Consider the following 72,089-nt stretch of genomic DNA (forward strand, 5'->3'; position numbering starts at 1 on the left):
CTCCTATTTGAATGGGAAAGATTATATGTTACAAATGTAAGAATAACTAGAATATTAAAAAAAAAACAAATATAAGGGAATTTGGGGAAGGAGGGCTCAGTAAGTTGCACTTTGTGGAGGAGTTGGCACTTGAGCTGAACCCTGAGGGTTTCTAAAGGTGAGGAAGGAGAACATTTCAGGCATTAGAGGACAGCTAAAGGAAAGAATACATAGAAGAAAGATGGAGGATTTTATGTGTGACCTAGTGATTTGGCCAGCATGAAAGAGGAGGCTAGCTGAGGAAGAGAAGAATGGAAAAGTGGAAGGAACAGGAAAGAATGGAAGGGACCAAATGGTGGAGAGATTTAAATGTAAAATGAGGTAGCAGCTAGGTGGAATAGGTGATAGAATGCCAGAACTGGAGACAAGAGGACCTAGATTCAAATCTGGCCTCAAACATTATCTAGCTGTGTGACCCTGGACAAGTCACTTAACCTTTACTGCCAAGCCCTTACTGCTTTTCTCTCACAGAACTAATACTATCAATTCTAAGAGAAAATAAGAATTATTATTTTTAAAAAATGTTAAATGGCAGTTTATATTTGATCTAAATGATCAATGTTAGGGAGTTCTATGAGTTTATTGATACTAAAGGTGATCTGATCAGATTTCACTTGACCCCAGTTTCACATCTCTAAAAGGAGGGAGCTGAGATAGAGGATTTCCTAGGTCCCTTCTACCTCTAAATCTAAGAAGATAGATAATTTTAAGGTGCCTTTAAGTTCTAAAATCCTACAATTTTCTGCAGAGATAATAATCGATAATTTGAATTTATGACTTAATTTTACTTCATGCCGTCTATGAGATGTTTTACTATGATTCTATTTCCTTTTAGCAAGTAAGATAAATGCTAGGTAATGTCCTGCTGAAACTCCTTAAAAAATCTTGTAGCTAAGTCCATTATGATAGTGACATCATGACAGTGTGAAATCTACAGAGGAAAATAAATACCATCTTTGCTACAGGAAAGGAGAAAAACAGTTTGGCAAATGATAATTGACCTTTTGCATATGCTCAATATTTAAATTTTTCAGGCACTTGTAGTTTTGCCAGTGTCTATATTTCTTCATAAGCATTCTTAGAAAACCCTCTTTAATTTAATAAATCATGTTTTAGTGTTACTATGGCCAAATAAACCTCACATTAGTCCAACCTGATGAGTATTCTTGCTGAGTTTAGTTGTGCTAACCTCTGGCTATCCCTCATTCTGGGAAATCTCTCCTTTAACTCATCTTCACAGATTGATTTCCCTGGCTTCCTTAAAGTCTCAACTTAAATTTTAACTTCTACAGAAAGCTCTTTTTAAACCCTCTTAATTCTAGTGCCTTCCCTCTGCTATTCCTATTTATTTTGCATATGGCATGTTTGGACAAATTTGCTCAAATTCTGTCTTCCTCATTTGATTTTGAGCTCCCTTACAGTTCTTTTTGTATTCCCAGCCCATAGATAATAGCTGCTTATTAAATTTTTATTAACTATTGGCTGACTCTTCAGAAAATGTACATACAGTTCATCTCCAGGCTCCTAACTGAATGTTTTTCACCTTAGGTGAATTGACCAGGATTTTCATTCTGCTCACATAGTTTTAGGATTCAGGATCATCACCACACCAAGCTAAAGCACCAAAGTAGGACTCTCCTAGAGATTTGTAGAGATGATTCATACCTAAAAGAAGTGTTAACTGGGGGATCTACAGTTAATAACTAAACAAGCAGAAAAAGGTGGCCTTCTCTCTTCTGGAACCAATGTTGAACGCTACTTTTTCCCAAAATTATTTAGTGTTTCAGCTGTTGCACTTGTAGGAAGTGAATTGAGAGAGTGTCTCCTAGCTCATGAATATGGGAGAAGAATTTTGCATGACCTCTGCCCTCAAATAATATCTTTGTATGTTTCATATTTTCATTTTCCCTCACCTAAGCAAAACACTGCAACACTGTCTGATATGAAATTCAAATTAATCAAACACTGCATTTTGAATTAGATGTTTTACCTCTAAAGGAGCTGCACAAATTTATTTGTGACCTCATTTGAAGAAAGGGACAAACCATGACACTAGATTTCAACTATGTGCCACTCAGCAAGCACTTCTTAACTACCTACTATGTGTGACACAATGTGTTTTGTGTCCTGGGTACAAGGATAAATGTGACACAGACTCTGTCCTCAAGGAAGATGTGTGTGATAAAAGGAAAAGTAAGAGAAGTGTAAAGGAGAGAGCCAGAGCCAGACAGAGAGGCAGAGATAAAAACAGCGATAAAAATGGAGACACAAATTGAGACTGAGATAGATAAAGAGAAGGGCACAGAGAGATTCAGAGACAAAGAGACATATTATAAAGAAAGTAAAATCTGAGTTGGTATTTGAAGGAGGAAAACAATGTTAATGAGGAATAAAGAGAAGTTCATTTGGTCTGAAATTTATTTGTAGAGGAAAATAACAGAAAATACCTGGGCAGTTATGTTAGAGGTAGATTATAGAAGTTTGGGGGTCACAAATCAACCCATCAAGTCACTCAACAAATATTTATTAAACACTTATATATGCCAGAAACTTTGCTAAAGAATGGGAGAATAAATAAAAGCAAAAATGAAGGCAGTCCCTGCTCTCAAAGAGATTACATTCTTGTGCAGGAAGACAATAGCTAAAAGGAAGCTAAAAAGTAAGGTGGGACAAAGAGAAAGAAAGGAGAAAAATTGTCCAGAATCAAGTGGAATCTAGAAAGAAATGTAAGAGTGAATAGGACTGTACTTTCCTTAATATTGAGGTTCTAGGTAGAACAAAGGAAGAAATGACAGGCACAGAGAAAGAAAGAGATGGCTCATTGACTGGAGTGATCTTCCAAGTTAAGAAGGCTGCTGGGACATGGAAGAGAGAGAAATACAAATATCAGGAGCAGAGCCCAAAGAAAAATGAAATGGACTATATTTTAGTGGAAACATTAAGTATACATTATTCTTCCTATAGTTTAGCAATGGTGAGAAGAGAGAAAGGAAAATAGATTGAAAGGGTGACATTGTTAATGTTAATTATCTACTTTGTCTCACCTTTTAATTTTTTACCCAATCCTTATCTTTTGTCTCAGTATCAATTCTAAGACAGAAGAGAGGCAAAGACTAGGAAATGGGAATTAAGTGACTTGTCCAAAGTCACACAGCTAGGCAGGACCTCCTAGCTCCAGGACTAGTGCTCTATGCACTGTGCTATCTAGCTGCCCTGTCTCATCTTTTTCAATCAGGTTCAAATAGAAATTGTCCTGGGATGATTCACAATCCTACTCCTGTAAGAAAAAATAACTGTTATTTTATAGTTAAAATGTGTGAACTTAACATAAATTTGTACCCCTCTTTCCTTTTAGAATGGAGAAATTTGAAAATCCATTTCAGTCTCAGCCCTACCCTTTGAGGTCACACATGCATATGATGAAAGTATGCCCCTTGGAAGATCCATGCCTCTTGTCCCACATGACTCCTGGTATCAAGAAGATGGGCCTCTGACCCAGACTGAGGTCAAGTCTGTCCAACCAGGGATTCACAGAAAAAGTGCCATCACTGGTCTTATGAGTTACGGATCAAGGAAGTTTGTGGTCTCCCGGCTAAAAAGCAGTTGTATGAATAGAGATGGGGGGTGAGAGGCAAACTCAGATTAGCTAGGAGAAGTTACAAAATGTTGGCTCTGATGCAAATGTACACAGTTGATGTGAAATTAAAAATGGTTAATTAAGAAGTCAAATTGTCAAAGGAACAGTTTGGAAACATCCCAACAAAGTCTCTTAACTGATTGTGGTCATTGTATGATTCATTGCTTCTTAGTATCATTCCTTTTTTCTACATGGAAATAAAACTACCTGTTCTATACCTGATTAAAATTTATAATCCTTTCATCTTTTTTTACTTCCTTCCCCTTGCTGGGGATGACCCTTCAGACTACAACCAAAACTAAAATTGTTCTTCAGAAATCTTAGATGCCAGTAGACCAGAAGCACTGAGGTGTCTAATTTCTCTATTAAGAAGTCAGGTAATCCCAGAGATAGTAACTCAAAACACTCCACTAGGGGCAGGAAAAGAGAGAACTGGAAAAGATCACTAGCCTCTGTGTCAGTTGCTGAAGAATCTTGTAAGATATTGGCTTACAGGATTTTTGTGTACAGATTGAGTATGCTTTATGTCAATTATATAAACATACAACTGCAGCTATTTGGAGGTTTTTGCTAGTGTTATCATTCCCTTGGTTATCATGTTAAAAAAAGATGAGGTCAGTCTAATATAGGAGATGAAACCACACCAATTCTAGTATTCCTACTTCCACACCCTTCCACACCCAGAACCACCATACTTTCCTCTCCCTACACCAGTGATACACCTTTCAGAGATAAAGTGCCATGCCCTACCCCCACCATATACCCCAGACCCAGTGTAGTGCCTGTCTTCCCAGAGACCAAGCACTGTGTCCCATCCCTTGCCCCCCACCTGGCCACCTGCCCTCTCTTACTCCAGACAGAGAAGGGAGGAAGTGCTCCCATTGGGCTGCTATGGAGAGGGGCAGATAGACTGAGGAATGTCCTCAGGCACATGGAAAAGGGGAGGGGAACAGCTCTGCCCTAAGTCCCTCAGGAATTTTAGTGACAAACTCTGGTGGGCAACTGTAGGTATGCCCACAGAGAGGGCTCTCCATGCCCTTTTTGGCACATGTGCCACAGGCTCACCATCAGTGCCCTATACCAACACACAATCCAGAACTAGTTAGTAGACAGAGCTAGGATTTGAATCCATGTTATCTGATTATGAGTCTTGCATTTTTTCTATTACATTACATTGTCTCTTCTAGTTCAATTTGAGGATAGCTGAACTCCTACCATTTTTATAGACATTAAAAATATAAATGTGACTATAGAGTAATGAATTTATTAAAAGTCACTATATCAACAATTATACTTGTTTCATGCATTTCATATTTTGTTACCATATAATAATTGTAGGAGAACATACATAAATTCATATATATATATATATTTATATGATATTTCATTTTGGAGTAATGCAAGAGCTGATGGGGTTTCACCTATATGTACAATCTGAAAAATAAGAGGACTTCTCCAGAGGGAGCAAATTGAGAGTTTATCTGTTTCCATACATTTCTTCTTCCTGAGAAACTATGACATAAAAAGAGCCTAAATGAAATTTATGTTTAAGGTCAAAGGAGGATATCATGTTTGATGGTAAAATTTCAAGTTATCACAATTTTTGAACCTAGCAAAGTGAGAGGTACATAATAAAAGAATGAATGCATCAATGCAAATTTCCAATACAGTGAAAACTTTAGCATGGTTGTTGGCTTAATATGAAAGTGAAAATCTAATGGGCATTCCTAAAACAGGTATTTACAAATCATAGAATAAAAATACTGCCAGACTTTAGAGCTTCATCTCTTTCTGTAGAATTCCAATTGGTTTGTAACTCAGCAATTTATGATGTCACATAATTCTAGTTATCAATGTTCCTTTTCCTCATTGTTGAAGTGCTTTGATAGTTTGAACAGAAAACAGAAACCTCTAGAATATATATAAAACATTCTGTTGAATTAAAACAAATGAAGCAACTTGACAAGGTCTGCTAAAGAAGGTAAGGTTTTGTACAAGCACTTTTTTAGTCTATGAGCATGTTATAATCAGGCTTACTGATTTAAAATGAGAACTTAGTTGTATTATTTTTAAACTGATGATAGTGGCAGTTTTTAAAGTCTACAACTTCAACTTAGTTCTTTCATTTACTAAAATTGTGGATACAATCCCAAATCACAATAGAAAACATTTACATGTATGTTCTACAATTAAAAAAATGAGACCAGATCTTCAATTTTAACCAGGCTGTTAGTGCAGTGGTTACTCCTGGACCTTTTCCCTCTTCTGATTGGCATGAAAGTCTTAACCTGCTCTCTTTCTGATCCAGGATAGTTCATCCCTTCCTTGGTATCCAATGGTCCCTTATCTCTTTGGGCTGCCATATTGATCCAGGACTTAGGGATAATACCCTCATAATCTTAGCCCAAAGGCTAAGTTCAGAGTCAAGATATCTATCTTTCTCAAGTCTTGTTTATAGCAGGAATTATAGATGTATGTTGATGTATCTAGCATATGTCTTACACTTTTTAATAATGAGGGTCTAGGTTCCCAATTTCTGGTGCTAGGTCATTGCTGGGATTGTGAAATTTGAGGATGGTTAGTGAGAGAAATACAATATTTGTCAGATATTCATATTTAAAGGACTACTTTTCATTTTGAACTTCCTGACTACTTGACTGTCATTACTTCTTGTTGCAAGCAATTCCCTCACGATGGACCAAGAAGCAAGGATGCTGAAATAGATTCCTTAGCTTTCAGCTGTGGAAGAGGGTAGAGTTTCACCACCTTGCTTACTTCTCCATCCCACCTTGACAGGGATAGGGCCACTGTGATAGTTCTACTTTATTCAGGCCCTAGTCTGAATGCATCATGGCTCAGGGAGATATTGTCTGATGCTGGGAGCTATGTCAGCTTCATAATAGCCACATACCTCCAGGTCTCCACAACAGCTGCAGGCAATTAGAGGCAGCTTTAACGTAGCCAATATACGAAGCTCAGGAAAGATCACCAGCCTTGCTGGTTATGGTTTGTGTTGGTACTGCGGATATAGCTTCTGGATTAATTTGCTCAGTGCTTTATTTTAAAAGCTGAAGTAGCCGATTAATTTTATCTGGGTTTTTCTGTATAAATTTGAGAAAACCAAGAAGAAATTTTGGATCAAATCTGTTTACTACCACATTGGCTTTACAGTGCTTACTGGTCATATTCTATCTCACCTTTGGGCTCATGCATGAAATTTCCACTTCCTGAGGCCCTGTACACATATGCGATTAAAGAGAGCATTTCAGCGAAGCACCCTAGTCTATCACATTTTGAAAGCCAGGCCTCACTGCTGCTAAAAATCCCGAGAGACATATTTCTTCCTGATCATAATAGGGATGTGTGCATCTGACCACAAGGAATAAAATTAGCTGGAAAATACAAGCCTGTAGTTCAAAGTGCATTTAAGTTCTTATTTTTCAGATAGGTCCAGCTTGAAGGAATATATATTTTAAAATAGTTTAAAATTTTAAATTTAAAATAAATATATTTAAATGTTAAATTTAAATATTTTAGATATAAATTTAAAAAATATATATTTTAAAGTTAAAAATTTAAAAAAATTGGTTTAAATGTAGAAACATTTTAAAATTCAGAATTTGATACAACTGGAAATTGTCATTGTGTTTCTGTTTTTGTTTTTGCTTTCTTTTGGTCCAGACCTACGATTCCATTGGAATAGAAATCTTCTAGTTATGAAATTCCTCTCACTTAATGTGGAAATTCAGATTTCCTGCAATTTATATCGTTGGCTTGTTGCCTATAGCATTGAGAGATAAGGACACCTGCCATGGTGCACAGATCCACTATTAGGTAGGACTCCTTTGGAAGTAAGTCTATCTGACTGATCATTGCTCCAAATTGCTTCTGGACATTGGCCATCCAGTTAAGGACAGGGCTCAGAAGAGTTTTCCTCCTCATTTAATAGCAATTACACCAGTTTTGGACTTCTCTGGAACTTTCTGACATGGCCCAGCACCTGCTTTGTCTCCCTCTTTTTCTTTTGTAAGCTCCTTGAAAACTGAAATTGTTTCCATTTTTATTTGGATTTGTATTCTTAGCACTTAGCACAGTAGCAGGCACAAAGTAGGTGCTCAATAAATGTTTATTGATTGAAAAAAAGGTGTTAGCTTTTTTTTAACCCTTATCTCCTGCCTTAGAATAAATACTGTGTATTGGTGCCAAGGCAAAAGAGTGGGGAGGGCTATGCAATGTGGGGTTAAGTGAGTTGTTCAGGGTCACACAGCTAGGAGGTATCTGAAGCCAGATTTTGAACCCAGGACCTTGCATCTTTAGGCATGGCTTGAAATCTACAGAGCCACATAACTGTCCCTCTAGGTTAGCTTTTTGTAGAGTGCCAGACTTGTAGTCAGGGACACTTGGGTTCAAATCCCACCTCTGACACTTACAAATAATAGGATGACAGGCAAGTCACTTAACTTTTTTGAACCTTAGACAATTCTCTAGGACTTGTCTTTTTAGTATTGACTCAGAATGCTCACAAAGATGAAATCATGGATCTTTTGCTTAAATTTATACTAGTGTACTAGTATAATGGTGGTGGGCATAGAGTAAGACCCACATATTGAAGGACATCAGTGCTCTCAAGTAAATTACAGTCTACTAAGGGGAATGTGATAAAACAATAAAAAGTGACACAACTATAAATGAATTAATATAATAATAAAATAAGTTTATGGATCTCAAAGGTCTTGGTAAAAATGACTAATAAAGTAAATCTGTTGGAGGCAGATGGGGAAAATAAATGTCTGTTAACTTGTAGAACACTTAGAGGCAAGAAGAAGGACCATATTTGAGGAGTCATAAAGATGAAATCTTCTCTGTAGTGAACAGGTGGTGAGGGCAGATATATAGTAGTAGTCTCGGTAGCTGAGGATGACGATTGTCTTTGTGCGTTTGCATCTATGATAGATGAGTGTGCACAAAGACACTTGTGTGTGAAGGAGATTTAAGTGGAAAAGTCGATGCACAGAGATAGTCCCACTCTCTTGGCGTTGGAAGCCTGGGTCCAGTGGCACGAAAAATCATTACACCTGGAGACATCCTCAGCTGCATTGGATGGCTGTGTTGTCCTTTGTGCTCCAACACGCCCTAAGCACTCCACAGTGCTTTGCTGCGTCGCCATCTCAGCCGTTGAACCTTCTTATTGGTTTCTTCCGTCTGTTCGGCCGAAGCAGTCTTCACATGCTGGGTGAGCAAAGCCCTGGTCCACCAGGGGTCGACGACCGGATGGCTACCCTCACAAGGTTTAGCCAGCCTGTCGAAGCCGTTGCCCGGGGTGTGGCCGCTGCCACATGCTAGCAGCTACTGGGAGCCACAAGTGAGAGCTGGATGTCAGGTGGGGGTCAGAGGCTGGAGAGCTGCCCTAGGAGGGCACGACAAGCCCTCCATACCAGAGATACTACCCCTCCCTGAACACCCTATCCACCCCAGGCAGATATATATAATGGAGTTAACTCACTGGGCATTTTAGCAGCAATCACAAAATATATACATTTACTTATAGCATGAAAGGGAATCTTTGGGAGATTCTTGGTAATGATTATACTAAGTAGCATGATAAGAAAAAGATTTTGACTAATGGATTAACATTTATGTACTTTGGGGCTTGATTCTAACTAGAAAAAAAAACTCTTGTTATGGGAAGAAGAGAATACCTTTTTATATCGCACCTGTTATTTACTAAGAGCTGTGCTAAGAACTTTATGAATCTTTTCTTATTCCCATTTTAAAGTTGAGAAAACTGAGGCAAACAGAGGTTAAGTGATATGTCCATCATCACACAGCTAGTTAAGTGTTTGAGACCATATTTGAACTCAAGTCTTCTTGACTCCAGATCTGGTCCTCTATTCACTGAATTGCCAAAATTAGAGCTCCACGAGTGAAGAGAGGAAGACATACATGCAAGATGTGGTGAAGATACAGACAAGATCTGAGAACTGGATCTGTTTGGAGTGAATGAAAATGAAGAGCTGAGGGTGACAATGGAAATAGATATATAAGAAATTTAAGAGGTCATTTAGTCCAGCCTTTTCTTTTTAAAGATTAGAAGAGTAAAACTTGGGAGACATTATGACTTTTTCCAAAGTTACAAAAAGTACCCAGTAGAGCAGGACTCCTCATCCAAATCCTTTGACTCCAGGTTTTTACACTGCACCACATAGAGTTTCAAAGTCTTATGGTTTTCAACCTATTAAATAACAGAGAACTTAATATTTCACTAAGTGGAATTCTGTGAAGCAGTCTCTTTTCCATTGGTGGTGAGGTTAATGGAGATGATATTAAATTCTGAGGAAAATATACCTTTATTTTAAAATTGAAACAATCTAAAAGGTTATTGCACCACCTATGAACATGAAGATGAAAATAAGTTCAGTATTGATAAGAGTCTTCCCAGTGCTTTAACCTAATCAAATCCATTTTGGTGATTGGAGGAAAATTGAGAAGACTGTCCCTTGTCCCTATATATAGGTTTATGTGAACATTGAGATTGAGGAGTAATATGTAAAAAAAAAAACCCAAACAAACAACTCTATTGCCCCCATAGCTAAGACAAGCAATAGAACTGGCAGAAACTAAGCTGAAGTATGGCACAACAACTTAGTTGTGGAGATGCCACATGTTATAAATGGAATATGTAAAAAGGAAAGAGAATGACTATATAATTAAGTTAGCTGTAACTGGTGCACTTTAGCTGATTTCATTGTTGAGTGACATTCCTATCTACGTCAACTTCTGAGGCTTAGGACTGACATGCCTTCATTCTTTGAATATCCCCAGGAAACTCTATTGACTTGAGCATGTTTTTCTCTTGCTTCACAGATCCAAAGGAAGCTGTTAGAATACCATGTTGTATTGGGATTTTGCCTTTTCTTTATGCATCTTCAAGAGATCCTTCTCCTTCTTTTCTTCTTCCTCTTCCCTAGCATTTATATAGTGCCTAGTAGGTGCTGACCATTGTGTTAAAGGTTTCACTGATATTATCTCATTTGACCTAACAATAACATGGGAAGTAGGTGCTATTATTTCCCAAATTTTAAAGATGAGGAAACTGAGGCAAACAGTGGGTAAGTGACTTGCCTTTTCTCTAGGGCCAGATGTGTACTCATGTCTTTCTGATTTCAGATCTAGCACTTTATGCATGGCACCATCAAGCTACTTCTTCATACTTCACTGTTTCTAGTATTTCTTACATATAAATGCCATTAATTCTGCTGTTTCTATTTTCTAAATACATTCTAGATTGTTACCTTTTTTCTTATTATGTGACAAAATGTTCACGTTTACTGTGTTTTTTTAAATTCATTAATGAAAATATAAAAGAAAATGAGTTACATGTGATAAAATTAGTTTTGGAACTTTTCACATGGTTTCAGTTGGTGATATATGTATAGATAATTTCTTTCTTTCTTTCTTTCTTTCTTTCTTTCTTTCTTTCTTTCTTTCTTTCTTTCTTTCTTTCTTTCTTTCTTTCTTTCTTTCTTTCTTTCTTTCTTTCTTTCTTTCTTTCTTTCTTTCTTTCTTTCTTTCTTGCTAGAGAAGGACCTCTATGTGTATTGAATTTCTGAATAGTTGAACAGGACAATTTAACTAATGCCTAAAATGAACAGGAAATTCAATCATGGATAAAGAATTTAGGTGCAAAACAAACAAGAGGTATATGGTTTTCACAAGTAGGCAAGCCCATCCTAGCCTAGAACATTATTTTATCATGTGTGCAGTGCAATACATGCACAAAGACACTATGGAACCCAAGCCAGGATTGATTCAGTGAGACGATTTTGGACTGCACCAGGAATATCCTCATGTGCCATAAGAGTTTGTCAAAAATGTAAAATTTGTATGCAGTTCAATCAGGGAGTTTATAAGACCAAAGGATTAGGAGGTCATCCCTTAGCATATACTCCATTTGAATGAATACAGATAGATTTTATCAATATGCCAAAAGGCAAAAGGTTTAAGTATTGCCTTGTCATCATAGATAGACTTACTAGATGGCCAGAAGTTTTTCCTGACAGAAAAGAACAACGCAGAATTTGTGGTCAAAATCCTATTAAAAGAAATTATACCTAGATTTGGGATTCCCACAAAATAGGACGCAGACTGTGGAAGTCACTTTACTCCATCAATATTAAATGATATTTATAAAAATCTAGGAATACAAACAACATACCACACACCATATCATCCCCAAAGTTCAGGGCAAGTGGAGAGATTAAATAAAGACATCAAAACATTGATGGGAAAATTTTGTGCAGAAACATACCAAAAATGGACATACATTCTGCCATTAGTTCTGTTCCATCTTAGAACACGACCCAGTGGAGATTTGCACATTTGAGATGCTATATGTCCACACAATTTGGCAAGAAAGGACTTGTAAACCAGCTTACATTGCAATAATAGGTGGAGACTATCAATTAATAAAATATATACAAACTTTACAGACAAGAATAGCAGAGTTGCATGAAATGGGCTTGATAAAACAAACAGTACCCCTGGATTACAATTTGCACAACATCAATCCAGGAGACATAGTATACTTAAAAAATTTTCAATCGAAAATTGGCTACAGACATAAAATGGATTGGACCACGTGAAGTATTGCTTACTACTCCAACAGCTATAAAAATTGCAGGGAAAGACGCATGGTTCCACTGTTCCCATGTAAAACCAGAAGAACTCAACACACTGTAACAGACACAGAAGATAATCAGACAAAAGAGAAATGAAAACAAAAACTGATTAACATCAAAGAGTACACCACAACTTCTGGGTAAATATGGCTGCAATCTAGACGCCACACGGTTCCTCTCTCCACACCAAACGAAATAGACTACATCAAAGGAGCATAAAAATCACCTTTGGAGGAACAGAAGGACTCCCCAGTACTCCCCAGTACCCCACAGAGGCGAAGGTATGTGGGGTTTGAACATTTCCACACTATAATAAGAAGGAGGAAAGCTTGCACAGAAACATGAACTGAGCCACCCTCCCCCCCCCAACTCCCCCACCAAACCAGAGTGAGCTACTGGAGAATTCACTGGGACAGCGAGTGAGTGGGGAATGTCTCTGTCTTGGGGGGGAACTCCAGGGTCCTTGGGATCTGGGGACTGCCAGGGAAAAACGTCTCAGGGCGGTTTCATGGGAGAATCCTGCTCTGAGCACAGGGGGCCCAGGGAGCCATACTCGGGGGGGGGGGGGGTTGCGCAGAGCATCTGGGCAGAGCTAAACACCAGGGGCTCACCATGTGCTGATTATCTGAGCAGAGCTGATCACCTGGGTGGTTGCGCTGAGAACAGAGGGGCCTGCCCTCTAAGAAACCTCAGAGGCAGGGAAGAACTAGTCTGAGGCAACCTAAATTCACAGAAAACCCGCCCATATTACCCAGACCCCAGACCAAAAAGGAAAGGGGAATAAAACCACCAAAGGGATGACTCACATGGACCAAAATCAAGCCTCCAGGAAGAAAGGGAACAAGGTGACTATTGAAAACTTTTATGGTGGGAGTACCCAAGGAAAAGAAGAGAATGAAGATGAAATCCAAAAAAAAATCAAAACATGCCTCCCAAAATGGAAACTATCAAAAAGCTCTGGAAGATCTCAAACTGGAGCTTATCCAAAAGATGGAAACCTGGAAAGAAAAATGGGAGAAAGAGATCAGCAGTCTGACAGATAAGACTGCTCAATTGGAAAAAGAGCTGGAAGCATCCAATAGAAGGGCAGACAAAGCTGAAAAGCAAAACCAGTCCCTAAGACCAGAATTAAGCACCTCGAAGAAATTGAGATCATAAAACAGCAAGAATCAATAAAAAAAAGTCAAAAAATTAATGAATTAGAAGAAAACATAAAATATCTCACTGAAAAGGTTACAGACTTGGAAAACAGAGGAAGAAGAGACAACCTCCGAATTATTGGTCTCCCAGAAAAACCAGAGATAAACAATAAACTCGATATTATTCTACAAAAGATTATTTAAGAAAATTGCCCACACATTCTGGAGCAAGAAGGCAAAATAGAAATAGAAAGGGTTCATAGAACACCCTCTATACTAAATCCCCAAAAGACAACCCCCAGGAATGTAATTGCCAAATTCAAGAGCTTCCAAGAAAATGAGAAAATCCTACAAGAAGCCAAGAAGAGGAGCTTCAGATATAGGGGAGCTCACATAAGGATCACACATGACTTAGCAGCTAACACACTAAGAGACCGCAAAGCATGGAACACGTTATTTAGAAAGGCAAGAGAGCTGGGTCTCCAACCAAGAATCAACTACCCAACAAAACTGACTATATACTTGCAGGGGAAAGTATGGGCATTCAACAAAATAGAAGATTTCCAAGCATTTGCTAAGAAAAGACCAGAACTTAGTTGAAAATTTGATATCCAAGCACAGAAAGCAAGAGAAACATGAAAAGGTAAATATGAAAGAAAGGGAAAAGGAGAAATATCTTATCTTTTTCTTTAAGTCAAACTCTCTTCTATAAGGACTACATTTACATCAAATTATATATATTAATATGTGGGGAAAATATTTCGTGTAACTTTCAAAAATTGTATGCATCATAAGAGTAGTTAGAAGAAACATGCATAGGGAAAGATTGGGGCATTAAGAAGATTTGGGGAAAGTGGGGGCAAAGAAAGGAAAAGGGAGGGGGGAACCATTGATAACACTAAGATTTACTTCAAGAAATAGGGGGGGACTTAATAGAATAATCTTTCCCATATAAAGATACACATGGGAAGGGGAGGGAAAGAACTCTCATATGAGAAGGAGAGGAAGAGAGCGTGAAGTGGAATTACTTAAACCTTACTCTCAGTGAAATCAATTCTGAGAGGGAAGAACATCTAGATCCAGTGGGATCCTGAATTCTATCTTATCCAACAGGGCAAGAAAGAAAGGAAAATTAAGGAGGGGGAGGGGGCAGGGAGTATAAAAAGGGAGGGAAGGAGAGGGGGGAGGGGAAGGGAGCATAAAAAGGGAAGGGCTAGAAAGGGAAGCATATCAGGGGAGGAGACTAGAGGGACTGACCTTAAGTAAATCACTGGTCCAAAAGGAGAAAGCTAAAGAAGAAAGATCAGAACTAGGGGAAGATATCAAAATGCCAGCGAATCCACAAATGACAATCATAACTTTGAATGTGAATGGGATGAACTCACCCATAAAACGTAGACAAATAGCAGATTGGATTAGAACCCAAAACCCTACCATTTGTTGTCTTCAAGAAACACATATGAGGCGGGTTGACACTCAGAAGGTTAGAATTAAAGGTTGGAGTAAGACCTTCTGGCCCTCAACTGACAGAAAGAAGGCAGGAGTTGCAATCATGATATCTGACAAAGCCAAAGCAAAGATAGACCTGATCAAAAGGGAGAGGGAAAGTAAATATATTCTGTTAAAAGGGAGTATAGACATTGAGGAAATATCACTAATCCACATGTCTGCACCAAATGGTATAGCACCCAAATTTCTAATGGAGAAAACTAGGATAATTGAAGGAGGAAATAGACAGCAAACTATATTAGTGCAAGATTTAAACCAACCACTATCAAATTTAGATGAATCAAACAAAAAAATAAACAAGAAAGAGGTAAAAGAGGTGAATGAAAGCTTAGAAAAATTAGAGTTAATAGACATATGGAGAAAAATAAATAGGGACAAAAAGGAATACACCTTCTTTTCAGCACCACATGGCACATTCACAAAAATAGATCATACACTAGGTCACAGAAACATGGCACTCAAATGCAGAGAAGCAGAAATAATAAATGCAGCCTTTTCAGATCACAAGGCAATAAAAATATTGATCGGTAAGGGTACATGGAGAGCCAAATCAAAACTTAATTGGAAATTAAATAATATGATACTCCAAAATCGGTTAGTTAGAGAAGAAATCATAGAAACAGATAATAATTTCCTTGAGGAATATGACAACGGCAAGACATCCTTTCCAACCTTATGGGATTCAACCAAGGCAGTACTTAGATGAAAATTCATATCCCTGAGTGCATATATTAACAAATTAGGGAGGACAGAGATCAAGGAATTGGAAATGCAAATAAAAAAAACTTGAGAACGAATAAATTAAAACCCCCCAGAATAAAACCAAACTAGAGATCTGAAAAATTAAGGGAGAAATTAATAAAATAGAAAGTGACGGAACTATTGAGCTAATAAACAAGACTAGAAGCTGGTACTTGGAAAAAACAGACAAAATAGACAAAGTACTGGTCAATCTAATTTAAAAAAGGAAAGAAGAAAGGCAAATTAACAGCATCAAGGATGAAAAGGGGGATCTCACCTCCAATGAAGAGGAAATTAAGGCAATCATTAAAAACTACTTTGCCCAACTATATGGCAATAAATATACCAACCTAGGTGATATGGATGAATATTTACAAAAATATAAATTGCCTAGACTAACATAAAAGAAATAGATTTCTTAAATAATCCCATATCAGAAAAAAAAATCCAACAGGCCATCAAAGAACTTCCTAAGAAAAAATCCCCAGGGCCTGATGTGAATTCTATCAAACAGTCAAAGAACAGCTAACTCCAATACTATATAAACTATTTGACATAATAAGCAAAGAGGGAGTTCTACCAAATTCCTTTTATGACACAAACATGGTACTAATTCCAAAGCCAGGCAGGCCAAAAACAGAGAAAGAAAATTATAGACAATCTCCCTAATGAATATAGATGCAAAAATCTTAAATAGGATACTAGCAAAAAGACTCCAGCAAGTGATCAGAAGAATCATTCACTATTATCAAGTAGGATTCATACCAGGGATGCAGGGCTGGTTCAATATTAGGAAAACCATCCACATAATTGACCACATCAACAAGCAAACCAACAAAAATCACATGATTATTTCAATAGATGCAGAAAAAGCCTTTGATAAAATACAACACCCATTCCTATTAAAAACACTGGAAAGCCTAGAAATAGAAGTGCCATTCCTAAAAATAATAAATAATATATATCTAAAACCATCAACTAATATCATCTGCAATGGGGATAAACTAAATTCATTCCCATTAAGATCAGGAGTGAAACAAGGATGCCCATTATCACCTCTATTATTTGACATTGTATTAGAAACACTAGCAGTAGCAATTAGAGAAGAAAAAGAAATTGAAGGCATTAAAATAGGCAAGGAGGAGACCAAATTATCGCTCTTTGCAGATGACATGATGGTCTACTTAAAGAATCCTAGAGATTCAACCAAAAAGCTAATCGAAATAATCAACAACTTTAGCAAAGTTGCAGGATACAAAATAAACCCACATAAGTCATCAGCATTTCTATATAATTCCAAAACAGCTCAGCAGCAAGAACTAGAAAGAGAAATCCCATTCAAAATTACCTTAGACAAAATAAAATACTTAGGAATCTATCTCCCTAGACAAACACAGGAACTATATGAACACAACTACAAAACACTCTCCACACAACTAAAACTAGACTTGAACAATTCGAAGAACATTAACTGCTCATGATTAGGACGAGCCAATATAATAAAAATGACCATCCTACCCAAACTCATCTATCAATTTAGTGCCATACCCATGGAACTTCCAAAAAATTTTTTTACTTTTTTAGAAAAAAACATGACAAGGTTCATTTGGAAGAACAAAAGATCAAGGATATTCAGGGAAATAATGAAAAAAAAATACAAAGAAATGGGCCTTGCAGTCCCAGATCTCAGACTATATTATAAAGGAGAGGTCACCAAAACAATCTAGTACTGGCTAAGAGACAGAAAGGAGGATCAGTGGAATGGACTGGGGGCAAGCGACCTCAGCAAGACAGTATATGACAAACCCAAAGATCCCAGCTTTGGGGAAAATAATCCACTATTTCATTAAAACTGCTGGGAAAATTGGAGGACAGTGTGGGAAAGATTAGGTTTAGATCAACACCTCATACCCTACACCAAAATAAATTCAAAATGGGTGAATGACTTGAACATAAAGAAGGAAACTATAAGAAAATTAGGCGAACACAGAATAGCATACATGTCAGACCTTTGGGAAGGGAAAGACGTCAAAACCAAGGAAGACTTAGAAAGAGTTACAAAATGCAAAATAAATAATCTGGAATACATCAAATTAAAAAGTTTTTGTACAAACAAAACCAATGTAACCAAAATCAGAAGGTTAGCAACAAATTGGGAAACAATCTTCATAAAAACCTCTGACAAATGTTTAATTACTCACATTTACAAAGAACTAAATCAATTGTACAAAAAATCAAGCCAGTCTCCCATTGATAAATGGGCAAGGGACGTGAACAGGCAGCTCTCAGCCAAAGAAATCAAAACTATTACTAAGCACATGAAAAAGTGCTCTACATCTCTTATAATCAGAGAGATGCAAATCAAAACAACTCTGAGGTATCACCTCACACCTAGCAGATTGGGTAACATGACAGCAAAGGAAAGTAATGAATACTGGAGGGGATGTGGCAAAGTGGGGACAGTAATTCATTGCTGGTGGAGTTGTGAATTGATCCAACCATTCTGGTGGGCAATTTGGAACTATGCCCAAAGGATGATAAAAGACTGTCTGCACTTTGATCCAGCTATAGCACTGCTGGGTTTGTACCTGAAAGAGATAATAAGGAAAAAGACTTGTACAAGAATATTCATAGCTGCACTCTTTGTGGTGGCCAAAAATTGGAAAATGAGGGGATGCCCATCAATTGGGGAATGGCTGAACAAATTGTGGTATATGTTGGTGATGGAATGCTATTGTGCTAAAAGGAATAATAAAGTAGAGGAATTCTGTGGAGACTGGAACAACCTCCAGGAAGTGATGCAGAGGGAAAGGAGCAGAAACAGGAAAACATTGTACACAGAGACTGATACGCTGTTTTACAATCGAAGGTAATGGACTTCTCCATTAGTGTCAATGCAATGTCCCTGAACAATCTACAGGGATCTAAAAAATACTATCCACAAGCAGAGGATGAACTGTGTGAGTAAAATCCCCAATGAAAAGCAACTGCTTGAGTACAGGGGTTGAGGGGATATGACTGAGGAGAGACTCTAAATTAACACTCTAATGCAAATACCAACAACAGGGAAATGGTTTCGAGTCAAGAACACAAGTGGAATCGTGTGTTGGCTATGGGAGAGGGAAAGGTGGTGGAAGGGGGGGGCGGGGAGGAAAAGAAAATGATCTTTGTTTCCAGTGAATAATGTTTGGAAATGACCAAATAAAATAATGTTTAAAATTTTAAAAAAAGGAGGCTCTAATATAAGCCAATAAGTCCTAAATTTTTTTTCTCTCAAGGCACCACTTTCAGGTTTTACAGCTTCAAAGATAATTATAATACAAAACTTTAAAAGGTTTTTCACTTCTTTAACTTTTCCCTACCATGAGAGTTGCCATCACTCTTACTCTGGTCACTCTAGGAAAGTTCACGACGACGAGTGAACTTCTCCATTACGAAGTTGAGTTTTCTGTCTGTCATCCCGAAGACTAGTTCAGTTTAATAACTAATTTATGAATTTGCAAATTATGTCCTATTACATAAAACCAAGTCATAGAATTGCTGGCCCTACTTAAGTATCAGTCCCAACACATTAGAATATGACCCAACTTGGGCCACTTTACTCAGTCCTAAAGACCCAGTTCTTCTGGGGTCAATCTTAACCCAAATTCAGAAGGATAATTTGAAGGACTTCCAGAAAGAAGCCCAAAGCTGATTTCTAAGTTCCAAGTTTATTTAAGTAGATCTGGCCCTCCTTTCCCTCCCCACAAAAATCAATCTGACCTCCTCTTGGTCTCCCAGCCTCTAATGGCTGATGGACAATTTTGTTTGCATCATAGATTCTCACGTGGATTTATACAAAAGAAAAGAAGAAACAATGACTATTAGACAGAGAGGGCTACACATCTGTAAATAACAGCTACTATATCAAATGAAGAACAATTTTGGAAAATACCAAAAGGATTGCTGATGAGATACAAACCTCTTTGGTCACATGAGCATGAATTAAATGATTTCCAAAGCAAAAAAAAGAGTACACCTAAAGAAATAATAGTGACACATAATTTTCAAGACAAGATCCCAATAGTCAAGCATGCCACAGTGAGAAGACAACTTTTCAGCCCAGAGGAAAAGCATCCCAGAGGAAAAGATTTCAAACCAGCCCAGAGAAAAATCAAGAAAAGCTACTAGAAGAGAAGAAACAAAAAGGAAAAGCTGAAATGGACAACTAAGACTTTGAACTTTGTAAATTTGTTTAATAGCTACTAGAGAGAAGAAACCAAGAAAAAAAAAGCTGAAATGGACAACTAAGACTTTGAACTATGGAAAACAAGATGTACGTAAGACCAAGTGTGTTTAAATAATAAAACAAAAGTAATTTCACCTATTAGGGAAATACCATGCATCACTACATAACTTGGAAGAAAGAAGAGATCCATCAGTAAACATGAGAAGTGGAAATCTGAAAAAACTTGGTAAGTATTAATTCAACACAACACTATTAGACACAAAACACAAAATCACAAACTGACATATTGGGAGACCTTGTTTAAATAAACAAGTGTCTGAAATTGTATTTATGCAAAATGTAAACATGTATATAGTTAGTGCCATAAGGTCTTAGGCAAATAGAAAGATCAATAGATATTTCTATTTGACTGATGTCAGGATGTGGAACAATGCATCTTTTTGTATTATATGTAAATAATCTCTATAAATAATTTATATAGTATAATTTGTTTAGTAACAGTGATAGAGTCTGTAAATATTTAGCATTGCATGTATATATGTGGTACATAAGATTAGGTTATAGATTAGACTAGAGATTTAGATAATAGTTATAATAAGTAGGGAATAGTTTAGAAGTAAGTTAAGTTAAAGATAGCATAGACAATTAGTTATACATAAGAATAGACTTAAGCTGCATTGCAGATAGTAAACTTTTAATTGTTTATTTTAAAGCTGATGCTGAAATTTTGTTTAATGGAAATATATATGTATATATATATGTATTTATATACATATGATAGTCTGCAAATAATAATATATATGAAATCAGAAAACTATTTGTTTTAGTTTACTTAGCAAGAGTAAGTAGTATTAGCACTAAGATTCAATTTTCTTGTAATGGTTTTTTCCAAACAGTTATTGCACTGAATTTATTGTAAAACCCTAAAACTACCCTTACCCAAACTTTCCTGCATACAATTCCTTAGAGTAGATAAAGTTAGCATAGACTAGTGATAAAGTAATTGAGTGAAGTTTATTATTTTGGGAGGACTAGCTAGAAATTAGATTTAGTAAATTGGTAAGTATAATAAAAATAAGTGACCTTGGGAAGGTCCCAACCAAAAAAAAGGGGGGGGGGATGATTGCAGAAAGGAAACTAAAACAAGTTCTGGACTTTCTGCCACTGTGTTGGAACAAGCAACAATGGCAATATTAGAGAGAGAAGAAATTTAAAAGACTGACAGTTGGTGGGGGAAAGGGCAACTGGGAGTGGCAGTTGGTCTTGTGACCAGTACTTAATTCCTGGCATGGGAAGGGGGAGGAGTTTTTCTTCTTTGTCTCTGGATAGAAGTGTTTCTTTTTTCTTCACCCTGAAGAGACAGGGCCAACCAGCTCTGAAAGTCAGAACTTGTCTTGTTGCTTGTTGTCTACTGCTAAGATTTTGAAATTAAGAAAACTAGCACAGCTATAGCATAGACAGGAATAAGAGAAACCCTCCACCAACCTGCAAGGCCTGGCCTCAACTCCAAAGCTGAGAAAGACTCCAACCTTATCTTGAGAAATCCCTCTTCCCTCTTCCCTGATACCTTTCCAATCCAAATTGGTTATTAAAATTTATCTTATTTGAATATCGCAGTCAGATAAGAGGACTATCTTTTCAGAGGGCATAGAGGGAGCTGAACCTCAGGACAGTCATTCAACTACAAACGGTCCTTATCAGACCCCTGTTGGATGACCAAAGTCTGGGGAAAGGCTTGTCCCTCATGAGGGTCCGTGTTTACCTGCTCTGGGACATCTTCAGCATCAATTCATAGATAAGACATCCCTGCAGGCTATTATAAGTGGCCCATTTCTCAGATACCTCATTTTGTTAAAAAATAGCCTCTTGGCACGGGCCATCTCTCTCCTTTTCCCTCACCAACAGTCATATTCCCTCTCTCCCTTCAACTTCTCCATTCCCTGCAACAAACTTTCCAGATCCCCTGTTCTTCATATCCTCTCATCTTTCCCTATAAATATTACACAAGATTAATATAGGATGAGGGAGGATTATGATGACATTATGGATCTTTTGATGCTTTGTAATGAGGAAATTTTTTCATTGTTTTCAATTGTTAATATCTAAAATATTATGGAATTATTATTAGATAAAGAATATGGCAAGAGTTGCTATTGGATTCTATTATAAGAGAATCTTAGAATTGGGTGAGATCTCAAAAGGCATCTAGTCCAAACAATAGCTGAACAATAATTTTCTCTAAAATGAGAAATGAGTAGTCATCTAGTGAAATCTCAGAGTGAGTAAGGAGGAACCTCTGACTCCATTTCACTTTTGGATAATTCTAATCATTAAGAATTATTGCCTTACTTTGAGTTTCAATTGATCACTTTTCAATATCTACCTATTTCTATTATTCTGGGACTGAGCAAAACAATGATTATACATTTATAAAGCAATTAAGAGATTGAAAAACACTTCATGTAAATTATTTCATTTTGATACTCACAATAGCTCTGTGAAGCAGGTGCTATTATCCTCATTTTGCAAATAAGATAAATAGGTTGAGAAAATTTAAGTGATTTTCCCAGGATCACAGTTAATAAGGGTTTGAAGAGGACTTTGAATTCTGGTCTATCTTAAGTTCAAGTCCACTACTTTTTCCAAAATGTCTATTGCTTCCCTAACAATAGTTGGCAATCATACAACACTTTACGGTATCCAAAGTGCTTTGTATAAATTATTTTATTTGAATAGCCTTCCTACTTCAAATCCTTAGCAACCTCTTATCTATAATATCACAATTGGTTCTCTTGCTGCAGAATCTTTATTTACTTTAATTCATGTCCACAAAGCTCAGAAACTAATTTTATTAAAGCATAGGTCTGAATATGTCATCTCTCTAATCAATAAAGTCCAGGAGCTCCCTCTGACCTTCTAGATCTAACATAAAGTCATTTATTAAGAATAACTTCTTCATACTTTTCTCTCTTCCATGAACTCCACAATCCAGTAATACCAGTCTACTTCCAGTACTTTGAACATGACTTACCACCTCATTGATTTTGCATAAGTTTTCAGTCATAACTAGAATACTCTTTCCTTAGCTCATCCTCTTGGAACCCCTTTCTTCCTTAAAGCCTTCTCTCACAACCCATCTTTCAAAGCAGGCCTTTCCTGGTCAATCCCACTTCTGAGAGTGCATTCCCTTATGAGATTATGGCTCATCTATTCTGAACACAGTTGCATATACTAGTTTTTTTTTTTACTTATTGACTCCCCGATTAAAAGGTGAATTACTTGAGAACAGGGACTAAAAAAATTAAATCTTTCTTTGTATCCAGAGAGCTTAGTACAGTTAGCACATTTCTACTTGATATACTTGGTACAGCCAGGGCACATAGTAAACATTTGACAATTGCTTTTTGATTGATTGATTGAATATCAAAACACTTCACCTATTCCTCCTACCATGTGACAGTCATTGAGATATTTAAGGATAGTTATCATGATCCCCCTAAGTCTCCTTTTATAAGTGTTTTAAATTTTCCTGGTTCCCTCAGATAAAGTACATATGCCATGATTTTTCCTCTAGATGCCCTTTTTTCAATGTCTTCCTTTCCTAAAATGTGGAAATTAGGACTGATAACAGTATTTCATATGGAGTCTGATTAGGATAGAACATAGCAGAGCCATTTCTTCTCTAATCGGACATTCCTCCTTTCTTCTTGTAGCTCAAGATTTCATTACCTTTTTGCTACAGAGATCCTAGATTCTTTCTAAGGAAGAAAGGAGGTCAAGGGCCAGCCATGATGGCAAATTAAGAAAAAGGAATCCAGCCCCAGTCATCCCTACCACTACTCTGGCAGTGAACTAAAAAGGCCAGACTGAGTAGGGCCTGATAAATACCAGGTTGTACTCTTTGGACTGGATCATCTTGACCCCAAGAAATCTCATCAAGAAACTCATTATTCTGTGAGATTGAATCAACTTTGGTACTAACACTTCATCAAGACCCTCAGTACACTCTGTCCTATTTGGAGGCCTAGAGGATGGGACAGAGCACTCCATTTGGAGAGGGCTCCCAGGCTAGCCATCTCTTCATTTCCCATCAGCTTTCAATCTTTGGGCTGGAATCCATTATGCCTCCATAGTATGTATCTTCTCTAGCAATTTTTAACTCCTTAAGGGCAGGCATTGTCTTTCTCTTTATATTTATATCTCAGCATTTAATATACTAGCTGGTATGTAGCCAGCACTTAATTAATGTTTATTTTGAGTGACTGACAGAAGAACAAAGTTCAGTGGGTCATCTTTCCAGCCTAAATCTACAAATTTGTTCTATAGAAGGATCACTCATGGTGACTAGAGAAGGACTATAGAGGATGGATCAAGGAATCAAAATACAGAGCTCTGCATGCTACCAGCAGTGGGGAGATGTCCAGATCTTATAGCAGATTCAGCCATAAACTCAGGCAAGAAATGTAGTATCCAAGAATGGCCTAAAATATGATCTAAAAACTAGTATGCAAACATTTTAGCAGTGCTTAGAGTTGTCCTCAGATTCATTTCTAGACCAGAATAACATCCTGGGGGTTCCAAAAGTGACTGATATTACAAACTTAATCCTCAAAACCCCCAGCTAAGACAGAAATATCAGAGCAGATTGCTAGGAGAGCAAGAAAAACAAGTAGAAATGATAAAGATATTTGATCAGTTTCAGGATACCAAAGGCACAATTTTAAGAAAGAGTACCTCTTAATAACTCCAAAGTGCTTGCAAGGAATGAAAGAAAAAAACACTGTCTATAAGACCAATTAAAGTTCTAAGAATAAATAATACAATTAAAACATAAGTTAGATTAATAATATAAATGAAATGAGAATGATAGAGGAAAGGAAGAGTGTGAAAATAAATACTTTGAAAAAGAATAGCAGCTTAGCATAAAAGATACAAAGCCTTAATCAAGTAATAGAATCCCTTGAAATTAGAATGGACTAAATAGCTAATGATTCCAGAAGAAAACAAGAAATATTAATATAAAGTCAAAAGTTGGAATATAATAGAATAGATCTATTAATCTATTCATTAAAATGTATAGAAATTAAGTTTACTCTATAGGAATTATTAAATTTAATTAATTAATTAATTATTTTGAAGCAATTATTTTTAAAAAATGATCTGAAAAACAGATCAAGGAGACATAACTTAAAAGTCACTGGCTAGCCTGAAGGTGAAGGCATCCAAAATCATAGGAAAAAACTGAGCAGCTGCTTCAAAATCAGTGGGCAATTGAAAAATAAAAGGAATCCCAAGACAATTTTCCAGAAAAAAAATCCCAAAAGGAAAACTTAAGGATTTTGTAGACAAAACTCAGAATTTCCAGGTAAATGAGAAAAATGTTTTGAGCATCCAGAAAAAGAGTTTAAGTACAAAGGAATCTCTGCCTGAGTGACACAAGATGTATTGACAATCAATATAAAGGAACAGAGAACACAGAAAATAATATTCCCTAAAGTGAAAGATCTAGGCTGTCAACCAAGAGTAACTTAATTAGCCAACCTAACTGCAATCTTTTAGAAGGAAAATAGACCCTTCTCACTCTTAAATTTTTTCTTAAAATATCTTTTGCATTTTTACATCATTAAATTTTTACCATGTATCCTTCCAATTCCCCTTCCTAGATAGTCATTCCATAAATGCATAATGCTAGGGGGGAAGGGAGAGAAATATGAGTAAAATTAAATAGGGAAATTAAAAATCTTTAAATATTTGCATACTAGTGGTGAGGAAGTCATAATACAAGTATCCTTTAAGAAATATTCATCAGTAGTCAATCAGTCAGTATTCATTAAGGACTATGTGCTTAAGAGCATCATATAATTTCCCCAAAGCAGTCAGCCTTTATCCTTCCCTTATACAATTTTGAACCCATACCCTTGTGCATTTTCTGAGATTCTCCAAAAAAATGGCAACTGACAACTTAAGCCGTATGAATTGCCCATCTAACTATCCATGATAATCTGGATAATAGGCATTAAAAATAAAAACAAAAATGAAAAAAAATACACTTACCTTCTCTCTTAGAATTGAAACAAAGATCAGAACTAGGAGAACCTTATACACAGAGATGGATACACTATGGAACAATTGAATGTAATGGGCTTCTCTATTAGCAGCAATGCAATGATCCAGGACAATTCTGAGGAATTTATAAGGAAGAATGCTATCCACATCCAGAGGAAGAACTGTGGGAGCAGAAACACAGAAGAAAAACAATTACTTGATCACATGGGTTGATGGGGATATGACTGGTTGAAACAAAATATTGGTTCCAGGAGAGGAGAGTAAGGGCTAGGAAATTGGGGGTAAGTACCTTGCCTAGGATCACATAGCTAGGAAGTACCTGAGGCTACATTTGACCCTAGGACCTCTGGTACCTGCGCCTGACTCTCTACCAACTGAGTAATTTAATTGCACAAACAAAAGGCATTTTAAATTCACTTATTTTCCCTCATGTAGAGAGTTAAGCTGAACACCTTTGAATATTTGTGGATTTTTGGGGGGACTTTATAATGAAATAAAAGTCAAAAAGATCTCAAAAAATGATGATGCGGATACTACTGTGTTAATTAGGATTTTTTTTTTTACTATCATGTACGAGCAATTGCAAGCTTTTGTTTTTTATTTACTTCATCTTGCAAGTTTATTTTTGTTTTCCTTGATTGTGCTGTAATTTAATTGTGCATATACATACATACATATATACATATATATATATATATATATATACACAGTATTTACTATCAATACTTTCCTTTTCCTTTGCTCTTTTCTATTGTTCATTAATACATTTTCATATAAATTTTATTGTAAATTCTAGCCTGCTCTTCTCTGACTATTTTATTCTAGGCAAAACTCACTGCCCAATATGTATTTTTGTTGGTGAGCTGGCTATCTCAGGAAATTAGCTAAACAAAGTTGAGGGTAACTGATTGGTTTCAAATCTGTAGGTGAGTTAGGGGAGTGTAGATCCCAAGCATGTGAAGACTTCAACTGGCAGAATGGGCATATAAGAATAAGGAGACTCTGTGGAGTACTTAGAACTTAATCAACAAAGTTTACCTGGCAGACTCGTGGATAAGGTAAGAATTTGTGACCAAATAAGACATAGAGAATGTTACAAATTGCAAAATAGAAAACTATGACTATATTAAATTTAAAATGAGTTGTTAAAAAACAAAAAACAATTTAACCAAGAGTAGAAGGGGAACAAAGAACTTGGTCAGCCATGGAAGATGCTTAAGTCATCCACTGAATCCTCAGTCATTGTCAGTTGTCCTGATTTTTATCGTGCCATTGGACTTTATTGACTCTGGAAGAGATAGTAGGCTTGTAATTTTGTGCAACTCTGTCTTACTTAAATCCAGTTCATGCATGAGTGAATAAATTCTGTGATTTCATTGATCCTCTTCAAAAATGAAGGTTAAACAACAATAACTAGCTGTCCTAGTCAGTATATACATATATACAGATTTATATACATGTGTATATATTTTCTTTTGTAAAATGTGGTCTTTCCACATGGATTATCTTCCTATCTCCATTCAGTAACAAATGTACAACATATGCTTAATGTTTCTATGAAGAAGCCCTTTTGCTTTATGATACTGCATATGTCAAGGTCTGGAAGTCTCCTAATGTCAGTTTCCCCCTAAAATTGATGACTTCCTAGATCAGAGGATTGACAGTCCAATGGCAAGATTGTTGGACTCATGTGAGATAATTCTAGTTCCAATTTTATTTTACCTAAATTCTACAGTATTTGTGACCAAAATGCTGTTTGGTTGAAACTCCTTGTTGGAATAAAAGTGATCAATATGAGCTTATGACATTTGTGGGTTTTTAAAATATCTGATTTCAAAAGATTCTGCAATATTAGAATTATTAAAAAGTATTGATTCTTGAAGACTTTGCCTAAAATTCTTTTAAAAGTCCAATGTAGATAAATATGGAAGGATTCCTCAACAGTAGATTAGCTGCTTGGTGATGAATTCTTGGGCTGTGGCAACTCATAAAAATAAACAAAATGACTTTATGTTCTAAAAAGCCCCATTCTGCTTCTGTAGTGACACTGGTAACATGGCAAAAAAGAAGGTCGAGGGTGCTAAAGATCATATTTTGGAACATTAGTAAACTTTGACATTGTTGTTGGTGCTGTAAGCATGAAATCCTAATCCAGTGATAAATTAATAGATATCCTATCAGAGGAACTAAATCAATTTTTTTTCTTGTCATCCTCACTATAATAGAAACCAGAAGCAAATAGAATGCTTCAGCTAAATGTAAGACTGGATCACAGGTTATCCTTAGAGGGACAAAATTGTGTTTGAAATATGCAACAAAATATTTAAAAATGCATCAAAAATGACAAGAAACGACATTTTATGGGACATCTCTGCTCATCTCATATAATGCAGTGTTTGTGACTAGTATTTGCAAAAAGATCACCATTTTAATTATTACAGCTCATACACAAATATCTATTGCAGTGGATAAAGAAGTAGAAGAATTGTATGGAGAACTTGATTAGATTTCCCAAATGAAATCACCCTATTCATTGGTATTTGGTGATTTAAAACAAAAGTGAATATAAGTGAGTATAATAAGAAATATATTAAAATATATGTCAAGAATATAGGTTGAATGAAACCAGAGATTGTAGACTACATAGTAACATAGTACACAGGAATCTCCCATATATCCCCACCACCATCTTAATATATATCTATATCTATACCTATCTCTATCTTCATACCTACATCCACGTCAGCATCTATATCTAAGTATTTCTCTCTACATGAGATATTTTTCAAAAAAAGAATTAGAAGGTGCTAGAGGTGAAGATGAGAATTTAATCCTCTCACAAAATGAAATTAGTTACTTAAACTAGAAATGACTCATTTTTGATAAGGCAGTAATTCTTGAATCAATTGCTTATATTGTGTCAGATTATTGATTTGTTAAATTAAAGACCAAAATTAATACAAAACTAGAAAAAAGAAAATGAGAAAAACAGAGAAAACCAATTCAATGGAAGTATTCAAAGTTGTTGCTGATGATGAAAAATGACATATGAAATGAAGAAAGAACATAGTCATAGACTATAGCTTTTTACCAAAGATTAAGTGATGAAAATAAACTGCAATTACAGGGAGGCCAAAAGAGTCTAATTTTTTTTATTCAGCAACCGCTAGATTTGTTCACTAAGAAGAGATATGGCAGTCAAAAACAACATTATCTAAAGTAAGACTTTCCTTAAAACTCTATGAATCAGAATGACAGAATACTAGAAGTATTATTATTCCATAAAACAGAAGTAATGGAAGATAAAATTAGTTTAAAGAAAGCTTGAAAAGAGACTCAATTAAGCAAGGTCCTCACATTTAAGGATAAAAACAGAAGGGTGACAAAAAGGAAGACAAAGGAACATATCTGCAAATTATTTTTTGTACTAAACTTAAAAAAAATTATCAAAGATAGTAGAGTCACTGCATTTGGATCAGAGTAACACAAAACTGGATGTTCTCCAGAAGAGGTGGAATGACATTGAAATAAATAAAAATAAGAAAAGAAGTTACATAAGACCACATTGAAGAGATATATGATGGAGATAAGAAAATTATGAGAGCATTGAGGTATCAATATGTATTTAACCTGAAGGAAAGAAAGATACAAAAAGCAAGAAAAAATTCACAAATCTTGTTAATATATTTAAAAAAAAGGAAATAAGAGAACAACTATAGAACCATATTCTTAGTTTCCCATCCATATTGAGGACAATAATATGCATATACATCTGCCTATCTATCTCTCTATCTATTACATCTATATATAGAATCTACAAGAAGGGAATTAGTAGGAAACATACACGTTTTGTACAAGTGGAATTACACAGAAGGAAAAACTATCTTAACACTGCAAGTTTAATGGAAAGATATAGAGAATGCAAAATGCCCTTTTTTGTTATAAGAACATTTAAAGATAAAGAAAAAAGTTACCTAAAATATTTCTTTCCAATAAAGTATTTTATATCACAGATCAAAGTTGTGCAAGAATCATTGAAAGACACATAAGGAATCTTGTTCAAATGACCCTCTGATAACAATTAAAACCTGGAGTCTTTTACTTGCCATAGGTATTTGGGAAGAGATATATAGGATAGGGCGATGTTGGTGAAACTATGGCTAGAGTGTTGGAGCAGGCTGCTCCACTCCTGTCTCTACTAAGCCTGAGGACACTTTTCACTTTACCTGCTTTTCTGCCCAGTAGCCCAATGAGAATGTTTACTCCTTCTCCTGTCTGAGGTAAGGGGACAGCATTACATGCAACATGAGGCAGTAGTTTGGGCACTGTGTCTCTAAAAGATTTACCATCACTGGCATAGAGTTTGATTTGTAGAAGGATTCCCAATAAATGATGAGATATTTACATTTTTGTTGTTGCATCAAGTCCTAGAAACTACAGAGGCTCATGAAAATTATCTTTAACCATTCAAAAATATTTGACTTAGCCATTCAAAAGAGTCAATATATTAATAGCAACTACTCTCAATAAAAAAAACACTTCATACTTTCCTCTCCAGGACTTAGATTTTGAATCAAATTCTCTCCCCTCCTCCTGTAGTCATCGTGTGGGAAGGCCAATCTATGTCCCCATCAATCTATTTATCTTTCAATCCAATAAGGAGTGGAGATTTCTCACTCACTCTCCTTCACCAGTTAATTCACTAACAGATGCTGCAGCTTAAAGAAGTTCCTTTGTTGCCATACATAGACAGGATAGCATGTCTTGACTCCCATAAACCAGGCATCCCAAGTTTCTTTCTTATCTGTTGGCATCATGTCTCTTGGTCACGGTCCATTCAGACCACTCTCCTATGCTCATGCCAGGCTTTTAGCCCCTGGAGGCTAGCAGAGAACAGAGTTTACCACTTTGCACTCCAAGTGTGCACCTCCCTAGTCTAGAAAGCATCTTTATCAAATTGTGTCTATGTCTCCATGTCTTTTCATGACTTTCTCTTTTAATTTCAGTGAGTTCTGTGTTTCAGTGAAACTGATACTTGCCTTGCCTCTCTCATAGGACTACTGAGAGCAATCAATTTAGATTATGATGCGGTAAGCACCTTGAAAAACTGCAAAGCAAGATGCAGTGTAAATAATTTTCCCCTCCTATCATCCCTGTTCACATCAGCACCCTTTACTTCTTTCTATCATTCCTATTTGCATCAGCTCCGCTGGCCTCATTCATTGGGGAAGAAAAAAGGACAAAGGAGCAAAAATGGAGTATTGCACTATAAGCAAAGTACCTATTAGGATACCCCTTGGCCACATCATTATTAAGGCAACAGAATATAAAGACAAAGGGACAAAAGTTCAGATCAGGAGATTTGTGTTCTAAAACTTAGCTTTCTGTGTGACCATGAGGAAGCCATATAACTTCTCTGAGCCAAAGAAATAAGTCATAAAGAAAATAATGAAAGAAAAATTATCTTTAAAAAAAGTCATTTGTATGAAACCAGAATGCCTTAAAAGAATTTCTGGGACTTATTTTCTAAAGCTTTTTAAAACTTCCATATGAAACTGGCCTTCCCAAATGATCCTTTGCAGATTTTGCTCCTGGTGTGAATTGGACTCATTTCTGTCTCAGGCAGACCAGCATTTCTGTGGGTGCTTGCATATTAGTTGTGGAAAAATCAACCTGACAGCTAATAGAAACAACACCTAACATCAGATTTACACATTTCTTAGTAACACTCTCAGGGACTGTGTTTTTTTTAAATAGCTACTTCAGAGCTGGACCAAATTTCCTTCTAGGTTATGCCTATTTTGGGGACACTAAAAGTAGATCTCTGAGTTCTTGACATTGCTGTGGTTATTGTTACCAGAAAAATCTGCTGTATGGCATTTGTGCCTGTTGACTGTCTATGGGATAGTAATAACTGATGTTCAGAATAATGATCTAAAGGAGCTGAGAGACTGATGTACTTTCTGAATGGTCAAAGTTAGGTAAAAACTTATCAGAATAGTCTTAGGACCATATTTAATATATTTTATTTTATTTTTTAAATTATATTAGTCTAATTAAAATAATGATTTATAGTGATTATAGTTTGCTTTGTAATTTTCAAGGTGCTTCCTTCTTCAAAACTTCATTACAGACTTCCGGGTAAGCATGGCGGCAGCTTAGATGCAGCTCGATTCCCTTCCTCAGACGCAACGATACAGACAACCTCAAAAGACCCCCCAAAAAAACATCCTCATAAGAAAGGAGAAACTCCACAGTAGGGTCCAGCACTGAAGGTACGTGGGATCAGGCATCTCCACAATATAAAGGAATGAAAAAGCTCCCACCCAAACGATGAGATGACCTACCCTCCCCCACCACACCTATAGAGCCAGAGTTAAAGTCACCTCGCACCAGAATCAACAAGTGAGGGAGGGACACCCCAGGACTGAGGCAATGGGCAGCTCCAGGTCTGGTTTGCTGAATAAAACCACCAAGGACCTACCCCTTTGAGCAGTAACACCCAAAACCCCAGCAGGCGGGCAAGGGGAGCTCAGATCTAGGGCGCTCAGAACCAGCACGCCACAATCAATGAGTGCATGAAGGGTACCCCTGAAGTGAACAAGGGGCACCTACATGTCTTGGGAGTTAACTAAGACAACCAAGGACTTACCCCTGAGAGCAGTAACACCCAAAACACTGGTAGGCAGGAGAGGGCAGACCCTGGGCTCCCCCCAGAAGATAGTGCAGCTGTGGACAATCGAGAATTGGCCCGAGGCAAAAACCTTGATCATTAGACCCATACACAGAGATCCAGCCCTCCCCACTCAGATTTCTGACTGGAAAGGGGAGAAAAAAACAATAGAGATGGCAAGTAGTGCCCAGGAACAGCATCCCAATACCAAGAAAAGCAAGAAGAAGGGGTTGACTTTGGATACTTTTTACGGAGGAAAAGTAGAGAATACAGAGGAAATAGCAGAAGAGGAAACCCAAATAAATGCTCCAAAACCTTCCAACAGAAATGGAGATTGCCCACAAGTTCTTGAAGAATTTAAATCAGAGGTTATCAAAAAGATGGAAGCAGTCTGGCAGGGAAAAAAATGGGAAATAATGCAAAAGAATTTCAACAATTTGAGGGACAAAAAAACCCAAATAGAGAAACAACTGGAAGCCTCAAAAAGCAGGGCAGACCAAACCAAAAAGGAAAACCAGTCTTTAAAGGTCAGAATCAGGCAACTGGAAGACAATGATCTTGCAAAGGAGCAAGAATTAATAAAGCAAAGTCAAAAGACTAAGAAATTAGAAGATAACATAAAATATCTCACTGACAAGGTGACAGACCTGGAAAACAGAGGAAGGAGAGACAATCTGAGAATCATTGGTCTACCTGAAAAGTAAGAAATAAACAAAAATCTTGATATCATAATACAAGATATCATCCAAGAAAACTGCCCTGAGATTCTAGAACAAGTGGGCAAAATTGGCATTGAAAGAGTTCATAGAACACAATCTACACTAAATCCCCAAAAGACAACTCCCAGGAATATAATTACCAAATTCCAAAGCTTTCAAGCAAAAGAAAAAATCTTACAAGAAGCTAAAAAGGGACAATTTAGATATAAAGGAATGCCAATCAGGATCACACAAGACCTGTCAGCGCCACACTGAATGACCTCAAGGCCTGGAACACGATATTCAGAAAGGCAAGAGAACTGGGTCTTCAACCAAGAATCACCTATCCATCAAAACTGACTATATACTTCCAGGGGAAAGTATGGGCATTCAACAAAATAAAAGATTTCCAAGTATTTGTAAAGAAAAGACCAGAACTCAGTGGAAAGATTGACATTCAAACAGAAAGAGCAAGAGAATATGGAGGAAAGGGAAAAGGAGAAAAATGTTATTTTTTTTCTTTTATTCAAACTCTCTTCTATAAGGACTACATTTATATCAAATTATATATATGAATATATGAGGAAAATGTAATGTGTAACTCTCAAAAATTGTATACTTTATTAGAGTAATTAGAAGAATCACACATAGAGAAAGATTGGGGCATTAAGACGATATGGAGAAAGGGGGAGAATAGAAAGAAAAAGCGAGGTGGGGAGTCATTGATAGCACTAAGATATGCTTGAAGAAATAGAAAAAAATTAAATAGAATAATCTTTCTCACACAAGGATACACATGGGAAGGGGAGGGGAAGAAGTCTACTATAAGAAGGAGAGGGAGAGAGTGCTAATTGGTATTACTGAAACCTTATTCTCAGTGAAATCAACTCTGAGAGGGAAGAGCATCTAGATCCATTGGGATCTTGAATTCTACCTTATCCAACAGGGTAAGGGAGAAGGGAAAATTAAAGGGGGGCAGAGGGAGGGAGTATAAAAATGTAGGTAAGGAGGGGGAGAGGGAAGTTAATAGACCCTTAAAAAAACAAGCAAAGAAACAAACAAACAAGAAATGAAAAAAAGGGAGGGCCTAGAAAGGGAAGCATATCAAGGGAGGGGACTAGGGGGACTTATTTAAAGTAAATCACTGGTTTAAAGGGTTATAGCAATAGAAGAAAGGTCAGAATTAGGGGAGGATATCAAAATGCCAGGGAATCCACAAGTGACAATCATAACTTCTAACGTGAATGGGATGAATTCACCCACAAAATGTAGACAAATACCAGATTGTATTAGAATCCAAAACCCTTCAAGAAACACACATGAGGTGGGTAGATACTCACAAGGGCAGAATCAAAGGTTGGAGTAAGAGCTTTTGGGCCTCAAATGATAGAAAGAAGGCAGGATTTGCAATCATGATATCTGACAAAGCCAAAGCAAAAATAGACCTGATCAAAAGGGATAGGGAAGGTAACTATATTTTGTTAAAAGGGACTTTAGATAATGAGGAAATATCACTAATCAACATGTATGCACCAAATAATATAGCACCCAAATTTCTAATGGAGAAACGTGGCATACAAATGCAGAAAAGCAGAAATAATAAATTCAACCTTTTCAGATCATAAGGCAATAAAAATAATGATCACTAAGGGTACATGGAGGACCAAATCAAAAATTAATTGGAAATTAAATAACATGATACTCCAAAATCTGTTAGAGAAGAAATCATAGAAACAATTAATAATTTCATTGAAGAAAATTACAACGGCGAGACATTCTTTCAAACTTTTTGGGATGCAGCCAAAGCAGTACTCAGAGGAAAATTCATATCCTTGATTGCATATATTAACAAATTAGGGAGAGCAGAGATGAATGAATTGGAAATGCAAATAAAAAAACTTGAAAGTGAACAAATTAAAAACCCCCAAAAGAATACCAAATTAGAAATCCTAAAAATTAAGGGAGAAAGTAATAAAATTGAAAGTGATAGAATTATCGAACCAATAAATAAGACTAGAAACTGGTACTTTGAAAAAACAAACAAAATAGTCAATTTACTGGTCAATCTAATTTAAAAAAAGGAAAGAAGAAAAGCAAATTAACAGCATCACAGATGAAAAGGGGGACCTTACCTCCAATGAAGAGGAAATTAAGGCAATCATTAAAAACTACTTTGCCCAATTATATGGCAATAAATATGCCAATCTAGGCAATACGGATGAATATTTACAAAAATATAAATTGGCTAGACTAACAGAAGAAGAAATAGAATTCTTAAATAATCGCATATCAGAAAAAGAAATTGAACAAGCCATCAAAGAACTCCCTAAGAGAAAACCCCCGGGGACTGATGGATTCACAAGGGAATTCTATCAAACATACAAAGAACAGCTAACCCCAATACTATACAAACTATTTGACATAATGAGCAAAGAGGGAGTTCTACCAAATTCCTTTTATGACAGAAATATGGTACTGATTCCAAAACCAGGAAGATCAAAAACGGAGAAAGAAAGCTACAGACCAATCTCCCTAATGAACATAAATGCAAAAATATTAAACAGGATACTAGCAAAAAGACTCCAGCAAGTGATCAGGAGGGTCATTTACTATTATTAAGTAGGATTTATACCAGGAATGCAAGGATAGTTCAATATTAGGGAAACCATCCACATAATTAACCTTATCAACAAGCAAACCAACAAAAATCATATGATGATCTCAATAGACCCAGAAAAAGCCTTTGATAAAATACAACACCCATTCCTATTAAAAACACTAGAAAGCAAAGGAATAGAAGGGTCTTTCCTAAAAATAATGAACACTACATATCTAAAACTATCAGCAAACATCATCTGCAATGGAGATAAACTAGATGCACTCCCAATAAGATCAGGAGTGAAACAAGGAAGCCCATTATCACCACTATTATTTAACATTGTACTAGAAACAGTAGCAGTAGTGATTAGAGAAGAAAAAGAAATTGAAAGTATTAAAATTGGCAATGAGGAGACCAAGCTATCACTCTTTGCAGATGATATGATGGTCTACTTAAAAAATCCTAGAGAATCAACTAAAAAGCTAGTGGAAATAATCACCAACTTTAGCAAATTAGCAGGATACAAAATAAACCCACATACATCATCAGCATTTCCTTATATCTCCAACACAATACAGCATCAGGAAATAGAAAGAGAAATCCCTTTCAAAATCACCTTAGAGAATATAAAATACTTAGGAATCTATCTGCTAAGACAAACACAGGAACTATATGAACACAACTACAAAACACTCTTCACACAACTAAAACTAGATCTGAGCAATTGGAAAAATATTAACAGCTCATGGGTGGGATGAGCTAACATAATAAAAATGACAATACTGCCCAAACTTATCTATTTATATAGTGCCATACCCATCAAACTTCCAAAAAAACTTTTTTATGGAATTAGAAAAAAAACATAACAAAATTCATTTGGAAGAACAAAAGATCAAGGATATCCAGGGAAATAATGAAAAAAATACAAAGGAAGGGGGCCTTGCAATTTCAGACCTCAAACTATATTATAAAGCAGTGGTCATCAAAATAATTTGGTACTGGCTAAGAGTCAGAAAGGAGGATCAGTGGAAAAGTCTTGCGGTAAGGAACCTCAGCAAAACAGTCTGTGACAAATCTAAAGACACCAGCTTTTGGGACAAAAATCCAGTATTTGATAAGAATTTCTTGGAAAATTGGAAGATAGTGTGGGAGAGATTAGGCTTGGACCAACACCTCACACCCTACATCAAGATAAACTCAGAATGGGTAAATGACTTGAATATAAAGAAGAAACTATAAGTAAATTAAGTGAACACAGAATAGTATATTCGTCAGAACTTTGGGAAGGGAATAATTTTAAAATAAAGCAAGACTTAGAAAGAATAACAAAATGTAAAATAAATAACTTTGTCTACATCAAATTAAAAAGTTTCTGTACAATCAAAACCAATGTAACCAAACTCATTAGGTAAATAACAAATTGGAAAACAATCTTCATCATAAAAAAACCCTGACAGAGGTCTAATTAATCAAATTTATAAAGAGCTAAATGAATTGTACAAAAAATCAAGCCATTCTCCAATTGATAAATGGGTAAGGGCCATGAATAGGCCATTTTCAGTTAAAGGAATCAAAACTATTAAGCACATGAAAAAGTGCTCTAAATCGCTAATAATCAGAGAAATGCAAATCAAAACAACTCTGAGGTACCACCTCACACCTAGCAGATTGGCTAACATGACAGCAAAGGAAAGTAATGAATGGTGGAGGGGGTGTGGCAAAGTGGGGACATTAATTCATTGCTGGTGGAGTTGTGAATTTATCCAACCATTCTGGAAGACAATCTGGAGCTATGCCCAAAGGTGATAAAAGATTGCCCTTTTATCCAGCCATAGCACTGCTGGGTTTGTACCCCAAAGTAATTATAAGGAAAAAGACATGTATAAGAATATTTATAGCTGTGCTCTCTGTGGTGGCAAAAAATTGGAAAATGAGGGGATGCCCTTCAATTGGAGAATTGCTGAACAAATTGTGGTATATGTTGGTGATGGAATACTATTGTGCTCAAAGGAATAATAAAGTGGAGGAGTTCCATGGAGATTGGAACAACCTCCAGGAAATGATGCAGAGTGAGAGGAGCAGAACCAGGAGAACATTGTACACAGAGACTGACATATTGTGGTACAATAGAAGGTAATGAACTCCTCCACTGGTGGCAATGTAATGACCCTGAACAACCTAGAGGGGTACAGGAGAAAAAACACTATCCACAAGCAGAGGACAAACTGTGGAAGTAAAAACACTAAAGAAAAACTACAGCTTAATGACATGGGTGGAAGGAGATATGAATGGGGAAATAGACTCCAAATGAACACCCTATTTCAAATACCAACAACACGGAAAGAGGTTCTGATCAAGAACACAGGCAATACCCAGTCAAACTGCACATTGGCTCTGTGAGGGAGGGAAATAAAATGATTTTTGTAACCAAGGAACAATGTATGAAATTAAAAATTAAAAAAAATTAAAAAATAAACAAAAAAAACAACAACTTCATTACACATTCATGGCCTGGATTCTTACCCATTCATGTCCCCACCTGATTCTCTCAGTACTGTGAGGTAGACAAGATTTGTATCCCTGTTTTCAGATAAATGTCTTGAAGTTCAGAGGTTAGAATAACTCACTCAAGGTTTGTAAGGGGCAGAACTTGGCCTTGAAATTTGGTCTTTTGACTCTAAATTCAGTATTATTTTCATCTTATCACATCTTTGAAAACTGTTATGCAGAATATTTGCTTAAATTCACTATTTTTATCTCATTAAGGAGGTGCATTCTTACAATGGTTTCACATCTCAGTCACTTGATTCCTGTTCATTCAGTGGAATTTTTTCTCATGTTCTTTCATAATTCCTCCTTAGAGGAGGCCCTTGGTATGCTGGAAGTCTTCCTCGAGGTCTATCTACATTTCATGGATAAAATACCAAATTCTCTGACTATGTAAAAGAAATTGACTATAGTAGTTTTGTGTTTTTTTCTCTTATTACTTTATGATTCAGTTTAGAAAGAGATAGTAATTAAATTATCAATCATTAATAATATGATAAAAATAATATAAATAATATTATAATAAACAATAAAAATAATAATTAATATCAATTAATAATTAATTACTAAATGACACTATAAGCAGATTAGAATTCTAGATAAGATTTGGCCTCTCTCAGAGAGTTCATAGTCTAGTAGAAGGACAAGAGAACATTGAAGATAGCAACAATATACAATATAAATAAGGAATGTCTTAGAGAGGTAGAAAACAAATGGTGGTAGGAGATGGCCAGGAATATGTTCTCAGAGGTAATATTTGAGGATTTTAAAAATTGGATAGAAGTTGACTAAGAGTAGATGTCAGTAAAAAAAAAAAACACAAAACTTACTTTGTACTAGATCCTATTTTAATAACTGGAGATACAAAGAAAAGCAAAAGATTATTCCTACTCTCTAGGAGTTCACAATTGAATGGGGGGAGAAGGCACTTCAGGTATAGTGAACAATATGAAATAAAAGCAAGAAGGCATAAGGGCATGGTTCACCAGATAGTTTTGCTGGAGCGTAGAAAACAAGGAGAGAAGTAAATCAAACTAAGGCTAGGAAGATAGATGGTGCCATGTTGTGGAGGACTTTAGATGCCTGGTAGGGGAGTTTGATTTTTGCATAGTAAGCAGTAAGAAGCCAATATGTACAGAGGAATGATATGAACAAATGTAAGTATTTTTTAAAAAAAAGGTTATTCAGACAGGGGTAGAAAGGAATGAAGAACAAATGAATGAGGGGAATACTGGGGGAAAGAGGAACTGTTTGGGGGGTCTATTACAGTAACCCAAGATATAGTCCACACTAGAATGATAGCAGTGAAAATAAAGAGGTTGGGACAAAATTGAGAGATATTGATGGAGCTGTCTGTAATTGACAGGGGTTTGTATATGAGTAGATTTGAGAGGTAAAAAAAGGAGGAAGACAAAGTTAACATGGTTATGAATATGAGGCTATAGAGAACAGAGTATAAGTCCATTCTTAGTCATTTTGTTATCACTTATGATATTTGGTAACTGTGCTACCCTATCCTCAGCTTATGATGGTGAAAAGGACAGACATGGGATGTTGGCTACTATTTGCCAGTTTGTACTGTTTCTTTCCATTAGCATGCATTTATCTCTCAACATTTATTTTCCTCCCACATTTAGTTTTTGGAGCTTTTGCTTGCTTAACGTAAGTTTTCTTGGTAAACTTTTACACTTTTAATTTACACTTTTTTTACACATATTTTTACACTTTACACATAATTACACTTTTTGTATTGTAAATTGTAAATTGTAAAAATTACAATTTACACATAATTTACACTTTTACACTTTTAAAAAGTTCAATTGAAGTAATAGTCACTGAGGAATCCATGAAGTATCTCTCCAGTGCCATCAGTATGATTAGGGAGGGCACAACTCAGGGAAGGACCCTATACTAATAATTCAATAAAATCTTGGTTCTATGAAAAGTACTCTATAATCCAACTTTGATTTTAAAATATTTTAACCTGTGGCAAATTGACTATCTCTTTTCTGCTTTATTCTGGAAATTTCTTTTGGAAAATCTCTTTAATTTACATATAAGGAAAGGTGGTCTTTCTCTTGAAAATCATGAAATCTGGAGGTAGAAGATACTTACCTTGGAGGTCATTGACTTTTTCTTCAGTCATTTTCAGTTGTGTTTCTCTCTTTGTCAGGATGTTCTTGGCAGAGATCTTGCCATTTCTTTCATCCAGCTCATTTGACTGATGAGGAAACTGAGGCAAACGGAATTAAGTGACTTATCCAGGGTCACACAGCTAGCAACTGTCTGAGGCTAAATTTGAACTCCGGAAGACTAGTGTTCCTGACTCTAGGCCTGGAACTCTATCCATTGGGCAACCTACTGGCCCTCACTAACTCTTAACTTATTTAACAGAAAAAGGAACTGAGGATCAAGGGGGTTCTTACCCAGATGATAAATAGCAGAGTTAAGACACAAATCTGCAACTTCAGACTCTAAATCTAGTCCTTTATCTAAAACATCATATCCTTTTGAAAGATATTTCTTCACCTTCAGGTAAAGTACTCTAAAACTGAAGGAAATCTGTCTCTGCATAATGGATGGCAACAGTTACAAATAATCCTACATAATAAGCATAATAAGAACTGTCCCTTTCTCTTTCTTTTATTCTTTCATTTTTCTTTTATTTTTTGTTTCCTTGGTCTTTTTTATTCTTCATTCCTTTGTTCCTTCCTTCATTCCTTCACTCCTTCCTTTGTTCCTTCTTTTTCCCCTTTCATTCTTTCCCCATAAAAATTTCAAGAATGAGTTTACATGCAAACTTTACTAATCTTGTACAAGATATCCAAGTTTAATTTACCACTGTGACCTCCATAGGATGAATGTTTGTGTTGCTGCTACTCCCTCCTCTCTCCTTGTAATGGCTCATAAAAACCATGGCTCAAGGTACATTAGTGTTGTATTCACATCAATGAAATCATAGAACCTTGAACTATTGACATCCTCACAAATTAGTTTTTCCCTTTAGGAGATGACATAATGCATTCAGAAAGAAAAAAAAATGTTGGGAACATTTGTTCTACCAATACTTAGAAAAATTTAGAAAGAAAATCAGAAAATGTAGAGAAAAATTACTTAGGCAATTATTGCTTTATGCAGAATTATCATTATGTCAGTTCTAGTACTGCAAGTAGAGAGGCCTCTTCATTTTGTACCCTATCAAAAAAATTCCCCTTCTGGGCATTAGATTGATGCTTCAGAAGTTAGAAGAAATGAATCAGCAATTTAACTCTTTCTACTTTTGAGAACCTTGACCTGAGTTGCACATAAGGAAAACAAAGAACTAGTTGAAGTCATTCTTCAGGAATAGTGGAATTGAGAAAGGAGAAGCATACAACTATTGCAAGGGTGATAAAGTATGGGAAAGTATTGAAGGATAGAAGAATTGAAGATCATGTTGAGGACAAAAAATAAATTTTGCAGAAGTAAGGCAAAAGGAAAGAATTGATATATATCAATCAGTTAAAGGATCTTCAATTTATCAGTTGGGGAATGACTGAACATGGTATAAGGATATTAATATGCTTAAGATTGATGAAGGGGATGGTTTCAGAGAAATGTGGGGAAAAGTGTATAGAATAATGTTGAAAGAAGTAAGCAGTACCTGGAGACCAATTTGTATAATAATAACACTATTAAACAACTTTAAAACCCACAAGAACTTGGACCAATGCAATGAACTTCCATTATTCCAGAGAAGTGATGAGGAAATACACTATCCCTTCCTTACAAAGAGGTGATGGATGAGGGTGCAGAGTGAGATACTTTTTGGACATCACCATGTTGGAATTTTATTTATCATACGACACATATTTTATTACAAAGGATTTGTTTTTCTTTTCTTCTCTTTTCTTTTCCCTTTTGATTTACTTTATTTTTTCCTAGATAGGTCTTTTATTTATTTAGAATATTTTCCATGGTTACATGATTCATGATTCCTTCCCCCACCCACTCTTTCCTCCCCTCTCCCATAGCTGACAAACAGTTCCATTGAGTTATTCATGTATCATTGTTTAAAACCTATTTCCATGTTATTCATATTTGCAGTTTTTTCTTTACTAAAAATACAGAAGAGGGAGGGAAAATAAATTTTTATTAGTTAAAATTTTTCTTAAATTAAAGGAGGGAATAGTTTTTAGAGGTCAGTTGATATTAACTACCAGGATCTAGACTATATTCTAAATTTATATAGAGTAAACCTCAGTGGAGAAGTTGCTGAGTGATTTTAATAGAGGGAGGTTTGACCAATATGGGGAGCAAAGGGAATTCTGAATTCTTCTAAAATACAAGTGAGTGGAGGAGAGAGGGTATGGAGTTGTGGGGGTAGAAATTTGGAGTCTATGTCAAAATATAATCACTCCTAGTAAGGATGGTTAGGAATGAGGTGTCATCTTGAGGGAATCTGGTCTCTATCAGAAGTTAAAAGGAACATTAAATGAAGAAGCTTAAATGAAGAGTCAGATGTGAATCAGGAGTTCCCAAAGGATACAGTAGGAGTTATGGGCATATTGAGAATAGGATTTTGCAAAGGTATGATTGAAGTAGATAACTATGAGAAAATAGGCAGTAGGGATTAAGTAGGGCGATGGTATACTCGAGTATCTGATGTTTAGTATAATTGGAATTGGGAATATAAGAGATAGCCAGAGTTTGCTACCTATTGGAGACTCAGTATCAGAATCAGTAGACTATCAGCAAAAGTATTCATCTTGCAAGGAAGGCAGGTGAGTGTACCTTTCACAGCTTCACCTCCAGGGGACAGTGCAATTGGTCTCAGAATGGTTGAGATAGGCTTCTTTGACTTCTTTTTTGTCTCTAGCTCTCAAAATCATTTCCATTCTCTCCCTGTAGCAGACTTAGTCTTCTACTCAGCTTTACCCATTGCAGTGACTTAATGGTACTGAGGGTGCTCTGCTGAGGAAAGTGGGCCTGGTCTTTCTTTTAACTTCATTCCATTTAGTTCTCTGGAAAAGACACATACTTTTTATACCAAAAAAGGGACCCCCCCCAAATCAACAATTGACCCTTGTATCTACTTTCTCATCTCTAGAAAAGCTTTCCTATAATATTTTATGTACATGTTGAGTAAGATGATATCTTTGATATGAAAACTTGAGAAAGGAAAAAATTTTCACAGGCAATTTTCTATAATAGGCCATATATTTTTGGTCACATGGTTCAATAAAAGATAGAGAATAAAGAGTCTCACTTTTTCCATTGTTTATTGCTTCTTTTTGGATGTTTTTGGTGAAGAAGAATAAGAAGCAACTTTGGAAGCTGTCCTCAAATATAAGGTATCAATTGTATCTTATTAAAATGGGTGAAAAAAGACTCCACTATTATGTAACTATAGATGCAATTTGGTTTAATTATGTGCTAAGTTTCGCCACCAAGTAAGGTGTAAAGCAGAGAGACATACACTCATTTATCAATGTCACAGAAGATATACTTGATGTTCTAAACAAAGTAAAATTTCCCTGTTGATGACAAGGTTCTTTAAATGGAGTTCTTTAAAAGAAGCATCATAGCAGTTGTAGCAAGGCCTGGAAAGATATAAAGTCTCCTTAAAAAAGTCCACAGCAATGTGAAAGAGTGTTCTATCTATCCATAGTAGAGAAACAAAATGGATGAAAATACATATTGAACAGACTATGACATAGAAATGAATGAACAACTAGTCAAATTAGTCCATCAGAATGTGTACACTTACTCCATGTGGACAAAGAGAAGGAGTTCAGGCTAGAATGTATTTGAAAAATTAATAGCGACCTTTCAGGGACTTCTGAAATGTTTTTTGCCTTCAATGCACACCTCTTTAGTATAAATATTCTCCTTTTGTATCAATATAGCATGAATAAATAGATAGAATGATTCATTTAGAATCATTTAGTATTCATTTAGATTTTTTCTAGGTGGCAAGCCCTGTATTAATTTCTTACAATACAAATATAAATAAGCCAAACTGTTCCTGCCTTTAAGGAGCTTACATTCTAATATGAGAAGACAATGTACAAGAGTAAGCTAGAAAAAAAGAAGGAAAAGATGAGGCACAGTATGGAGATGGCTGAGAAGTGATTGGAGGCTTGGCTCCTGGTAAGATAAGTTCACCTGTTAGAGCCAAGCACCCAAGGGATAGAGTATCTGTGGGTAAGGATTGGAGATGTTGGACAGAATGGAGGCAATATGGAGATGATGACTAAGGTGGCGACTAGAAACAAATCCAAGTATTTAACTGTCAGTGCATTGGCTACAATTCATGGAACAACATGCTTTCAAAATCAGAGTTGAAGACAAAGAAGGAAATATAAAGGTATAGGGCAACATCAGTAAGTTGTACCCTGTTACCAATGATCATTTGCACATGTAAAATGGCAAAATCCTAGTTGTATGATCCTGGGCAAGTCACCTAACCCCTATTGCCTAGCCCTTACCATTCTTACATTCACAGTATTGGTTCCAAGACAGAAGGTAAGGGTTAAAAAAAAGAAAATGTCAAGAGACCTTTTTTAGGACATGCATGCCAGAAAAAGTAGATGTGCTAGTCATATAGCAAGAATAAAAGAGATGGGCAGCCCAAATGTTATATTGGTACTTTTGAGTTATGAAAAGAACAAGAGGAAAACCTCCAACGCATTTGCCAGATTCTCTATGGAGAATTTTTGGAAACAAATGAACAAGAATAGGATGAAATGAAAAAGTGTGGAGGAGTTGCAATCTGCTTTTGGGTGGACAGAGGCCTCTCACCAATAAAATATGACTGCCAATATGTTGAAGCTCATATAAACAAAGGAGTACTTTTAACTTTCTTCCTCTACCACCTCTCTCTCTCTCATGTGTATATAAACATAACTATGTATATATAATTCTATCTTTTATATATATATATTATATATATGCACACACACAAAATATATATATACATATATATGTATATATATATATATATATATATATATAATTATTTAAAGACCTCTCTATAAAGTGAAAGGTGATGTGAAATAATAGATATAGGATTGGCTTCAAAGTCAGAATTTCCTGATTGAAAATTTTGTCTCTGACACATTGAAGGTGGTTCAATAATTTGAAGCCTCTTAGCTCTTCAGGCAATCTTCTAAGTCAGTAAATTACAGATCAGTTGCTTAGAGGAAACTTCCTTAACAGGAACTCTTTATGACCATCAATCAAACCTCTTAACCCTCTTCTTTTCATTGTGTTAGGCTACTGATGAAAAGGAAAATGAAATCATGAAAACAAAAAAACCCCAGCCATCCAGAAACTTTCATTCTACTGGAGGTTTAAACAGTATTTGTAGTTAAATTAATACAAGATAATTTTAGGAGAGAGCTAACTGCTGAGGACTTTGCATATTACTATATTAGCTGATTTTGGAAGGAATCTAGGGATTAGAGAGAATACATTCTACAATTATGTTTTAAAATGTCTTGGAAAAGGTAAAGAGTTGGAATATGGAGTATCAAGTTCAGAGAATAAAGCTGGAAGGTGAGCATGGCTAGAACAAATGGTGAATGAAGTAGGGGAAAGATATGAAATATCTGAAAAAGCATGTAGGAATTCAATTATGTAAAGCCTGAAAGTTTTTGAGGTGGTGAAATTTTACTTGATCCCAGTGGTGATAGTTACTGGAATTCATTGAGCAGAGGAGTAGCATGGTCAGAACTGTGTCTTAGGAATGCTAATTCTCTAAGTATGTGATGAATGAATTATAGAACAGGGAGAACCTGGGAAGCAATGGACTAAAGTGAACAGAATAACAGACATGGAGTCAAGAAAACTTGCATTTAAATCCTAGCTCAGCCTCTCCCCATATTACCTTAGGAAATTTATTTCCCTCCCTGAGCCTTAGTTTCTTCACTTGTAAAGTGAACTTGATCAGCTAAGTGGAACAGGTCTGAGGTCAGGAAGACTCATCTATGACCTCAAATCTGGCTTCATATAGTTCCTAGATGTGTTTCCCTGGGGCAAGTGACTTAACCCTGCTAGTTTCCTCATCTGTCAAATAAACTGGAGAAGGAAATGACAAACCACCCCAGTATGTTTGTTAAAACAAACAAAAACTCCAAATGGAGTCATGAAGAGATGGATATGACTGAAATAACTGAACAACAACAAAAGTGGATGAGATTGCCTTAGTGATGTCTAAGGTCTCTTCCAACTCCAAATCTATGATCCTATGAAAGCAGATAGAAAAAGAAGTTGATATTGTGATAGGATAGGAGAGAACTGATGAAGGTCTGAACTATGGTAGTAGGTCCTGTTACTGGAAAAGAGTTGTTGGATTGTTTCAGTTGTGCCTGATTCTTTGCTGTTCACTGGAGAGATGGGAAAAGATGAAAGAGTAGTTATGGAAGGTCACTTGGCAAGACTTTTCAACTGATCGACTATGATGAATGTGGGGAAGGGGTTAAAGGCCAGGATCAGGACAATACCCTGGTAGTTTATGATTAATGTTGAAATGGTGTAAAATGCATAGTAGATCAAAGAGTTAACAAATGAAGATTTACTTGGCCATATGTTAAAGAAAACCTTAGCTATGAAATTGTATTAATTCAACTGTGTATAGCTTCTCTGCCTCTGTGTTGACCATTGTGGTTTGCACCAGGGCTCAACTGGTATTACTCAAGGCTTTTTGGTATTCAGACAACCAAGAATCTAGATCAATAGTCTAGTCATTACCAAATTTTTTAAAGTTTAAGGTCAGTTTCACTATCTTTTAAGGAAAAATTAAACTAATTCACATAGGACAGAATCCCAAGATATTGCTTTTACCACCAGATAGAAGAGCAAAAATATGACTTCAGGGTTGCAAAAGTCAGTGACTTGAAGGCTTATTGTGTGAGTAACAGAAAGAATGGGGTTTAAAAGAAGGTTAGGATTAGGGGAAAAGATATTAAATTATAATTTGGATATGTCATTGCAAGAATATCAATAAATACATAGGTAGAATTTCAACTAGCAACTTGATGAAAAATGGAAGTTCAAGAGTGAGATTCACCATGGGATAAACATATTTGGGAGTTATCTATTTAGATGACTGTTTTGGAGCAGATAATTAAGCCTCTTGGTAAGGTTGATGAAATCACTGAAAAATTGCCAATGGAAGTGAAGGGCCAAAACAACATCATGAGGGAACTATACATTTAGTGGGAAAGAGATAGATGATGTTTGGCAAAAGAAATTAAGAAGAATTCAAACAGGCAGGGATACTAAGAGAGAATGGTGTCATGGAAGCTAAAGAGAGAAATCTAGGGGAAAGGGTGATTAACAAGGGAAAGAAAAAACACAGTGAAGTTAAGGAGTATGAAATTTAGTCTCTCAAAAATTATACTTTAGCATTCATCATAGATTAAGATCTGGAGTCAGTATCAGAGGCAATCTAGTACAACCACAACACTTTATAGAAGGAAATTTTTGGCTCAATGAAAGCACACAGCAAATAGAAAGGCTCAGATTGGAATCAAGGTCATTGGATTTCAAAGTTAGCTTGCTTTTTTTGGGGGGGTGGTTACAATACTCACTTTATTTCCCTCCCTCCCCTCCACCCATCCTTCCAAAAGCTGACTTGCAATTTCATGGGTATTACTTGTGTCCTTGATCAGAACCTATTTCCATGTTGTTTGCACTACGATGTTCATTTTGTAAAAATGGACTGGAATCTAGGACTTCAATCCCCACAAGCCTTTGCTCCACTTCCCCAGAATGCTTTGTAATCTCACCTGGGCCAAGATCGAGAAGGTATTTAACCTGATTGCAAAGGTTTTTGGGTCTCTTTTGGACTTCCGTTATGGGTCAGACGTGGCTCTTTTCATAATGTAGGTAAGGTTGTGTCTAGGCCTCTCTGTGGCCTGGACACATGTTTTCTTATCCTGTATTTTCTTTAATCCTTAACTTTTAATAAACCTCTAAAAAATATAATACTCCTTGTAGAGAGAAACTAATTTCTACCTGCCTCAGTCTCCCCTAAAATTTAATTGTTACAATTGAGAGCCTACATCCCCAACTCTATCCCTTCAACCCATGTATTCAGGCAGTTGTTTTTCTTCAGTGTTTTTACTCCTGGAGTGTTTCCTCTGGATGTGGATAGTGGTTTTTCTCATAGATTCCTCCAAGCTGTTCAGGATCAATGCATGGCCACTAATGAAGAAGTCCATTACATTCGATTGTACCACAGTGTATCAGTCTGTGTGTACAATGTTTTCCTGGTTCTGTTCCTCTCACTCTGCATCAATTCCTAGAGGTTGTTTCAGTCCTCATGGAATTCCTCCACTTTATTATTCCTTTGAGCACAATAGTATTCCTTTACCAACATATACTACAATTTGTTCAGCCATTCCCCAATTGAAGGGCATCCCCCAATTTTCCAATTTTTTGACACCACAAAGAGTGCAGCTATGAATATTTTTGTACATGTCTTTTTCCTTATTATCTCTTTGCGGTAAAAACCCAGCAGTGGTATGGCTGGATCAAAGGGCAGACAGTCTTTTAGCGCCCTTTGGGCATAGTTCCAAATTGCCCTCCAGAATGGTTGGATCAATTCACAATTCCACCAGCAGAACATTAATGTCCCAACTTTGCCACACTCCGCTACAGCATTCATTACTTTCCTTTGATGTCATGTTAGCCAATCTGCTAGCTGTGAGGTGATACCTCAGAGTTGTTTTGAATTTCATTTCTACGATTATTAGAGATTTAGAGCACTTTTTCATGTGTTTATTAATACTTTTCATTGCTTTAAATGAAAATTGCCTATTCATGTCCCTTGCCCATTTATCAATTGGAGAATGGCTTGACTTTTAGTACAATTGGTTTAGCTCTTTATAAATTTGAGTAATTAGACCTTTGTCAGAGGTTTTTGTAATGAAGATTGTTTTCCAGTTTGCTGCTCCCTTGTAATTTTGGATGCATTCGTTTTGTTTGTACAAAAACATTTAAATTTGATGTAATCAAAATTATTGATTTTACATTTTGTGATTTTTTTCCCTAGCTCTTGCTTGGTTTTATAGTCTTTCCTTTCCCAAAGTTTGTACATGGATACTATTCTGTGTCCACCAAATTTGCTTATACTTTCCTTCTTTATATTCAAGTCATTCACCCATTCTGAGTTTATCTTAGTGTACAGTGTGAGATGTTGATCCAAATCTAATTTCTCCCATTTTCCCAGCAGTTTTTATCAAATAGTGGGTTTGGGTCTCAAAAATTGCAATCTTTGGGCTTATTATAGACTATCTTGCTGAGGTCATTTACCCCTAGGTCTTGGACAGGGAATTTCAGTGAACTAGTGAAATCAGAAGGCAGAGTATAATAGTTTGCGGAGTGGGAGATAAGTAAATGACCAATAAGTACAGATGACTCTAGGAGTTTGACTGTGAAAACAAAAAGAGATAGAGGATGAAGGGTAAGTATAATCAAGTAAAAGTTATTTTATTTTATTTTTAAAGAATGGGAAGACCTTACCTTATTCATTAGTAGCAGAGAAGGGGCCAGTGGAAAAGTAAAGATTGAAGAGAAAAGAGAAAATGTTAAAAGTTTAAGATCTTGCTGTAGATAAAAGAATGGAGTCTGGCGTTCACATTTGGTTACAAAAAGAAGGGTCAACTCTATCATTTTGAAGCAAGAGGAGAAAGAATGGAAAATGATATAGCAGGATTTGGATGTGTAGAGTATATGATGATACTGACCATTATTAGGGTCTTAAACAATAGAATTTATTCAATCAACCAAGCATTTATATCTCAAATGCCCAGGAAAATAACTCAATTTCTTCATTCTGCATCAAGGAACTAACACTATAAAAGTATATCTAAAGAAATCATTCCTCTTGTATATGTCATCTTACTTTTGCTCTCAGTATTCTGTGCTCACTGACCTACATGTTTATTGGCAACCTCAAAGACAGACAGATGTATGACTAACATTTCCTCCCTGACATTTTACTTATGAGAATAATTTCTTGGTTTGTGGCTATAACTGCTGTTCCAAGAGCCTGGTCATTATTTGTAGCTCTACCTCTTCACCTTGAAGGCTGCCTGATGGCTCTGTTACAAACAAGATTTCTTTCTGAGGACTGCTTTCCAGGCTGGCATACTCACCATTGTTGCTTGACTGCCATCTCACAGCTGTGTGGTATCTTTATAATAACTGCAGTCTATGACATCCTGTCTGTCCCATAGGATCACTAGTTGCCACAAACACATCATTTTGCATGCAGACCATGATTTGGTGGTTTGGATGGTGCTAAGCTGCACATGCTAGAATCCAAAATTATTTTCAGTTCAAAGATAACATAACTATTTCTCACAACCTCCAAGGATTCATTTTTAAAAAATAAACACTCATTTTTTTCTGTTTCTACCTTGTTTTATTTTTCTTAACTAACTTATTTACATTTACAGATTCAGAGAAAAAAGAGGTGAATTTTATCACAATATTACAAACTATCCTACATGTTTATAGTGCTGGCTTTTAATAAACAGACATATCATTTTCACATCACTGCTAATTGCATCTGGAACTGTAATAGCTTGTTTGCTATATTTATTTAGATTAAATTTGCCAAGATTTCTTCAGTTCTTACTAAGACTGGAGTGCACATCCAAGAGAACACAGACTCTCTCACTGTTTCCTCTTCCTATATCTCTTAACTGCTTCTAATTTATTCTGCTTTCATTCATCTTAAGGAGCAATCTTGGTATATTCCTCTATTGCCATAACCCAGTCCTTTTTTCATTCTATGGATTTTTTCACATCTATTTATTCATTCAGTACATACATACAAGTAGAGGATTTGTAGTTGAACTGTTTGTTGTTTGTTTAATCATTTTTCTGTTATGTGCATCTCTACATGACCCCATTTTGGGTTTTCTTGGAGTGTTTTGCCATTTTCTTCTCCAGTTCATTTTACAGGTGAAGAAACTGTGGAAAATAGGGTTAAGTGACTTCCCAGAGTCTCACAGCTAATAAGTCTCTGAGGCCAGATTTGAACTCTGGAAAAGGAGTCTTCCTGACTCCAAGCCCAGAACTCTATCCAATGTGTCACTTAGCTGATGTATTAGAAGAAGTACAAAGCACAAAAAGAACCTCCTGCTACCTGCTACCACAAACAACTTTACCAACAACAAAAACTATGACAATAATAAGGATAGGAACTTGTACCTTCAAGTTCACTGGCATGGGATACTCTCAAGTGAGCTAATTGCTTCTACCAATGCAGTTCAATACCTTCTCTGCAATTCACAGGGCATTGGGGTCAAACAGGATAGAAATAGAATCCACTAAACCTAAGGTAACTGGTGGTCACATATTGACTTAGAAAAACACAAAATTATTTACATTTCATTAAATTTGAATTTATTTTGTTAAATATTTTCACATTACATTTTAATCTGATTTGGTATCACTCATTGAGAGTAGTTGTACAACAGTAGCCAGCTAAGAGTTGTATTTGACATCTGTCTGGCCCAGGGCAGTGAAATGTTAAATGATTTGTCCTGTGTAATACAGCTATTAGGTGTCTAAGGGGGGACTTGAAGCTGGGTGAAGCTTAATAATGAAATAATATGAGGAGAAAAGAAGAGAGTGTAGGACAGTGGGATACACAAGTTTAGTGAACAAAACTCAGACAAAGATTCAGCAAAGAGACTGAGAAGCTGTGATCAGAGGGCTAGGAGGAGAAACAGGAGAGATCAGAGTTAGGAAAACTTAGAGAGAAAAGAATATCAAGAAGAAAAGGATCTGGGATTAACAATATCATCGACTATAGAGAGATCAAGAGGGATAAGGATTGGGGGGAAAAGGCTATTTTATCTAACTATGAAAAAGCAACTGACAGCTTCAAAAAGAGCTTTGTGAGTTGAATGATGAGATTGGGAATCAGATTGCAGAGAGTAAAGAAAATGAGAGAAAAGAAATCTGAGGCGTCAATTGTCTGCTGTCTTTCTCAAACAATTTAGTCACAATAGGGAAAAGAAGTAGAGAATAATAGTTAATAGCTAGCAGGGATTGATGGATCAAGTGAGGGGGTTTGAAGGTAGAAGAAATATGGGAGATGTTTGTATGGAGTAGGGAATCAGCCAGCAGACAGGGAGAGATTGAAGATAAATAAGACAGTGGGCAAAGTAGATAATTTCACTGGTGTATGTAAAGCATTTGCCTTGACAAGTGGGAGGGACACCTCTTTATGTGAGATGGGGTGAAAAAGGAGATAGTAAGAAAAGATATCTGGGTGATGTGGTGAGGAGTGGAGAAGAGATAACCCTCAAAAAAAGACACTTTTTTTTTTCAGTGAAATAGGCAAAAATTCCAGCTGAGAGATGAGGCGAAGAAAAAGCCATGGTGCACTTGAGAAAGGATGAAAAGGTTTGGAAAAGTTACTCTGGTGATTAGGATAATGAATTGATTGGGAAAGTATTAACGTGCTTTGGTGAGGACTCAGTTGAGATTAAGTAATAAATTTTTTATTGATCCCAGTTGGTACAATTTTATTAGTTTCTCTAGTATTTTTCAGAACCTTGTGACTAGGATCAAAGAATGGATGGTGGGAATACTATTTGGCTAGGGCTTGGCAGAGCAAGATGAGCCACAGGACAAGAGTCAAGGATTTTGAGAGAAAAGGATAGAATATAGTTTAATGAGTTCACCAATTATTTAAGATGGACAAAGAGTTGATTATAGAATGTATATGGGTGATGGCTTGGGAAAGAACTAAAGGTGGAAACAGTGGAGGTCAAGATGAGGATGAAGAATAAATTTATATGTTTTAATGCAGAGCAAAAAAGTGAAATGGCAACAAATTGTAACCAGATAAATAATTTTATAGTTCATGAACATGGAAGTAAAACACTTGTAGATCATGGCAAGAACAAAGGTACACCATTTCTATGTTTAGATGAGTTAGAATGATGTTGTGTAGTGGTAATTGGAAATAGTCAAAGCATTTGGAAGTTAGGGTGTTTGAGAGAATATTGTTAGGTATTTTTCAAGTCCCACAGTATTAAGGCAAGAGTTTGCCTCACCTCATAGAGTTCTCTTCTGTTAAAAAATAGCTCATCCACTATCTTCTTTTAAAATTTATTTTTGTTTATTTTACTAAATATTTCCTAGCTACCACTGAAGTTTATTGAAGAGGGGGGTGACATGGTCAGCCCTATGCTTAAGGAAGATCAATCTGATAGCTTAATGAAGGAGGAGACAGGGAGACCTGCCTACATCAGGGTGATGATGGGAGAAAGTACAGGTAACCCATCCACATCCCACTGAGTTAGGGGCACAGCAACCCCATGAGCTGGAAAATCTGAGTAAAAAGTTTTTCAACCCCACCTACATTTGTACCAGGGGAAAAGTCTGAATGTTTTTTTCTTTTATGAGGTGTTTACTATACCTTATTGTAAGAATTATTTAAGTAATTGGTAATTACTATATATAAGCAAATGTTAGTTAACATTTCTAACCTTTGTGCATCATCTTCTGGCTTTTGTATTCTTTTTGGCAACTTTAATTTTTTACTTATTCTCACTTTAAAAATGAAAAATTGTGTATATATATGATATTAAAAGAAAAATATATAGGTATTATACAACACTAAAAAAATATTTCCTAGCTGTGTCTAAAGGGCTATAAAATTCAATTATCCAGTAATATCACTACTGGGTCTGTATCCCAAAGAGAGTAAAGGATCTACTTGTACAAAAATATTTATGGCAGCACCTTTTATGGTGACAAAGAATTGGAAATTGAGGGGATGCCCTTCATTTGTGAATAACTGAACAAATTGTGATACATGTTGGTGATGGAATGCTATTGTGCTGTAACACATGATAAGCAAACAGTGACAAACTGTATAGGATGAAAAAACAAAACATAAATAGGTATATAGATATATGTATGCATAAATGCATATGCATGTATACATATATATATTCAACTAGAGCTTAAAAAAGATGTTAATACTAAAAAATGGGAAAAGAAACAAAAGGGGTAAATTTATATGGTTCAAAGAAGCTCAAGGCAGAAGGGGGGAGAACATCATAACACTGGAAGGGTAAAGAGATTGGAGATAGGAAATACTCAACTCTTACATGTATTGAAATTGACCCAAAGATTGGGGAAGAGCATAGATTTGCGCCCAATAGGGGAGTAGAAGGGTAACAAACGGACTGGTGGGGAGGGTAGCAGAATAAAGAAGGGAAAGGGTGGGGGTAGTTTTAAAAAAGACTGCAAAAAATAAGGGGGGAGAATAAGAAGGGAGGGGGAAGAAAGGAAAGTAAAATAAGGATGGGAACTATGGGTACTGATTAAAAACACACATTGGTGTAGAAGGAAATAGTGAAAGGAAAAATGGAAGGACTAGGAGTAGAAATCAAAATGCTGGGAAATTCACAGCTGGTAATCATAACTCTGAATGTGAATGGAATGAACTCACCCATAAAACTCAAGCAAATAGTAGAGGAGATTAGAATCTAAAACCCTACCATATGCTGTCTACAAGAAACCCACATGAGGAATGTAGATATACTTAGGGTGAAAATAAGAGGATGGAGCCAAATCTATTGGGCATCAACTGATAAAAAGAAGGCAGGAGTCTCAATCATGATATCTAACAAAGCTAAATTAAAAACAAATCATGTCAAAAGAGATAGGGAAGGTTATTACATCCTGATAAAAGGCAGTATAGACAATGAGGAAATATCAGTATGCAACATGCATGCACTAAATGTCATAGCATCCAAATTTCTAAAGGAGAAACTAGAGGAGCGCAAGGATGAAATAGATAGAAAAACTATACTAGTGGGAGACCTGAACCTTCCTCTCTCTGAACTAGATAAATCAAATGAAAAAATAAATAACAAAGAGGTAAGAGAAGTGAATGAAATCTTAGAAAAAATAGAGTTAGTAGATATGTGGAGAAAAATAAATAGGGACAAAAAGGAATACCTTCTTTTCAGTAGCACATGGTACATTCAAAAAATTGACCATGTATTAGGGAATAAAAACATTGCAAACAAGTGCAAAAGAGCAGAAATAATAAATGCAACCATCTCAGATCACAATGTAATGAAAATAATAATTAGTAAGGGTACATGGAGAGGTAAATAAAAATTAATTGGAAATTAAAAAATACGATTCTCCAAAACCAGTCAGTTAAAGAACAAATCAAATGAACAATAACTTCATTGAAGAAAATGACAATGATGAGACATCTTTTCAAAACCTATGGGATTCAGCCAAAGCAGTACTCAGGGGGAAATGTATATCCTTGAGTTCATATATTAACAAATTAAGAAGGGCAGAGGTCAATGAATTGGGCATACAAATTAAAAAATTAGAAAGTGAACAAATTAAAAATCCTCATATACAGACTAAATTAGAGATCCTAAAACTCAAAGGAGAAATTAATAAAATTGAAAGTCAAAGAACTATTGATTTAATCAATAAGACTAGAAGCTGATACTTTGAAAAAAACAAAATAAACAAAGTACTAGTCAGACTAATTAAAAAAAAATGAAAGAAGAAAACCAAATTGACAGTATCCAAGAAGAAAAGGGAGATCTCACCTCTAATGAAGAGGAAATTAAGGCAATCATTAAAAATGATTATGCCCAATTATATGGCAACAAATATGGCAATGTAGGTGATATGGATGAATACTTACAAAAATATAAATTGCCTAGACTAACAGAGGAAGAAATAGATTACCTAAACAACCCCATATCAGAAAAAGAAATTGAACAAGGCATCAAAGAACTCCCCAAGAAAAAATTCCCAGGTCCAGATGGATTCACAAGTAAATTCTATCAAACATTCAGAGAACAACTAATCCCAATATTATACAATCTATTTGACAGAATAAGCCAAGAAGGAGTTCTACCAACTTCATTTTATGACACAAATATGGTACTGATCCCAAAACGAGGCAGGTTAAAAACAGAGAAAGAAAACTATACACCAATCTCCCTAATGAATATAAATGCAAAAATCTTAAATAGGATACTAGCAAAAAGACTCCAGCAAGTCATCACAAGGGTTATTCACTATGACCAGGTAGGATTCATACCAGCAATGCAAGGATGATTCAATATTAGGAAAACCATCCACATAATTGACCATATTAACAAGCAAACTGACAAAAATCCCATGATTATCTCAGATGCAGAAAAAGCCTTTGATAAAATACAACACCCATTCCTATTGAAAACACTAGAAAGTATAGGAAAAGAAGGGCCTTTCCTAACAATAATAAACAGCATATATCTACTATCATCAGCAAACATCATCTGCAATGCAGATAAATTAGGATCTTTCCCAATAAGATCAAGAGTGAAACATGGATGCCCATTATCACCTCTATTATTAAACATTGTACTAGAAACACTAGCAGTGTCAATTAGAGAAGAAAAAGCAATTGAAGGTATTAAAATAGACAATGAAGAGACCAAGCTTTCACTCTTTGCACATGGTATGATGGTCTACTTAAAGAATCCTAGAGAATCAACCAAAAAGCTTGTCAAAATAATCAACAACTTTAGCAAAGTTGCAGGATACAAAATAAACCCACACAAGTCATCAACATTTCTATATATCTCCAACCCATGTCAGCAGCAAGAATTAGAAAGAGAAATTCCATTTAAAATCACCCTAGACAATATAAAATACTTAGGAATCTATATGCCGAGACAAATACAGGAACTATATGAACACCACTACAAAACACTATCCACACAATTAAAATTAGACCTAAGCAATTGAAAAAATATTGATTGCTCATTGATAGGACAAGCTAACATAATAAAAATTACAATCCTGCCCAAGTCAATTTACTTATTTAGTGCACTACCTATTGAACAACCAAAAAACTTTTTTACTGAATTTGAAAAAAAACTATGACTAAGCTTATTTGGAAGAAAAAAATCAAGGATATCCAGGGAAATTGTGAAAAAAAAATGCAAAGGAAGGAGGACTTGCTGTCCCAGATCTCAAAGTATCCTATAAAACAGTGTTCATCAAAACAATTTGCTACTGGCTAAGAGACAGAAAGGAGGATCAGCGGAATAGACTAGGAGCAAATGACCTTAGCAAGACAGGCCATGATAAGTCCAAAGATCCCAGTTTTTGAGACCCAAACCCACTATTTGATAAAAACTGCTGGGAAAATTGGAAGACAGTATGGGAGAGATTAGGTTTGGATCAGCATCTCACACTTAACACCAAGATAAACTCAGAATGGGTGAATTACCTGAATATAAAGAAGGAAACTATAAGCAAATAAGGCAAACACAGAATAGTATGCTTGTCAGATCTTTGGGAAAGGAAAGACTTTAAAACCAAGTGAGAGCTAGAAAAAATTACAAAATGTAAAATCAATAATTTTGATTTCATCAAATTAAAAAGGTTTTGTACAAACAAAACTAATGCATCCAAAATTACAAGGGAAGCAACAAATTGGGAAGCAATCTTCATTACAAAAACTTCTGACAAAGATCTAATTACTCAAATTTATAAAGAGCTAAATCAATTGTACTAAAAGTCAAGCCATTCTCCAATTGATAAATGTGCAAAGGACATGAATAGGCATTTTTCAGTTAAAGAAATCAAAAGTATTAATAAGCACAGGAAAAAGTGCTCTAAATCCCTTATAATCAGAGAAATACAAAACAAAACAACTCTGAAGTATCACCTCACACCTAACAGATTGGCTAACATGACAGCAAAGGAAAGTAACAAATGCTGGAGGGGGTGTGGCAAAGTTGGGATATTAATGTTTTGCTGGTGGAATTGTGAATTGATCCAACCGCTAAAAGACTGTCTGCCCTTTGATCCAACCATAGCACTGCTGGATTTGTACCCCAAAGAGATAATAATGTAAAATTCATGTACTAAAATATTCATGGCTTCACTCTTTGTGGTGGCCAACAATTGGAAAATTGGGGGATGCCCTTCAATTGGGGAATGGCTGATTATGGTATATGTTATGGTATATGTTGGTGTTGGAATACTATTGTGCCCAAAGGAATAATAAAGTGGAGGAATTCCATGGGGACTGGAAAAACCTCCAGGAATTGATGCAGAGTAAGAGGAGCAGTACCAGGAAAACATTGTAGACAGAGACTGATACACTGTGGTACAATCGATTGTAATGGACCTTTCCATTAATGATGCAGTGATCCTGAACAACTTGGAAGAACCTATGAGGAAAACCACTATTCACATTCAGAGGAAATACTGTGGGAGTAAAAACACTGAAGAAAAACAATTACTTGAATACATGGGTCAAAGGGATATGGTTGGGCATGTAGACTCTAAATGAACATCAACAACATGGAAATAGGTTCTGATCAAGGACACATGTAATATCCAATGAAATTGCACATCAGCTGCGGGAAGGGTGGGTGGAGGGGAGAGAGTTAAATAAAGTGTGTATTGTAACCAAAAAAATAAATAAATAAAAATTTTAAAAATGTTAAGCAAGATCACTTCAGAAAAAAAAAAACTGCATTGGTCTGCAAGAATTGATGCAGAGCAAAATAAGCTGAACTGCAATATTTTACAGTGATGATCAACTGTGAAAACTTGGCTACTCCCAGCAATGCAATGCTGAAGGATACATGAAGAGGAAGGCTATTTGCCTCCAAATAAAGAACTGTGGGAATCTCATTAGTGTATTCATGGTTTTATTTTGGGGTTTTGGTTATGCATGCATGTGTTATTATTACAATGATCAATATGAAAGTATGTTTTTCATGGCAATAAAAAATAAAATTAAAAAATATATACTTCCCAGTTACATTTAACATCTTAAATATTAATTTTTTAATTCCAAATTCTTTCCCTTCTTCCAGCTCCTACATCACCCATTGAGAAGGAAACAAAATGATATTTTTATACATATTAAGTCATGCAAAACATATTTCTTTATTATACATGTTGCAAAAAAATACATGAAAAATAAGGAAACGAAAAATGCAAAAAAGCATGCTCCAATCTTCACTCAGAGTTCTCTATCTGAAGGTGGAGAACTTTTTTCATCCTATGTGGAACTTGTTTGTATATAATTGTTTGCAGTTAGATTGTGAGATGCTCAGGAACTGTCTTTTGCTCTTCTTTGTATCTCCAGCACTTAGCACTGTGCTTGGCATGTAATAAATATTTATTGGCTGACTACATAAAGTCTTTCCTGATTTCTTTAACTACTAGTATCCTCTTCTTCAAACTACTGTGCCTTTAACTACTACTACTTTGTATATATTTACATTTATTATGATTTTGCCAGATATATTTTATAATGTGCTTATCTCCCTTATTGCATTATAAATTTCTTCACGTAGTTAATGGTTCATTCTTTGCCCTGGTATCCACCATGCTGAACTCAGGATGGCTCTAAACCTCTCAACATGATGCTATAGATTAATTCAAGGTTATTGTAAGCAATAACTTTATTCCCAAACTCTGATTAGATGAAACAAAATCTTAGAGAAGAGGAAGAAGTTAAAGAACTTCAGTTCAAAACAAAAATCTTCTCTAAACCCTAGAAATTCTACCTAGAAGAGAAATGATTGACAAAAAATAATAACTATAACAACTGATTTTGAAGAGGTGGATTTATTTAAGCCTTTTTTGAGCTTCATTACATGAATTAGAAGAAAATAGATGATCTTTAAATTGGCATTTGTTATAATCATCCTGAACAAATGCCTTCTTCCATAATATTTGACAGAAATTAAAAAACAACAGAACTGCAATTATCCACCCAAAGCAGTATATGAGATATCCACTGTCACTTAAGCACTGGGATAGAGAGGAAGCTAGACAGATAAAGAGCCAGGCCTAGAGAAGAAGGAGATCCTGGATTAAATAGGTCCTCAGGTACTTCCTAGAGATGTAACCTTGCACAAGTCTATTAACAGTCCCCCTTCTGCCTTGGTACCAATACACAGTATTGATTTTAATACCAAAAAAATGAGGGATTTAAAAAAAGAATCATAATGGGAAAGATGTGAAAGGAGCATTAAAGAATATTCCTAAAAACATTTAATGTACACCACAATAGCTAAAGTGACTTAAGAAACTACTGAGGGTCTTCTGAGAGGCTTTAGAAGGTTATAACAATATTAAACTGTCTCATATAGCAGAAAATTTAAATTTGTCATCACTCAGCTGAAGTAAAAAAAAAGATATGCAAATGAATACCTAAATAAAAGTATATTAATACTCCTTGAGTCTTTTCATTGCTGGTTGAAACCAAGATTTGAAAGGTTAAGACAAAAAAAAAAGAATCAAAAACTGTCCAAAGAATAAAAGAAACAATTTGAACTCCATTCAAAACATGATTTCAGGGGCTCAAGAACTTAACCAAAATAGAAAGAGAGAGAGAGAGAGACAGAAAGACAGACAGATAGACCTATAGAGACAGACAGAAGGAGACCAACAGAGAGGGCATCCTATAAAATGTCTGGTTGTACAACAGAAACAAATTAAATTAAAAAAAAACTAAAAGCACTGTTCACCATTAATATAACAGTGAAAGAACAATTATATCAAGAGAGATAACTAAAATTCTTGCTTCTCTGCAAAATTGTAAAGTGGGAAAACCAGATAAAAGTCATAATTACTGACTCAAAGGGTTCATAGTGGTTTAAAATATAAGCAATATACTTTACTACTTTTCCCTCAGATATATACCTTTTCTTACTTTCCTTAAAAGTAAACATTGCAGACTTCCGGTCAAGATGGCAGCTTAGAAGCAGCAAAAGTTCAGACCTCTGAAAACCCTTCCTTACCAATCACAAACTGAAAGCTCCTAGGGGACTGAAATCCAAACTCAATAACAGGACAGAGCCAAGGAACCCTCCTTCTGGAATCAAATTAAAAGGTACACCCCCCAAAAGCCGGAAGCCTAGAACACTCGGGTCTAAGGGGAAGGCAGAAGGAAGGTCCCAGGACCCCTCCCCCCAACCCAGAGGGCTGAGCCCCCAGCAGCAGCAGGAACCTCAGGGCCGGCAAAGGTGATGTTCTGAAGGGTGCACCTTGAAAGCAACCTGGGTCAGGCTTGGGGTGCCCAACACAGATGGCAAGGAAGCAGACTGAGAGATATGGGGGCGGGGGGGGGGAACCTGTGGCCCTGTGGCTGGGTGCTTCCATTGGAGTCTCACTGGAGGTTTTTACCTTGGGGCACATCCAGACCAAACCAGTTGAACCTAATCCCATCAGGAGCCCTCAGAGCTCAGGGAGGCCAGGACCCCTCCCCCCCTAGAGTGCAGGACCTCTCAAAAAGACAGGAACCTCAGGGCAGGCAGAGGGTACCTTGTGGACAGTGCTTTGCCAGGCTCAGAACATGGAATTAAGGCAGCAGAGAAGCAGCTGGAGAGAACTGAGAGCAGTAACACCCAAAATGCTGGCAGGCAGGGGAGGGCAGACCCTGGGCTTCCCCAGGAAGACAGTGCAGCTGCAGAGAATGGACAATTTGCCTGGGGCTAAAGCCTTGGATCATCAGAAGCATACACTGAGAGCCAGCCCTCCTCACTTAGATTTCTAACTGGGAAGGAGAGGAAAAACCATAGAGATGGCAAACAGTGCAGAGGTGCAACAACCTCCAAACACCAAGAAAAACAAGAAGAAGGCAGTGACTTTGGACACATTTTATGGCGCAAAAATGCAAAATACAGAGGAGACAGAAGAGGAAACACACAAAAATAAATTCTCCAAAACCTTCCATAAGAAATGAAAATTCTCCACAAGCTCTTGAAGAATTTAAGATGGAAGCCTTCTGACAGGTAAAATGGGAAACAATGCAAAACGAACTCAGCAATCTGAGGGACAAGACCAAAATATGCAAATGCAGAAACAGCTTGAAGCCTCAAAAAAGAGGTCAGAACAAACGGAAAAGGAAAACCAGTCTTTAAAGGTCAGAATCAGGCAGCTGGAAGACAATGATCTTGCAAAAGAGCAAGAATTGATAAAGCAAAGTCAAAAGACGAAAGAATTAGAAGATAACATAAAATATCTCACTGACAAGGTGACAGACCAGGAAAACAGAGGATGGAGAGACAATCTGAGAATCATTGGTTTACCAGAAAAGCCAGAAATAAACAGTAATCTTGATATCATCAAAGAAAGAACAAGGAGACAAAAATATGCATTGAAAGAGTTCACAGAACACCCTCTACATTAAATCCCCAAAAGACAACTCCCAGGAATATAATTGCCAAATTCCAAAGCTTCCAAGCAAAAGAAAAAATCTTACAAGAAGCCAGAAAAAGACAATTTAGATATAAAGGAACACCAATCAGGATCACACAGGACCTAGCAATTTCCACTCTGAACGACCATAAGGCATGGAACATGATATTCAGAAAAGCAAGAAAGCGGGGTCTTCAACCAAGAATCACCTACCCATCAAAACTGACTGTATATTTCCAGGGGAAAGTATGGGAATTCAACAAAATACAAGATTTCCAAGTGTTTGTAAAGAAAAGACTAGAGCTCTGGAAAGTTTGATATCCAAACACAAAGAGCAAGAGAAACATGAAAAGGTAAATATGAAGGAAAGGGAAAAGGAGAAAAATGTTATCTTTTTCTTTTATTCAAACTCTCTTCTAAAAGGACTACATTTATATCAAATTATATATATGAATATGTGGGGAAAATGTAATGTTTAACTCTCAAAAATTCTATGCATCATTAGAGTAGTAAGAAGAATCATGCATAGGGAAAGTTTGGGGCATCAAGACGATATGGAGAAAGGGGGGAATAGAAAGAAAAAAAGAGAGGGGGGAATCGTTGATGGTACTAAGATATACTCCAAGAAATAGAAAAAAAAAACTAAATAGAACAATCTTTCTCACACAAAGTTACACATGGGAAGGGGAGGGTAAGAATTCTCCTATAACGAGAGGAAGAGAGTTTTTACTTACACCTTACTCTCAGTGAAATCAACTCTGAGAAGGAAGAGCATCTAGATCCATTGGGATCTTGAATTTTATCTTATCCAACAGGGTAACGAAGAAGGGAAAACCAAGGGGAGTTGGGGGGAGGGAACACAAAAAGGAAGGAAGGAGAGGGGGGAGGGAAAGGGAACAAAAAGGGAGGGGCTAGAAAGGGAAGCATATCAAGGGAGGGGACTAGGGGGACTGATTTAAAGTAAATCACTGGCTTAAAAGGTTATAGCTAAAGAAGAAAGGTCAGAATTAGGGGAGGATATCAAAATGCCAGGGAATCCACAAGTGACAATCATAACTTTGAACGTGAATGGGATAAACTCACCCATAAAACATAGACAAATAGCAGAATGGATTAGAATCCAAAACCCTACCATATGTTGTCTTCAAGAAACACACATGAGGCGGGTAGATACTCACAAAGTCAGAATTAAAGGATGGAGTAAGACCTTTTGGGCTTCAACTGATAGAAAGAAGGCAGGAGTTGCAATCATGATATCTGATGAAGCCAAAGCAAAAATAGACCTGATTAAAAGAGATAGGGAAGGTAAATATATTTTGTTAAAAGGGACTATAGACAATGAGGAAATATCACAAATCAACATGCAAGCACCAAATGGCATAGCACCCAAATTTCTAATGCAGAAACTAGGAGAATTGAAGGAGGAAATAGACAGTAAAACCATATTAGTGGGAGATCTGAACCAACCACTATCAAATTTAGATAAATCAAACCAAAAAATAAACAAGAAAGAGGTAAAAGAGGTGAATGAAATCTTAGAAAAATTAGAGTTAATAGACATATGAAGAAAATAAATAGGGACAAAAAGAAATACAACTTCTTTTCAGCACCACATGGCACATTCACAAAGATTGACCATATACTAGGTCACAGAAACATGGCATACAAATGCAGAAAAGCAGAAATAATAAATCCAGTCTTTTCAGATCATAAGTCAAAAAAATAATGATTAGTAAGGGTACATGGAGAGCCAAATCAAAAATTAATTGGAAATTAAATAGTATGATACTCCAAAATCGGTTAGTTAGAGAACAAATCATAGAAACAATTAATAATTTCATTGAGGAAAATGACAATGGTGAGACATCCTTTCCACCCTTATGGGAGGCAGCCAAAGCAGTTCTCAGAGGAAAATTCATATCCCTGAGTGCATATATTAACAAATTAGGGAGGGCAGAGATTAATGAATTGGAAATGCAAATTAAAAAAACTTGAAATTGAACAAATTAAAACCCCCCAGAAGAAAACCAAACTAGAGATCCTAAAAACAAAGGGAGAAATTAATAAAATTGAAAGTGATAGAACTGTTGAACTAATAAATAAGACTAGAAGCTGGTACTTAGAGAAAACAAACAAAATACACAAAGTACTTGTCAATCTAAAAAAAAAACAGAAAAATCTAGAAAAAGCCTTTGATAAAATACAACATCCATTCCTATTAAAAACACTAGAAAGCATAGGAATAGAAGGGTCTTTCCTAAAAATAATAAACAGTATATATATCTAAAACCATCAGCAGATATCATCTGCAATGGGGATAAACTAGATGCATTCCCAACAAGATCAGGAGTGAAAAAAGGATGCCCATTATCACCTCTATTATTTAACATTGTACTAGAAACACTAGCAGTAGCAATTAGAGAAGAAAAAGAAATTGAAGGCATTAAAATAGGCAATGAGGAGACCAAGTTATCACTCTTTGCGGATGATATGAGGGTCAACTTAAAGAATCCTAGAGAATCAACAAAAAAGTTAATCAAAATAATCAACAACTTTAGCAAAGTTGAAGGATACAAAATAAACCCGCATAAGTCATCAGCATTCCTGCATATTTCCAACCCATGTCAGCAGCAAGAATTAGAAAGAGAAATCCCATTCAAAATCACCTTAGACAAAATAAAATACTTGGGAATCTTTCTCCCGAGAGAAACACAGGAACTATATGAACACAACTACAAAACCCTCTACACACAATTAAAACTAGACTTGAGCAATTGGAAAAACATTAACTGCTTATGGGTAGGACAAGCCAATATAATAAAAATGAACATCCTACCCAAACTAATCTATCTATTTAGTGCCATACCCATTGAAGTTCCAAAAAAATTTTTTTACTGAATTAGAAAAAAATATAACAAAGTTCATTTGGAAGGAGAAAGGATCAAGGATATCCAGGGAAATAATGAATAAAAAATACAAAGAAAGGTTGCCTTGCAGTCCCAGATCTCAAACTATACAATAAAGCAGTGGTCATCAAAACAATTTGGTACTGGCTAAGAGACAGAAAAGAGGATCAGTGGAATAGACTTGGAGTAAGTAACTTCAGCAAGACAGTATATGACAAACCCAAAGACCCCAGCTTTGGGGACAAAAATCCACTATTTGACAAAAACGGCTGGGAAAACTGCAAGTCAGTGTGGGAAAGATTAGGTCTGGATCAACACCTCACACCATACACCAAGATAAACTCAGAATGGGTGAATGACCTGAATATAAAGAAGGAAACTATAAGTAAATTAGGTGAACACAGAATAATGTACATGTCAGACCTTTGGGAAGGGAAAGACTTTAAACCCAAGCAAGACATAGAAAGAGTCACAAATTGTAAAATAAATAATTTTGATTTCATCAAATTAAAAAGTTTTTTTTACAAACAAAACCAATGTAACCAAAATCAGAAGGGTAGCAACAAATTGGGAAACAATCTTCATAAAAACCTCTAACAAAGGTTTAATTACTCAAATTTATAAAGAACTAAATCAATTGTACAAAAAATCAAGCCATTCTCCAATTGATAAATGGGCAAGGGATATGAATAGGCAAAGGAAAAGAAAATGACCTTTTTTTTCCCCAATGAATAATGTTTGAAAATGACCAAATAAAATAATGTTTAAAAGGAAAAAAGTAAACATTGCCTATTAATTGCCAAAAGATGATAATAAAAATGACCCTACTAAATATAGATCAATTTTGTGCAGTCATATAAAAAGAAGAGAGAAAAACTCAATATTTGTAAGAAATTTTATGGTTACTGAGGTCAACAGGAATGTGCCCTGAAGTCCAGTAATTATAGAGCACCACTTATAATCAATTTGGCAATTATTTACAAGTTGCTTCAAAGCAGTATAACATTTATGCTACATTTTTGATTGCTACAAAGTCTTTAGAGGGAACTGGGCAAACTCACTGCTGCACTTAGCTCTGAATGCATGATTGAATAAATATATCAGTGAATGAAAGCATTAAGTACTTATACTATTGGTACTATTAAGTTCTGAAGATATGAATACCAAAGGGAATCAGTCCCCACCTTCAATAGCATATATTCTAATAAGCATGTGTAGAAGAATGGCAGGAAAATGGCTTGCCACCTATAATTAATGATTTATTCATGATTTATTTATTTATATGCAAATATATAAAATACTCAAGAGAACTGCTGGCTATTTGATTTCTTATTTATATAAATAGACCACTGGCACAATAATGTCAAAAACAAGTGATATGAAACATGACCTCTCTCAAGTCAAACAGCTTGAACCTTTTCTATTTCTTGAACATGGACTTTTAGTTAAAGAGAAATTTATGCCAAAACATCTTATTTGTCTTGCTGGACATTAAAGACAGTAAGCAATATATGTCCACCAAAAAAAAAAAGGAAAAAGAAAAACAAGGAAAAAACCCAAACATGAAACAGTGTAGTATTTTCCCTAATGATTTCAAAAAAGCAATTTGGACCCAGTAAATGTTAGATTCTTAATTGATTTCAAGGAAAGATAAAAAGTGAAGTCTATGAACTTGAAGACAGAGGTCAAATTAAAGCAAATGATGAAGATAATAACTTGGTCTCCTCAGGACAAAACACAAAAAATACAAAACTATCCTGGAGAAAACCTTGTCTGTGAATGTCAAGCTTTTTGCTGGCATCCTGAACTCAATGCTCTGGGGGAAAAACACAGTTAATCAGATGACACTTGCATAATACCAGTTTTCTTTTTTAAGTTTTTTTTTTTCCTAATGTACAAGAAAACTATCAACAAACATGGAGCATTTCCATATAATAAGGTAAGAAAAGAGGTTTGTTTAAGGAACCACAGACCCATTAAAAAGATTGTTATTATTAAAATTAAATACAATGTGGTACCAAAATGTAATTGTCTGTTTTCTTATCACCTTCCCTTTCCTTCCATTAGTCTATTTTGTCAATCTTTCTTCTTTTTTTCCTTTCTTTCCTCCCTTAAAGAAACAAGCTAACAACATTCACTTGCAATAAATAAACATAGCCAGAGTTGACTGATCTTGTTCTTTTCAGTGACTGAGAGAACTATTTCAAGACTCTTCTAGTCCTTTGATGCTTAGATGCTTTGATGCTTCTAGTCCTTTGAGGCCTGGCCTGAGGACTTGTGCTCTGGATTCAGAAATCTTACAGAATGAGGGTTGCCTGGACTGAGATGCTGGACTTGTCTGCTGGGCCCTGTGTACTACTGTGATTGTAATGGGGGGTCACCAGGTACTTCTCTGGTTTTGTCTTCCTCTATGTAAGCTACCAGGGTGTTGGCTTGTGCAGTCATCATCTATGTGGCTAACCCTAGTTTACTGCACTGAATTTCCCCCCCTACCTCATTATCACTCAAAATGTCCATAAGCTCCTGATTTTTGCTCAGCCTAGACGACTGAGGGAATTATTCCTTTTCTTTCTGTTTTCTTCATTATTCTTCTTTCTAGTTGTTTTTGAACTTCCTGAAATGTTTGTGGGAGATCTGTTTTAAGGGACTTTTGCATTACCACCTTAACTAGAAGACCCCACAAAAACATGATTAACATACTCTTTCAGAATTGAAAACTTAATCAAAGCACATTTGGTAAGTAGACTAACACACACCTGTAAACAAGACAGGGCCAATTACCTCAAAGCAGCTGTGGAATAGAAATATTTTCTCATCAAAAATAGAGGAGAATATTGAAATTTTTATTGCAGATGTAGATAGGGCTAAAATTGACAGAAATTTTTTTTGGAATTAGCAGGACTTATTTCACAAAATCATAGTAGAGACAACCATAGGTTCACTTTATTGGATTTGAATTTAACTCAAAGTAGTCTACCCCCACATGGATACTATAAAATAGCTAGGATCAGGGAATGTAATCAAAAGGTCCTCCATGGATGACATCCATGTAGACTAATAACGTAGACAAATTATTAAGCCATGTGGATTTACTTATAGAAATGGAGTATTTTCTAATGACAATTTTGGGGTCAAGTCATTGCCTTTAGAAATTAGAGATGGTTTGTTATTTGGAAACATCAATTCATATTATAAAAAGAAACAGTAGAAATTGTACAACAAATTATGTTAAACTCTAAAAATTTGGCATCTTCTAAATGTGTAGAAAGACACATAAACTAAAGGTTAGAATTATACATTAGAAGATCACTATGCTTTATAAACTGAGAGACACTAGTTCTCCTTTACAGACCTCAAAATATTTTTGAGTTCAATAGAAGAAACTGTATGAGAATCAGAATATTATCAGAACCAAAATTTAATTAATTACAGTTTCAGGAGAATAACATCGATTCATTTAAGAACTAATGGCAATGTTTCTAATAGATATTAACAAACTGAATATTACATGGGCTGAGGTGGGGATAGAGAAGCTTTCAAAATACAGAAACCTAGAGGAAGAATTCACAATCCTATGCAAAAAGGACATAATATGTATGATAAACTTTGTCTTATTTGGCTCTTAGACTTTCCCTGAGGGAGTAGCTAAGTGTGTTGAACTTAGAGTTAGGAAGGTCTGAGTTCAAATCTAACCTCAGATGCTAATTGGCTATGTGATCCTGAGCAAGACATTTAAACTCTGTCGACCTCTATTTGTTCACCTGAGAAGTGGAAATGATAATAATAACATCTACTTTCTGAAGATGTGAGAATAAACTAGGATAATATTTGTAATATGCTTTGCAAACTTTAAAAGATTTTATAAATTTTGTCTTTTAATGATATGGTGATGATTTCCATAAACCTAAAAATTATTAGGTTACATTTCAATTTTTTTATTAAATTGCACAAAAGCAATTATTGTAGCCACCTGTGTAATAGTCTTATAAAGCATAATTTAATAATATCAATCTATTCCAGATTGTTTTCTATCTGAACTCCAAAAGGATGAAAAATGAGGCTAATGATGATGGTGGTGGTGGTGATAATGAAAAGAAGAAGGAAAAGAAGACAGAAGAACAAGCGGGAGAAGACCAAGTAAAAGGTTGTGGATAAATAGATTGAAACTGGAATTCTCAAATCAAAGCTGAATCGAAGAGTCTGTGTATAGCAATTATCACCTATGCAATTAAAGTTCATGTGAAGATTTTTGAAATTCTATATAATAGATCATAACAGGCATGAAGAGTACCCTAACAAAAACCTATTAAAGAGTAATGAATCAAATGCTTCATTACCTTAGAGCTACTGGAGATTAATGCATATTTTCATGGCATAAAGGAAGAAGAGTATTGATAGAACACATGATAATCAGGACAAAAACCTATAGAAATAATTAAAGAATAGTCAACTTCTCTTTTTCCATAACTGTAAGGACTCATACACATTATAGAATTTGTCAAAGCTGGTTGACCTCTAGTTGGATCCTTTGAAATATTTAAGATTCCATGATGGAATAAGAAGACACTTCAGAGGTGACATCTCCATGAACACAGTCAACAATATATTGACATTTGTTTATGGAAATGGAGGGATTTATGATAACAATTTAGCACTAACTCTTCACTATGAGAAATTAAGAAATTTTTAAGGGTCCTGAACTTAGTGGTAAATATAGATTGTATGAGGAAAGTGTAGGAACCATATAACATTATTGAAAGATGTAAATGTTTAATCTTTACTGAATACTTAGCAAATGTGACTTAGTATCTAAAAATACACATCAGAAGCTTATTATGGACCTATAGAAAACACATATCCATATTTCAAATATAAATCTCAGAATATGCTGGAGAACTTAACCAATTAAACTGGGAATTGTTTCATTATTGCAAGTTGAAATTTTGTTCACAATCTCATAGACTTAATACTTATCCTTAAAATTGCAACAATAAAATTTTCATTTTGTCACATAAAACATTCATATCTCCAATCTATATGGGACAAAGGCTTTTTTAAATATAGGGGCCTGGTCAATGAGATCAAAATCATACAGGATTAAAATGAGTTACATATTAATCCTGTTATTTGGATTGCTAATAGAGTTGTAATGAGAATGTTTTAAGTGAACCTATAGAGAACCTTTATTTAGAAATTTTCATTCAAATATAAAAAGTAATTATTGCATCCATCTCTGTAAGAATACATTTAACATTAAATATTTTTAAAAACTGAGTTGTTATAACCTGTGTAAGCTCCATAAATCAGTTAATCATAATTTATTAAGATCCTACTATGTGCCAGGCAACATACTAGGTTTTGAATATTCCAGTACAAAGACTACAACAATCCTTATTCTCAAAGGGTTCATATTCAAATGGAGAAACAACAAATACATGTAAAAACCTATATTAATAGAATAAATTTAAAGCAAATAAATACAAAGAAATGTAAGATAGTAAGATGGGAAGGCATAGAATTTGTGGGGAGACATCAGGAAAATCTTTATGTAGGAGATGATGAGTGTGCTACATATTCAAGGAAGAGATGGACTTTATGAGGTGTATATAATGAGGGAGTATCTTGTAGAAATGGGAGAAAGCTAATGCAAAAGGCATGGAGACAGCAAATGGAATAGCATATCTGAATCACAAAGAGATCAGTTTGGCTGGATATTTGAGTATAAGAAGAGGAGTGCATATAATGAGGCTGGAGAGATGGAAAGATAAATGGATGCCAAAATATCCAGGGTCAAAGTTGAAACAATAAGTATTTTTCATCCACTTTGTTTCTCTAGTGTCAATGGATAGACATTCTCTGTGTGTCTTTCTGTCTCTCTCTGTCTACATCGTCTCTTTCTTTCTGCCTCTCACTGATGTTTTATAGTATTTTAGAACTTGCTGCATATGAATAGAAATATTTGAAGACTCTCCTAATCAATTGTAGTTCCTACAGCTTAGAATGCTATATATCATACTTTTCTAAGACTATCTGTCACTGATAAGGCAAATAATTCAATGGTAAATGAATACTTCCTTTAATTATTGACTCATATATCATTGCAGAGAGCTGTTAAATAAACTTATATCCATTTTTGTGAATCATCTGATCTAGTTAACTTGTTGATGAAGAATTTGTTATTCAATGTATTTACTTTTCTTAAGACTATGCCAGGAGATTGGCTTGGCATCAAATATCAGAAACATCTCTAAAATGACAGTTAAAAGAATTGCATTATAGATTTTGAATAGCTTTAACAAAGGTAGTATAATATGCAGTGAAACAATTACTTGCCTTTGTGAGCTGGCACAAATATAATTTAAAAGGAAAAAAAAAAAGAACTGACATCTTATGTGACAGAACCT

Source organism: Monodelphis domestica, chromosome 4 (genome assembly GCF_027887165.1).
Source record: "Monodelphis domestica isolate mMonDom1 chromosome 4, mMonDom1.pri, whole genome shotgun sequence".
Taxonomy (NCBI): Eukaryota; Metazoa; Chordata; class Mammalia; order Didelphimorphia; family Didelphidae; genus Monodelphis; species Monodelphis domestica.